This window comes from Mustela nivalis, assembly GCF_964662115.1.
Source record: "Mustela nivalis genome assembly, contig: HAP1_SCAFFOLD_1488, whole genome shotgun sequence".
NCBI lineage: Eukaryota > Metazoa > Chordata > Mammalia > Carnivora > Mustelidae > Mustela > Mustela nivalis.
This window is the reverse complement of record NW_028135176.1, coordinates 60518-131868: the sequence shown is the minus strand read 5'-3', so window position 1 is coordinate 131868 and position 71351 is coordinate 60518. Positions and strand designations below refer to the sequence as shown.

At 43.1% G+C, this 71351-nt stretch overlaps 1 protein-coding gene, 1 long non-coding RNA gene and 1 pseudogene across 5 annotated transcripts; 2 read left to right on the top strand and 1 right to left on the bottom strand.

The window, feature by feature from the left end:
* Positions 1-15088: 15088 nt before the first annotated feature.
* LOC309857875 lies at positions 15089-35010 on the top strand. 2 transcript variants are annotated; one of them, XR_014307950.1, is made up of 3 exons: positions 15097-15292; positions 33629-33776; positions 34673-35010. It is a non-coding gene; the product is annotated as an uncharacterized lncRNA (long non-coding RNA). The 2 variants fall into 2 exon arrangements; XR_014307949.1 differs by lacking the exon at positions 33629-33776 and having other exon boundaries at positions 15089-15292.
* Positions 17001-20816, bottom strand: LOC309857876 (rRNA-processing protein FCF1 homolog pseudogene; annotated as a pseudogene). Its single transcript has 3 exons — positions 20799-20816; positions 20193-20738; positions 17001-17007 (listed from the first exon to the last, which is right to left on the bottom strand). The product of its transcript is annotated as an rRNA-processing protein FCF1 homolog pseudogene (transcript).
* A 959-nt stretch (positions 35011-35969) lies between the features above and the next one.
* Positions 35970-45798, top strand: LOC309857874 (conserved oligomeric Golgi complex subunit 2-like). 2 transcript variants are annotated; one of them, XM_082750605.1, is made up of 5 exons: positions 35970-36033; positions 38256-38336; positions 39959-40062; positions 43248-43427; positions 45284-45798. In XM_082750605.1, exons 4-5 carry the CDS (start codon positions 43269-43271, stop codon positions 45413-45415), a joined length of 291 nt encoding a protein of 96 aa, XP_082606731.1. In that variant the 5' UTR covers positions 35970-36033; positions 38256-38336; positions 39959-40062; positions 43248-43268; the 3' UTR covers positions 45416-45798. The 2 variants fall into 2 exon arrangements, with proteins under 2 accessions (XP_082606731.1, XP_082606732.1); XM_082750606.1 differs by lacking the exons at positions 39959-40062; positions 43248-43427 and having other exon boundaries at positions 35976-36033.
* The last annotated feature ends 25553 nt before the right edge of the window (positions 45799-71351 follow it).

Sequence of the window (71351 nt, the reverse complement as noted above, 5' to 3'; positions counted from 1 at the left end):
GTATTAGGGTTAGGTTCAGCGATAGGATTCGGCGGAGGGCCCGTGTTTTTGTCAGGGTCAGGGTTACATTTAGGGGTAGAGTTAGGGTCAGGCTCACATTCAGTATCAGGGTTAGTGTTAGGTTCTGGGTCAGGGTCACTGTTAGGGTCAGGGTTAGGTTTATGGTCATGGCCTGGGTCAGGGTCAGGGTGAAGATTAGGGCCAGTGTCAGGTTTATTGTCAGGATCAGGTATTGGTCTAAAGTCCACATTCGGGTCAGGGACATGGTTATGTAGTGGTCAGTGTTAGGGTCATGGTTAGATTTAGGGTCAGGGCCAGGGTCAGGTTTAGGGTCAGGGTCTGGTATAGGCAAAGTTCAGGGTTATGGTTATGTTCATAGTCAGGTATAGGGTCATGGTTATTGTTAAATTTTAGGGTTAGTGTTAGGGTTAGAGTTAGTTTGAGGGTTAGGGTTAGAACTGGTTAGGGTCAGGGTCTGAGGTAGGGTTAGGGGTTAGTGCTAGGGTTAGGTTCAGCGATAGGAATCGGGAGAGGGCCCGTGTTATTGTTAGGGTCAGGGTTACATTTAGGGTTACAGTAAGGGTCAGGCTCACAGTCAGGTTCTGGTTTAGTGTTCAGGTTTGGGTCGGGGTCACTGTTAGGGTCAGGGTTAGGTTGATGGTCTTTGCCTGGGTCAGGTCAGGGTGAAGGCTTGGGCCAGTGTCAGGTTTACGGTCAGGATCAGGTATTGGTTTAAAGTCCACATTCGGGTCAGCGACAGGGTTATTTAGTGGTCAGTGTTAGGGTCATGGTTAGGTTTGGGCTCAGGGCCAGGGTCAGGTATATATGCTCAGGTTCTGGTATAGGCAAAGTTCAGGGTTAGGGTTATGATCATAGTCAGGTATAGGGTAGGGTTATTGTTAAAGTTTAGGTTTAATGTTAGGGTTAGCGTTTGGTTGATGGTTAGGGTTGGAACTTGTTAGGATCAGGGTCCGTGGTAGGGTTAGGGGTTAGTGTTAGGGTTAGGTTCAGGTCTACATTTAGGGTTAGAGTTAGGGTCAGGTCTAGTGTCAGGTCAGGGTCGGGGTCACTGTTAGGGTCAGGGTTAGGTTTATGGTCATGGTCTGGGTCAGGGTCAGGGTGAAGTTTAGCGCCAGTGTCCGGTTTAGGGTCAGGTTCAGGTATTGGTTTAAAGTCCACATTCGGGTCTGGGACAGGATTATGTAGTGGTCAGTATAGTGTCATGGTTAGGATTAGGGCAGGGTCAGGGACAGGTGAAGGTCATGGACAGGGTCAGGTTCAGCGTCAGGCTTTGGTTTAGGGTCAATGTTCTGTTCAGTGTCACAGTTAGGTTTTGGCGGTAGGGTTGGGATTTGGGTTAGGGTTAGAGTTAGAAGTAGGGTTATTTTTAGGGTTAGGTTTAGACAGCGTAAGGTCAGGGTTAGGGTTTGGTTTATGGTAGGGGTTAGTGTTAGGGTCAGGGTCAGCATTAGGTTTATGTTCAGGGTCCGTATTAGGGTCATGGTTAGAGTTACCTTTAGGTTTAGGGTTAGGGTTAGGCTCACAGTTACGGTCAGGGTTAGGGTTAGGTCAGTGTTAGGTCAGCGTCAGGTTTAGGATTAGGGTCAGGGTCAGGGTCATGGGTAGGTATGAGTCATGGTTACAGTAATGTCAGAGTTAGGTTTAGGTTCAGGGTCCACATCAGGGTCAGTGTCAGGCTTAGGTTTAGGTTTAGGTTTCAGGTCAGGATCACAGTCAGGGTCAGGGTCGGGTCAGGGCTTGGGTTAGCTTTTTGGGCAGGCTCACAGTCAGTGTCAGGGTCAGGGTTAGTTATTACTGTTATTGTTAGCCCCACTCTGGGTATGTACCCATCCGTTTCGGGTCTCAGTATAAACCCTGGGCAGAAGGGTGTAGACCCTCCACCCGATCCCACTTAACCAGCCTTAAACTGGGTTGTGAACATGACTTGCCCACCAGACATCTAAACCCCCATCAGCCTGATCCTGCTTGTGGCATCTCCACCCACGATGGCATGGCCAGGTCCTCTTTACACAGAGAAACACAGACACACAGAGGCGCGCGCGCGCGCGCGCACACACACACACACACACACACACACACACACACAGGAATACTATGCAGCCATAAAAAATGAAATCTTGCCTTTTGCAATGACTTGGATTTAACTAGAGGGTATTATGCTAAGTAAAGTAAGTCAATCAGAGAAAGGCAATTATCATATGATCTGTCTGATATGAGGAATTTGAAAGGCGGGGTAGGGGGTCATGGTAGGTAGGGAGGGAAAAAATGAAACAAGATGGGATTGGGAGAGAGACAAACCATAACAGACTTAATCTCACAAAACAAACTGAGGTTTGCGGGGATGGAGGGGATATGGAGAGGGTGGCTGGGTTATGAACATTGGGGAGGTTATGTGATACGGTGAGTTCTGTGAAATGTGTAACACAGATGAATCACAGACCTGCACCCTTGGGGCAAATAATACATTATATGTTAATTTAAGAAAATTTACCTGTGCTTTATGCTGTCTGGAGGAGGATGGGCACACATATAAACCCATATAGTGACTAGTCCACCTGACACCAATAGGACCAATCAGAGTCTCCCTGGGATTGATATGTAAATGACAGGAAGACGAGGTTCTCTCTTTAGGCGAGTGACTGGCCTTGCTGGATGGGATTCAGGAGCTGGCCATGGCTATCTTCCTGGACACTTGAAGAGTCTGACCAGAGAAGAAAGCAGCCATATGGAGACGAGTAAACATGAGACATGGAGAAATAGAAAACTGTTTTGCTGGTTTCCAGTCCCTGTTCTTGATTCTGAAATTTTTGTTCTGCAGCTCTTCTTTTGATTTTTTAAAAAGATTTTTTTTTTATTTATCTGACAGAGATCACAAGTAGGCAGAGAGGCAAGCAGAGAGAGAGGAGGAAGCAGGCTCCCTGCAGAGCAGAGAGCCCGATGTGGGGCTCGATCCCAGGACCCTGGGATCATGACCTGAGCCAAAGGCAGAGGCTTAACCCACTGAGCCACCCAGGTGCCCCATCTTCTTTTGGATTTTTATGAACTTCTGTGGTATCCATCCCTACAGGAACCTGGACATTCCTTTGTTTTTTGTTTGTTTGCTTGCTTTTCCCTTTTGGTTCCTCCAGTTTTCTTTGGATTGCTGCCACTTGCAAGCAAAGGGTCTTGTAAAAATACCACACCAAGGAAATTCACACGTCCTTAGGAGCTATTGAGTAAGTTCCTGTAGGGGAAGGACACAGTGAGATGCACATTTTAGAGTGATCACCTTAGAATAAGTTTAGAGGATGAATTGGTGTGAGGAGGGGAGGGAAAGGGGCATATTCCTGAAGATGAGATGACAGGTTGGAAGGCCGTTATGGTCATTCTGGCAAAGTATGGTGAGTGCCTGAAACAGAAGAGAAAGGGGGGCCGAGGAAAGATTAAACTTACACAAGGTGAGAAGACTAATGAGACTTTATGAAATCTGAGTTTGTGAAATCGGATATTGTTAGGCTTTTAGCACACTAACTTTGGGATCTAATCTTCAAAAATATTTAAATATCTCTGGTGGTGACAACACCATCGTCTTTCCAGTGATTAAGAACTCTGAAATCTTAATCTGGCCTGGGCTGTAGAATGTCAGCTGTGGCTTGAGCACAACGAAAAGCCGTTGAAGGGTTTTACACTGGTGGGTGGAGGGTGGTCATGGGATTCCTTTTGCATTTTTAAAATGTCATTTTTGGCTGCTGTGTAAAGAATGGATAGAGAAAAGGCAAAAATAGTAACAAATCATTCTCCAATATTTACGGAACATCTACTATGTGTCAGGTACTGTTCTAAACCCTAAAGACAGAATAGTTAACAAGAGACAAAATAAATTTGATGTCCTCTTGGAGTTTTCATTTTAGTTGTTGAGTGAGAAATGAAGCAAATAAATATACATACATATCAGGGGTTGATGTGGGGTAGGAAGGAAACTAAGCTGAGTGAGTGGACATGGCGTGTGGGGTTTAGGGGAGCAGGTTGGTATTTTCTATGGGACTGTGTCAGGGAAGTCTCCCTCATTTGAGGAAAGACTTGGAGGAAATTAAGGAACAAGCAGTTGTGCTGTTTGGAGAAGAGCATCCCATACAAAGCAAACAGTAAGCCCAAGGTGGGAGCACATCTGGTGTGTTTAAAGAATGACACGGCGACCAATAATGCTGGGCAAAAAATGAGCAAGACGGCAAGTGGTAGTGAAAGACCCTGGAGCCGCACCCAAGAATCAAACAGCACGCCTCCACTGGATGCAAATTGCAAGAGGTTTATTGGTTACACAGGCGCCTGCGGATGCATCAGCCTTTGTGGGCTGAGCGTGCTGGGCTAAGTTGGGGAGCAGATTATATAGGGCAGGGTTGGGGTGGCGGGAAGCAAGCTTACAGAAGCAGATGCATGGTTACAGGGATCTGATTGGTTAATTAGTCAGGCGTTGGGTTTAAGGCAAGGACACAGCTGTTTGTTCTGGCGGGCCTTGCCTCAGCACTCTGGAAAGTCCCAGGTACACTCTATTCCTCATTTGTCTTTTCTTTTGACAGACCGGGTGATCACAGACAATAGACATCCTGGTATGTGTTGCCATCCGGCTATTGGGACAATCAAGCCTTCAGCAAGGGGAGAGGGGGTGCTGTGGGGACATCAGGTTACTTAAACAAGCCTTTAGCAAGGGGAGAGGGGCCTTTCAGTAGGAGGTAGGTAAGGAAGGTAGTGGGGTCAGATCACATAAAGTATTCAAGGCCATTGTAAAGATTTGCCTTTAAATTTGTGCCAGATGAGAAGAGCTTGGATGGTTTTGAAGAGGCTTGACTTGATTTAGATTAGAAAAGGATTGGGGCGCCTGGGTGGCTCAGTGGGTTAAGCCTCTGCCTTCAGCTCAGGTCATGGTCTCGGGGTCCTGGCATCGAGCCCCGCATTGGGCTCTTTGCTCATCAGGGAGCCTTATTCTCCCTTTCCCACTGCCTGCCTCTCTGCCTACATGGATCTCTCACTCTGTCAAATAAATAAATAAAATCTTAAAGAGAAAAGAAAAGAATCACTCAGGCTGCTGTGTGCAGAACGGACTTGTGGGGTTGTGGGGTGGGGATGCTACTTGCATTAATGTAGACTGAGATTTCTATACTGCTGACATTTGGGGCCACATTAATTTTTGTTATGGGGAGCTGTCCTGTGCACTGACCACTAGATCGCAGGAGCGCCCTTTCCCACTCTCAAGTTGTGACAACGAAAAGTGTGTCCAGACCCTGTCAAAATCCCCTGGGGGGGAGCAGGTACACAAAACTCTCCTGGTTGAGGACCACTGATTTGGGTGAGAAGGGGTATTGGCCCAGACCAGAGCAGTAGATGCAGGGGTGGGGAGAAGGGGGGAGATTCTGGGTGTATATTGAAGACAAAACATGCAGGATTTGTAAACATATTAAGTGTGGAGTGTGCGGAAAAGACAAGAGTTGGGATGATTTTACAATTTTGGGGGCCCGAGGCCCTGGAACAGTGACGTTACCACTTGCTAAGATGGGAAAGACGACAGGAGAAGCAAGTTTGATGGGCAACAGGTGTTTGGTTCTGGAGATGGTGGCTGAATCCACATGGGGATGCCCAACCAGCAGCTGAACACACGAGTCTGGCATTCATGGGTGAGGTCCAGGCTGGAGGCACAAATATGAGCACCGTTAGGACATAGGGTTCAAGCTCTGAGAAGAAGTGGGCTTACCTACGCAGTGAGTATGGACAGAGGTGTGTTTGGCAACATGATAAGGCAGCTTCATGATATCTGTCCCCTGGTATTTGTCCTGTGAGTATGGATGGGAGTGTGTATGGGACTTAGGACTTGCTTTTAACCAGTAGAATTTGGCAAGGTAAGAAGATGTCACTATTATGATCTCATTATATTAAATCAGACTGTTTTACGGATTGGAGTGAGAGGCTGTCCTGGACTTGAAGAAGCAAAGAGCCAAGTTCAGAATCACCTGTGGAGAGAGTTATATGGCAGGAAACCGCAAGCAGACTCTGGGGGCTGAGGATGGTTTCCAGTTAACAGCCTGGAGAATCTCCCTGGCCCGCCCCAGCATGGGCTGCCCCCCAAATCACACAGCTACAAGGAAATGAGTTCTTCCAACAACCCGAGTGAGTTTGGAAGCAGAGCCTTCCCTAGTGGAACCTGCAGGTGAGAACACAGCTTGGTGGGCGCCTTCTCTCCTCCTTTGAGTGAGACCCAGAGCCGAGGACCCTGGTTAAGCTGTGTCTGGCCTCCTGACAGCTAGAGATGGTAGGATAGTAAACTGAGCTGTTTAAAGTTACTAAACTTGTTATTATTAGTTATGAAGTAACTATTAAAAACAAAACAAGAGGCCCAAAATGGAGTTGCTTATGCTAAGCCCCATGTCCCCGAAACCAGACTTAATTATGATTTCAGCTGTCCCAGAAATTGAATCTGAGCCCAGGCAAGCAGACACCACCTGATCCCCACTCCCTCGGACCCCTGCCATCCCCATAAGCCAAGTCACCTGGCCATAACCAACCTGCCTTGTTTGCCTGACGTGACTTCCTTGCTCCTCCTCTCTTCTGCCTATAAAAGTCTTTCATTTTGTACTGCTCCTCCGAGCTCCTTTCAGTCTGCAAGCAGGATGCTGCCCATTTCGTGAATCATTGAATAAAGCCAATAGGTTCTTTAAAATGTACTCAGCTGAATTTTTTTTTTTTTAACACAACAGAAAACTCAAGCAGAAGGTCCGAGTCCCAGAGCACAGGACTGATGTCTAAAGGTCAGGAAGCTCAACAAAACCCAGCCAGGAAAGGAGCCATCATCACTGACCAGTGTGGAAGAGGAAGGGAGAGCCAACATCACGATGAAAAAGATAGAATATTTCCAGAGAAGTGGAGGGAGTTCTATGTCTATAGGACTGACAGGTTGAGTCATTTGGATCTGAAAGTTAATCATTGGATTTGGCAACTTGGCGGTGATTAGCGATCTTGTAAAATATCTGTGTAGGTGTAGTCGTGGCTGTTAACAGTGTCTGAAGTGCAAAAAAAATTCAGGGTTTGGATTCAAATGGGAGCAGTGGATATAAAGAGCAGTGAGCAAGTCTGACTTCTGTTTTGGAGGTCAAATCAGTTGGTTTTGCTGATGGATTAGATACGAGAAAAGGGAAAGGGGGAATTTATCCCAGGGGCTGAGGCTTTAGCCAGTAGGAGGTGGGGATGCTGTTTACTAAGATGGGGAGACTGGGACAGGAGCAGGTTGAGGAGGGAGCAGGATAGAAATCATGGTGAAAATAAGACTCCTGTTACATATTCATGGAGAAATATGCTGCATGTGAATCTCAGCTCCAAGGGCGGGTTAGGATTAAAGACGTTAACTTCAGAGCCTTCAGCTTCTACAAAGAACTTAAATCAATGATGCTGAATGGAATCGGCCAAAGCAGTGGTTTTAAAACTGGGGCTGGGAGGCAAGGAGTTTTGCTCCCAGGGCCGATTGAACAATATCTGGCGACATTTTTGATGCTCACCACTTGGGGGGGGGGATGCTGCTGGCATCTAGTGGCTAGAGACCAGAGATGCTGCTAACTGTCCTGCATGGCACAGGACAGCCCCACAGCAGAGAATCACCCACCAGGTATCAATAGTGCTAGGTTGCGAAAGCCTGATGGAGGGAGAGAGAGAGAGAGAGAGAGAGAGAGCGAACGCATAGCTACAGAAGACCCAGAATCAAGCTCTTCAAAGGGGCAGAGATGAAATAGAGAAGCAAATTGAAAATACAGGTCCAGGATGGTAGGAAGAGAAACCATGTGATTAAGAGGGCACTAAGGAAGCGGGAACCTAGAGACACCGAGTACATCCACGTTTGCTAGTGATAGGTGTGTTCGGTGCATGGACCACCTATGAGAATTCACACACCTTGCACATTTTTAAGTTGACATCTGAAACTTTTTAATCATAAACTTTTCATCACAATATATGTATATTTTATTAACTAGGTGTTGAAAATATTAAACATTTAAAAAATGAGATAGAGGGCACCTGGGTGGCTCAGTCACTAAGCAGCTGCCTTTGGCTCAGGTCATGATCCCAGGGGCCTGGGATGAAGGCCCACATTCCTGATCAGCAGGAAGCCTGCTTCTCCCTCCCCCGCTCTCCCTACTTGTGTTCTCTGTGTGTGTGTGTGTGTGTGTGTCTACCAAATAAATAAATAAATCTTTAAAAAGAAAATGAGATAGGAAAGGATCGACTTCATTGGAATAACATTTGCCTGCTACAAGTTGTATTTTTTTTTTCTAAAGCAGAACAGTCTCATTTTCTGTTATTTTATTTCCCAAACCACACTGGAATGGAATGAAACCATTAAAATCCTTACTTGTGCTTTTTCCTATTATGTCCCTAAAAATATGTAGTTTAATTTAAATATGAAGGAATGAGTGTCACTAACCAAAACTGATTGTTATTCTGATGTCAGAGCACTTCCAACATCTGCCCTAATCCCCTTTCCGATGTTAACCTTTACCCTTAATAAGGAGAGGAAGCTCTAAAGGTGGAGCCCCAGGACTGCCCACAGAAGGGCATTATTTGAAACAAAACTGGTATTTCAACTTTGGTATCAGCCCAAGTCCTACACTCTAATAAGATCTGAGAGGAGTGTCTTGATCTTCCAGGAAGTAGAGGAGTATCCTGATATCAGACCCAAGAATGGGCATATCACCTATCCTACAGAGCACACATGGAGTTTGGATCTGGAAATGGACTCCCTTAAAATGATCTGCACATAAGGATTCTTTATAGAGATTTTTCAGCTACCCTTGGGGACACGGTACCTTACAGCCACAGGTGTAGACAAATATTTTACAAGCTATGCTGGGAATGAGGTGGGGAGAGAAATATGGAGGTTGTTATAGGAAGGTAGAAGGTTAAAGGAAGTCTTTGTTTTGGGCTTTTTCCTTTTGTTTTTAAGAAAAAGGTCATTTGTCTTCTGACTGGAAGGATCCATTGGGACAAGAACTTGATATTGACCCTGGGAGTGGAGTCCTGGAGAGGGTTGGAGGGAACAAATCCCAGGCACAAGGAAGAACAAACCCCAGCTGGGGATGTCTGCTCTTCTCAATAAACCTGCTCTGTCTTCAACTCTTTCTGTGTTTCTTGTACATTTCTCCAATTACCATGTAAATTCCATGATGCCAGGGACTTTTCTGTGTCGTTCGCCACAGATTTACAAACACTCAGGGCAGTGTGTAGCACACAGTAGGTACTGACTAAATATTGTTGAGTAAATGTCTAAAAACAAATTAAAAATGGATACAAATGTAGGTATAGATTTGATTGGGTGGTGGTAAGATAAGAGAATTCCTGCACAAGGGGCTTTTATTTTCTTGAAGTGTGACACTAGTGATGAAGTTTTGGAACACAGGTGAGGTTTGGTGGGGTGAGGTCCAGAGCCGATGACCAAGAAAGGATTCTTGAGACGTCTTAGGTGCAAATGGTGGTTTTATTAAAACACAGGGACAGGACCCAGGGTCAGAAAGAGCTGCTCAGACAGAGGCATGGTTGACTGGGAGCTGAGGAAGGTGAGTACAAAGGGGGTGTCCAGAAGGACTGTCATATGCTAAAGAAGAATTTCAGGATAAGGGAGACCTGGTTATTGTCAAGTCAAGGCTGTTTTTGCCTCTAATGAGGGAAAGCATGAAGACAGCTGGGAGTTTCCTGGAGATATGTTACATTCCTCTTATCACACATCCTTGTCAGTGGGCTTTGGGCTTAGAAGAAATTCAGTTTTATTACACTTCCCTCCCCCTTAGCTTCCCTCAATTTTATGGAGGGGAGGGTGATGTTAGGGCTTCCGGAAACTGAGGTATGGGTGTCTGGATGTCAGGCTATTGATGAGAAAGCTTCTTCCTTCCTTGTAAGTTGCTAGGACATTTGTAGATGGAGGGAAACTCCTGTCCTGCAAGACTGGGATCTCTATCAGTTAAGAATCGTTTTTCCTTTAGGGCAGCCGGGAGTGCATGAGGAATGTTACACATATGGCATGGGGAGAGGGTGTAGGGCGCCAGCTTCTGCTTTGTCCTCAGCTTGCCTTCTGCTCCCTCATCCTTAGGACAGGAGCTAAGGAGCTGGGAGTGAGGTGACATAGTTCAGAAGAGGTAGGGGTAGGGATTGTTGAGGCAAGTCTTGAAGGTGTGAAACGGTCATCCATTAGAGGGAAAGCAAACTCACCAGAGAGACAAGGGAGTTTGAAGCCAGAGTTGAGTATCCACTGGAGAATTGTGGTCAAGTGTTTTAAAGTACAGCAGGTTGGCTCAGCTATATGATTCCTTCCTGGTTTCTGGTGCATGCCGCTGGCATTGGTAGAATCATTTCTAAAGAAACAAAACAAAAGAGGATAAGCCGTTCTTTCAGAAATGACGATGAATCAAGTTTTGAACATGCTGGGTTTTGAGGCACAGGTGGGATATCAGTGAAATAGCATGAGTAGGTAGTCAGTTACATGGGCCTGGTGGGTAGGAAAGAAACAGATGGTCATGTATCAGTGGGAGAGATGTTGGCTAGGGAATGGGAGTGAAACCAAGGGCACAGTTGATATCACTACAAGAGAGGGTAGCTTGGAAGAGAAAGGTTAAATGAACCCCCGGGGAAACCCTGATGGGAAAGTCACATGCATTACTCAGGCATGCCAATGTTGACACATATTATTGTAACTTCTGGAGGCCAGAAGCCATGGCTTTGAGACTCATTCATTCTCTGCCTCTGGCATAGCATGGGCCACATTAAAGGTAATTCTAAAATTCATTCCGATTTGATTTCATTGCACTTCTCATTTACTAGAATCTTGTCATGGTTTGCTAGTGTATCATTTTCTCGAAAAGATTAAATAAGGACCATTTTACAAATATGAGATGAATGCCTGAAGGGATTTTGTTTAATTCATTCATTAGCTCAGGAACCACTAAGATGTTACCACCATTTCAAGCAAAAATCTCCAGGCAGACATATATACAATCAGTAATACTTAAACGAATTTGCTTTGATAGATGCAAATAGATATGCAAATAGAATGCAAATGGATGCAAAACTGCCTTCTACCAAAGGAAAAGGGGTCAACTGTACTTCCAGTGGACAAAATTCATTTACATATAGCTAGACAAGATCATCTGCATCCACATCAATTATGTACAATCTATAGAGTTGCAAAATAGCTCAAAGACAAGAAAGGCACAGAATATCCCATAGAATTGGTCATCCCAGAAGGTTACATGAGACAACACGTGTTTTCCCTTGGAAGACACTATAATCTTTTAGGTTCATTTCAATGTCTTTCATGATTTTGCCTATGCTTTTAAAAAAAAAAGTTACCCTTATTCTTATTAGTTTGAAAAAAAACTAATAAAATACTAGTCTGTTATAAAATACACATGGAAGAATGTTCTGGCACTATCATACCCAATTTGGGTATGATTAACTGATTAAGAAGATGAGGCAGAATTTGGGAGCCCCTAGAATGAGTCTGTTTCCGGTTGGAATGGGAAATATTTAAGAATCAAATTAAATGATCTCAAATCCACTCTGGAATGAAACAGGTTATAAGGAAAATACAGAAGATGTTGAAATGGACCTGTTGGCTCATTGTGAGCTTTCCTGGTCGAATGGAGACCTCTACCATGATGCTTGTCCTCCATGTCCCACCCGTCCCATACCTGCTATCCTGGCACCAAAGGGCCATCAGACTTTAGGCTCAGTCTGCAGTTCCAAATGGAAACCCTCTGTTCCCACAGTAGTGGACAGGATGACTCTGGTTGCTGGTGGAAGCGTCAGCTGCTTTAGTCCAACAGTTCAAGAGAGGATCAGAAGAGCATAAGGACGATATTGGAAAAAAATGCTCGGATGAATTTCCAGAACACAATATTTCTCTTTGCAATTTTTGAGTGTTCTGTAGCCAACCTGCCAAAAAAATGTGAAAACTATAAATAGAGAGGAGTGGGAAGGAGAAATGAGGACCTGTCACAGTGCCAGCGAAAATAGGGAACTGAGAATCTTCCAGAGATTCAGAGTCAAAGGGGGTTAATATTTACTTAGAAAAGAAGTCGTGGGCACAAGTTCTAGGATGAAATGAAGGCAAGAGAGGGAAGTTAGGGAATCGAGAGAGAGAGAGACTTGAAGATAAAAAAAAGTCAACTTAAAGTCTCATTCCTCATTAAGGAAAGTACGTATCAGAGAAGAGGGGAGAGACTGGGATATAGTTGATCGCCGATTGTGTCTGGCTCTGATTAGAAGCTTTGTATCCACTTTTTAATTTAATCTTCCAGCCTGTTTCCTGGATTCCAGCTTCTATTTCCTATGAAATAGGTACCATCACCAAAGACGAGAGTCAAACATGTAACAGTAGTCAAATCTTTAACAGCGCGGACAACTAACCAACCAAAAGCTGGCCCGGGGACCCCTGCAGAGTCAAGTGTTACACGCCCAGTGCCTGGATCACGAGGCCATGGTAGGGATCTTGGGAAGGGTTTAGGGTAGGGAGACACACAGCAGGTTCTGGCCAGAGGCTAGTCACCAAACTTTGTGTGGCTGAAGGGGTGTGTACCAGCTGAATGGCAGCTCCCAGATGAAACTGAGGGAAATGTACTTTGGGAAGGTTTCCGCTGACTCTCTGCCTTTCCTTCATCCTCCCCAGGGTGTTCCATTAGCATTTGGGGTCTGGGGTCTTGCCTGTTGCTCCTGGCTTTGGTGGGCCACGCCACTGCCACAGCCAGGGCTCCAAGTGGCAGTGCACTGTATGGGCTCTTGACTGTTCCCTCCTTACTCTTGGAAGGAGAACAGGCAGCAGGGATTTTCATTCTTTGTTGGCACCTACTCTCTTCAGCAACCCCAAGATCAGTACCCCAGGCTGCACAAGCTCAGGTTCATGTCTTTACCAAAGGCCGGCAATAATTTCAGAAAGGAATGACAATGAAGGTAAAAAACAGTTCAACTACTTGCTCATCTGGACTTCTAGGGCAGGTGGGGTTCCCAGACAACTTTATTCCATCGGTCTGGCACCCTTGCCCCCTGTCTCGGTGCCTTGGTGATGAGTGTGGGCCTTGCTGTTTGCGCTGCCTGAATTTGCCCTTGTCGCTTATTAGTACTGTGGCCCTGGGCTAAAAGTCATGCCTCTCAGAGCCAATCGGAATAGCTTATTACACCTATTGATTCTGGCATAGTGGGCCTGTGCGGAAATCTCTCTTCTTCATCCCTCCTCCTTCTCAGTCTTCCCCTCCTCCACCTCTTCCTCCTCCTTCTTTGATGTGTAAACCAAGGTATTTGGGGAGCAGGGAATGATGTGATGTTTGGGATTTACTTTAAAATATATTCCAGACCTCCCCCCTCCCCAAAAACAAAAATACAGGCACTTCGGGGGCAGTAGAAGGAGGAGGGCCTATGAAACAGTTGGGGAAGCAGAGTGATAAGTACTCGGAAGGGGCGGGATCCTTCTGCTCTACACATTTTGGTGTATGCTTGAGAATTTTCATAATAAGAGTAAACAAACAAAGACCAAATAATGAGGCTTTCATTCCCTATATCCAAATGACCACAACAGGGCATAGAATGCAATTTCATAGTTGTTCCCCTGGCAATTTATTCTGATTCTCCAAATAAGATTCCAGCTCTCATTCTACCTGTCATAGTCTCTGGATATTGACTGGGAACGTTTTCCTCAACAAGGCCTTGCCAGGCCCACTGCTAGGGAATGTATTGTTTCAGATTCTGTACTCAGGTTTTAAAGATTTTTTTTTTTATTTATTTATCAGAGGAGGGGGAGAGCGAGCACAGGCAGATAGAATGGCAGGCAGAGGCAGAGGGAGAAGCAGGCTCCCTGCCGAGCAAGGAGCCCTTGTGGGACTCCATCCGAGGACGCTGGGATCATGACCTGAGCCAAAGGCAGCTGCTTAACCAACTGAGCAACCCAGGCGTCCCTGTACTCACGTTTTAAAAAAAGTGACCAGTTTCCCGTTTGGAGTGACTCGAATGCAAGACTCACTGTAAGCCATTGTCTTGCTGTGTCCCATCCCTTTCTAAGGACTGCTTGTGCTATCTCTGGGAGATCACAGCATTGGGAGGGGCAGCCCAGGCCTGGGCTATTACAGCAAAGCTGCAGCCTGAAGGGCACGCGTGAGATCTGTGGTTTGAGCTGTCAGAGTCTCACGGAGAAAAAAAAGAGAAATGAATCATCATTTGACCATGACATTCCCACTAAAGGGGAGGACAGTGGGAGAAGAGCAAGGGAAGAGGAAAGAAAAATCTCAAAATAAATGTGGGGTGGACGGCAGGAGGAGGGGGGGCAGGTGTGGCGATTGAACCAACGCTAGCCAAACACACGATTCCGCCCATTCTAGAGCGGACTGGACATAAACATGCTCCCACATCTACTTGTCGGCTGCGTTTTGTCGGCCAGTAGCGAGGTGATTCTTTAAGAGCTCTGAGAACCCAAACTTGTGGCCTCCCAGCAGCTGAGCCGAAGTGGAGCTGGGAGCTGCCCAGACGACCCGAGGCTGCCAGATGACCACCTTCCTCCCTACTGATCGCTGGAGCCAAGCTCGGCGGGGGAGAAGCCACGCTCGCGGGTGGGTGCGGGGGCTAAGGGCGGAAGCCGGGTTCCCACAGAGGACTCCGCGCCCAGGCGGCTGCAGCGGCGGCGCAAGGGGACCGGAGGCCTGACACCGGGACGCGCCCCCCACTCTGGACAACCGGCCGCAGAAGTAAAGGGCCAGCATCCCGCCACAGCTATGCTTCCCGCGGGACAATCTCGGGAGAAGGTCCTGGAAGAGGCTCGCAGGCCGATTTTCCGAGGGAAACGGCGAGGTGGGGAGGGAGCGCCCCTGACCCTACCCGCCCTCCCCTCTCCCGCTCACGCCTCATCACCAGCGGAGGGGCTGCTCCGCAGAAACTTACTCGAGGTTGTAGTGTCGCCCTCCGCCGCATGGGGGCCGCATCACCTGCTGGCTCGGCGTTAGCGGTCCGCACCCCTCTCTTGGCGGAGGCAGGCGGAGGCGGGCCTGCGGAGTCCTCTTTCATTGGCCGGGGCGCAGACGCTGCCATGTTGGAGGAAGCAGTGCCTTCTGTTCGGTGGAAACGCCGTGGCTTCACCGGTAGCGTCGGTAGGAGCGCAGCCTCCTACCTTTCCTCCTCGTTTGAGTGTCGGTGCTGAGAGGCGGCGGCCGGCGGGATGGAGAGAAGTAGGATGAACCTGCCCAAGGGGCCGGACAGGCTCTGCTTCGACAAGGACGTGTTCATGAAGGTGAGCGCCTGGGCTCTGCTCCCCGGAGCTGGGACGTGGGTGGCCTGCCCTCCTTGGCCCTCCGGGGCCTCTCCTCGGGCTTCTCCTGCGGGCTTCCTGGGCCGTCCCCGCCCGGACGGGTCCTCGGCAGGGACCTCACTGCACTTCGCAGTGAGTCTCTTGGCCTCGGGTGGGCTAGGTGCAACCTGGAGAAAGCACTCCTGTGAAATCGTGCACATTGAATGAAAAGGCCTGAAAGTTCAGGGCAAGTGGTTTTGAGCTAAACATAAAAGCCCCGGACCCGTAGGACCCGCCTCTGGTACCGTGCGGCACAGTCAGACCGCCGCTCCCCCAGCCTGACAGAAGCCTCCCAGTGCCTTGTGCCTTGAAGCTCAGCGACTGTGCGTTGAACACATCTCTGAACACACGTACTTACCAGGAATCGGGTCAAAAAGGCACTTAAGCTAACGTTTATGCCTGACTTTCGTCTTAAGCTCAGAATGAGAAATCTGAAAGACTGTACTGTCCTTACTGGTTCTGGTCCAGTGCTACAAAGCATACCAAGCTCCTTTTCTAATGTTTCCCTACTTCTCTTGGTGAAGTCAGCCTGAAGCTGGCAGCAGATAACTGTAGGACATAAACTTACAGAATAGAAATTTAAACTGAAAAGACTTTACTGACAGGAAAGGTTCATCAGACATAGCCTTGAAAATGTCCCAAGGTTTGAATCAGAGCCAGGAGGAGCTTTATCTGTTTTCTGTATCCCTCTGGGTCTGTACTTAAACTATCAAAACGTATATGTTTAATTTCTAAGGATTGGGATTTAGTAGCTGGTTTCAGTGTTAAAAAGTTTTGGCTCTGTAGGTACCTAAAATTCTGAAGAGTTTGAATTTCTTACTTTTTTATGGCTTCAAGTCATAATATGTTTTTTTCTTTTTTGGGTTAACCAGCTAGTTCCTTTTTGATACTTGCATTCAGATCACATCTCCCAAACTCTGGCTTTAAAAGTCCTTATGTCTGGATCCTCTGCGGTGTGGCCATATCATTTTTAATATGTAGGGATGTCTAGACGAAGGTATATTGTACTCTTGTTCTTGTATGGTGATGTTAAGCCACTGTAATAAAAGGTGTAAAGTGAATGGAGTGTCTGAAGGAGAGCACAGAGTGAATTCTCTGATCCAGAAACCTTTTGTTAATGAAGGACACGTGATGAGGAGAGAGGTCATTGGAAGAAGAAAAGGCACACACATAGACTTAAAGAATCTCAAAGCACGGAAGTCTCTTTAGCTTGTCTGTCTTTGGACTTCGTCAGGCTTTCTTTGGGCCTAACACTAGCATTTTCTAACACTTCCTAGCCCTGCCATCTTTCTCACTCTGAGCTGACAGAATGCCTTTGGTCAAAGCAGCTTCGGAAAATAGAAATCTCAAAATAGCAGTTCTAAAGTAGGACTTAGAGGTAGGAAGAGAGCAAACTGGGAAAGTGGCTAGAATGCCAGCAATTCCATATTCTTTCAAAGCTCTGAAATTTCTGAATATAATGTACAATTTGTAGTGTTAATGAACATGACCCCTTCATACATAGAAGGAAAATACATGGAACAGCTGTTCTGTGTAAAGTGGTATTGATCTTCTATGTGGGAGCTGGAGATAAAGGTTATTTGCAATTTCTGTTTCCATCAGAGAGATGTTTTGTTAAGTTACAGTTCCGAGGCAGAAATGAGCGGAGAGCTTACTGTCTACATAGGTGTCTTGTTTGGCACATTTTGGAATGAGACTGGGATGGTAGAAAGGGAGATGGGGTGGGGCTGCGGGTTGCACCTTGGACACTGCATACATTGAGGGGTCCACGTTGATGCAGTCTTCATGGTAGAGCTGCAGTCAGGTTTACAGCAGGAAGTTGCATGGTCATATCTGTTGAGTTCGAGCTGACTGGTGGCAGGAGACTACTTAAAAAGTCATGTTTATGAGATCTAATAAGAAATAGAAGGGGAAAGGTATGCAAAAGAGGTAGGTGATCAAAGTGCAGGAATGGCAGATGGGGAAGGGTCACCTGGGGCAGAGGCACTGGCAACATCATACTTTGTCGGCTTAGAAATCCGAAAATCCTTTGGGTTGACAGCCAACTAATAGATGAGCAGGACATAAGGTATTGGTAGTAGGGGGAGAAAGTGGCATAACAGATAAATTAGACCATTTACATGGGTGTGCTATTGACATCACAAGTAGCCTTCCTCTTTCATCTCCAGTCGTACAGAAAAATTAGCAGCCATCCCACGGGACCTCTTCCATCCTGCTGACCATGATCCCATTCTTGTATTTGTCCCCTTCTCCTCCTCGCCTGGTACGGGGAGGGGCTCTCCTTCCTCCTCGGGTTCAGTCTCCACTCTGGCTCGGAGTCCATGCCCTCCCGCCCTTCCAAAAGCCTGCAAGGATCCTCTCCCCTGCACTCCTTCCCATCACACGCTCCTGTTTGATCCTCTCCCACTTGACTGCCCCACCTCTAGGTATTGCCCTGTCACTGTCGCACATCACAGCCAGTGCTCAGGGGTTGACTTGACTTTCCCACCTTCCACCCTTCAGGCCCTGTCGTTCCACTAAAGAGTTCTTACCAAAACTGTTTCTAAGTCAGCGCACCTGACCTTTCTCTGTCTCCTTACTCGACATCGCAGTAGACCAAATGCTCTGCATTGCTTCCTGTCTTTCTTCTACCTCTCTGATGTGTCTCCTGTGCAAAGTCATGCTCCTGGTAGCCACTGAATGCTGATTATGGGCTCAGCCCCGTGTTCCTTTCTTTCCCTAGATGACCTTTTGTGCAGCTTCATGACCACCTATCAGCAGGTAAGGCAGATTCCTGTCTCTGGTCCACACGCTTCCTGAGCACCAGTTCTGTGTATCGGACTTGCTGACCTTTCTTCTCGGATGTGTCTGTGGCCCCTCAGACTCATCAGGTTCAAGACGGAATTCATGAGCACCTCCTCCACGGAAAACCACCTTTCTTATTCTATTGCCTCTCTCGGTAAACACTTCATCCGTTTAGCCTGGAGTCGGGAAACCAGAAGTCAACTCCTACTCTGTCACCTTTCCAGAATCTAGTCTGTTACACCAAGTCCTGTGGATTTCGCTTACTAAACCTCTTGAGTCCATATACTTCTTTCCATCTCTTCTCGTACCTTTGCAGTGCGCCCTTGCCATCACACCGTAGAAGCTTCTCACCCAGTCTCCATGTGCCTTCCTTGTCTTTCTGGCCCCTGGTCTACACTGCAGGCGAGCCACTCTTGTCAGAATGCGGATGTGATCTTGTATGTACCAGGTGACTGGTCAGTCCACCAGCTCTTGAAAAACCATTTTCCCACGCACTCGAACGTATTTCAAAGAGAATCAGTCCCCCATGGGGTAGTTTTCCTTGGTAGACAGTTTGTTTCTGCAATGAGCCATCTGCCTCCTTTGAACTTCTCTGTGTCAGTTTCTCTCTGGAACCTGTGGCTTCGTTGGCACCCCGGGTAGGCACATGATGACCTTTTCCATGAGAAGTGAAGGCAGGAGCCCTCTGGACAGTGAATGTATGTACCCTCATGTTCCATAGGTAAAAGAACCGTGTGTGGGGGTGGGGGGTAAGTCCTTGAGGCTCCTCCCTGTTCTAATTGGGTGAACTGGGAATTTTGAGGCAGGAAGCAGGTCCTGTGTGTCCTTGTTTGCAGGGAGCATGCATTCTGATGGACAAAACGGAAAAGGGGAAGAATGAGCAGCTGCTCAGATCTGTTTGTACTGTGCTGGCTGATTAGCTGTGACCTGCAGATGTGGGTCCCATCCTCGGCTCTGCTCTCTGCCTGCTTATGTCTGACTTGGGGCAAATCACTCGCCTCCGGCCTTCTGTTTGCTTGTTAGTATAATGAGGTGGTGCTTATCTATGTGATCTTTGCCGGCTCCTCTGAAAAGACTCCAGTCCATCCTGGCTTGCAGATAAGGAAACTGAGGCCTGAGGTGTGATGACTTCCTTTGAAGCCACACAGCTAGTTGGGGCCAATCACAGGCCAGATCTCCTGACCCCCACGCATCAGTCCTTGGAAATCCTACTGTAATATGTTCCTTTCCAGAGGCCACAGGTGGGAACTGAGGGAAGTGGGACAATCAGAACATTAAGAATAGCGCAGAAGATGGCACAATGTCCGCATGCCTTGGCACCTGCATTTCACCAATAGGGCCACCTCTTACCTTAGAAGAAGTTCCCACAGGGCTGGTGATCTGGATGCCTGGCCTGGAGCTTAGCTATGGTAAATGGGACCAGAGGGAAGTGATGGCTGTTTGAGGTGGACTTTGTTGACAGCAGCTGGAGATAGCAGCTGACAGAGGAGGAAGAGGGAAGAGTGACAGACGGCAGATAGCCGCAGGCCCACAGGTCAGCCACTGTTGCCCAGGGTCGCCCATCCCCAGGAGCCGACTTCATATCACAGGATCTGAGTGCTTACCCTGTGGGTTCTTAGTTCGATGTCACGTCTTGATGACAAGATTCCATTCTCTTCCGCATCAGTGTGAGACAGACATCGTAATGAAATTCTAATTAGCCAAATATGGAATGTAAGCCTGGAACTCATTTTATAGAGAAATTTTCTTATGTGAACTACTTTCCCTGATGATAGAGGAGTTGTGACGATGTAACATCAGATAAAGTTTATCTGATTGGCACTTGTAAGAAGGGTTCCCGGCAAAAAAGAACTGTTTTTTTGTTGTTGTTGTCCTCCCTTTTGATCTTTCCTTTCCATTCCTTTTTTTTTTTTTTTTTTTTTGTCTTGTGAGCGGTCATCTGATTTATAAAAAGATGCAACAAAAAGTAAAATGGTACAAGATAATCAGTTTCAAAACATAAAAAAGTGAGTGTCTTTAGCCATAGCTCAGAACAGAGGAACTGGGTAAGGAGAATTGCTTGTATGAACTGGCAACAGGAAAAGTTGGTAAAGGAGAGCTGAGGAACTCTATTAAGACATAGGAGTGAGGGGCTCCATCATCATCTGGCATTTGCTCAGTGTCGTCTATATGGTTAGAGATGTCCATGATGGGAACTCCAGCAATCTTCTGGGTCTGGGTCAGCTGATGCCACAGTGTAACACTCTGAAGTACTTCCATACTGAGCAGTCATCTGCATAGTTTGTCTTGTGTGTACGTGGTAATCATTTGAATCTTGGCTCTTTCGCAATCCTTAGAGCCTCTTGATACTTTCACCCCGGTTTCTCAGTTTCAGCCATTACACAGTCAGTTGTACAACTGGTAAACTTGGCACACAGCCCATCCATCATTGACCGGTCAAGTTTGGCTTAAATAGAAAAGTTGATAAAGTCGGTACCAACCAGGATGTGGTAAGTCGGCCCAGCTGTGTGTTTATATTGGAAAAAGCAGGAGGGATGTTGGGGGACTTCTCTTTCCTTGAGTGCATGGGATCCTTCTTTTCTTTCTTTTTAGGTTTTAATCTGTCCTTCTCTCAGAGAAGGATCTCAGAGCTAAGCATTTGCTTCCTGGTCACATAGTTTCTTGCTTTCTCTTGCTTCCCCATGTTCACATCATGCCCATTTCTCCTTGCTTTTGATTTTCTAATTCACTCTTTGTAGTACCATAAAACTTATTTAAATAAAATGTTGGCCTACTAAGTTATTGATTATTAGTAAGTTCTTTGTTCAAAATTTGAGAGCAAGAAGTATTATGTAAATATATCTTTTTGTTATTTAACTAGTCTTACAACATTTAGCATCAAATTTCTTGAAACATTTAAACAAATTAATCACAAACTGGGGCTTGGGCTCTTTCTTTCTTTTTTTTTTTTTTTTTTTTAAGTAATCTCTATACCCAACATGGGACTTGAACTCACAACCCTGAGATCAAGACCTGCACGCTCCAGTGACTGAACAAGCCAGGTGCCCTTTGGGCTTTTTGTTTTTAAGTTCCTCAGGTGAGGGGGTGCCTTAGTGGCTCAGAGGTTTAAGCTTCTGCCTTCAGCTCAGGTCATGGTCTCAGGGTCCTGGGGTCGAGCCCTGCATGGGACACTCTGCTCAGCATGGAGCATGATTCCCTCCCTCTCTGCCTACTTGTGATCTCTCTCTCTGTGTCAAATAAATAAATAAAATCTTAAAAAAAAAAAAAGTTCCTTAAGTGATTCTAATGTGTGACCAGTGTTGAGAACTCTAGCACTGGATAATTCCTTTAAATAGCTCAAGAAATTAATTTTGAAAAGCGAACTAAAAGCCTACATAGATTATGATTGGTGTTAAATTGAGGGGAAAAAAGAGATAAAGAGAAGAAATCAGCTGGAACAGAGTGTAATTAGGTACTCAAATATTTGTTAGATGGATAAATACATTTAGGGAATGTAGGGTTTGTTGTTTTTTTTTGTCTCTTCATAAATATGTGAAATGGGTATATAAATTCAAGAAAGGAGTTTGATATAAAATTGATTAAAATGTTAGAACAGAAGTTTTTTAGAATTTTAGTGTTATTATTTCATGATGCTTTTAAGATGATCTCTCTGTAGATGGTGGGAAGATCTTGTTAGCATATGTTTTTAATTTCTCAAGCTTGAATAATTTAGTCACTGAACAAAGATTTAGAATGAGTTTTGGGAGACACAAGTCCTAGATTATGTCCCCACCTAGCTGGGTCAGAGATTTGAGAGCAGGGGCTGGAGGGAAGAGCTCCAAGGACATTTTTGTATACATGCTGATACCTTGGGCGGGAACACTCTTCCCACACTTCCGGTGGCTAGCTCTTTTGTGTCATTTGGATCTCAACTCATTGTTCTATATTTCCTGGTTCATCCAAGTTAAAATACATCCCATTTGTCACTCAACCTTTACTGTGTCCTGTTTTCTTTTTAGCTGTGATCACTATTCATTAATCACTATTTGATCACTGTTCATTAATATAATGTTTGTTTACATATTTATTTTCTCATTTCTGCATTAGAATATCTGCTCCTTAAAAGCAGAGACCTTGTCTTTTCTTTTCCTGACTGTGTCCCCAGGTCTTAGAGCAGAGCTGGAGTTGCATGATAAATATTTGAGGAATATTTATGGGATATACAGGGACATTTATTCATCTCTGTTTTCCATTGTTTTCAAGAATGGTTGGAAACACACACATACGTGAGCTCACACAAACTTTCTATGTCTTTCAACCCCTATGTAGTGTGCGGATTAGTGCTTAACTATTTTGGTTTTTTGTCTCGATGAAATGGGACATGTTTCATAAATTTCATATGCCCTCTTAGTACTTCTCATCATTACAGAGTGATGGTTCTGGGGGATTCTGCTTCTCGTGGAGATAGTATATAGTGATTTTATAAGTCCATGTATCTGGGAAGGAGTGTTTTACTTCTTGGCAGCTTAGAGAACTTCAATCTTTCCAAATTCCATGTAATTTTCATAGCATTAAAGCTACTAATTTCAGATTATTGGTAAGTTTTAAATGATTAATTCCCAGGTTACTTTGAATTAGTCTTTGTTTGCCATCCCTGATTGCAGCTAGTTAGTAAAGTAGCTAAACTTTTAAACTCTACTTGGTTTTAATTTTGAGTGATGTCACTGCTTCTCTCATGGTTAATGGTTCTTAATTACCTGCAGCTTGTCTGGTTTGCTCATTTATTTTCCTGTGTTCCAACACCTCTTGTGATCTCCCAACTTCTGGCCTTTTGGGGGATTTGTACTTTAACTGGGTTCAGATAGGAAATGCCCCTGAGTACAAAGAGAAGATATTTTTCTTCTAACTTCACTATCTCCTATTATTAATGTATTACATTGTTGTGGTACATGTGTTACAACTGATGAACCAGCATTGATACAGTATTAATTAAAATCCATGGTTTACATTAGGGTTCACTCCTCTTTCTATAGTTCTGTGGGTCTTGACAAATGTATAATGTTATTTACCTACTGTTGGTATCTTACAGCCTAGTTTCATTGCCTTGAAAAACCCTGTACCTCATCTATTTGTTTCTTCTCCTCTCTCTGCACCCTCCTTGCTCACCCCTCAGCCTGGGATCTTTTTACTGTCTAGAGTTTTACTTTTTTAGAGGCACCTGGCTGGCTTAGTTGCTAGGGCATCTGACTCTTGATCTCAGGGTTGTGAGTTCTAGCCACCACATTGGGTATAGAGATGACCTAAACAATAAATAAAAATAAAAATGTTGGTTAATTTTTACCTTTTCCAGAATGCCATAGAGTTGGAATCATATAGTATTTAGCCTTTGAGACTGGTCCTTCACTTAGCAATATGCATTTAAGGTTCTTCGAAGTCTTGTGGCTTAATAATTCATCTTTTAATTGTCGAATAATCCGTTGTGTGGGTGTGGCACAGTGTACCTGTTCACCTACTGAAGGAGATTGGATTGCTTCCAAGTTTTGGCACTTCAGAGAATAAAGCTGCTGTAAATATCCGTGTGCAGGTTTTTGTGTGGACACTAGTTTTAAGCTCTTTTGGGTAAATACAAAGGAGCACAATTACTGATCTTATAGTGAGAATGTGTTTAGTTCTGTGAGAAACTGCCAAGCTGTCTCACACAGTGCCTCCCATTTTGCATTCTGACCAAACAGTGAATGAGAGTTTGGTTGTCCCACATCCTTGCTAGCATTTGGTATTACTAGTGCTTTGGATTTTTTATATTCTACGTGATATGTAATAGTACCTTGTTTAAATTTGCAATTTCTTAATGACATACAAAGTTGAGCATCTTTTCAGATCCTTTTTTTTTTTCGTTTTTAAAGATTCTATTTATTTATTAACAGCACAAGCATACGGAGAGGTAGCAGCAGGCAGCAGGAGAGGGAAAAAAGCAGGCTCCTCGCTGAGCCGGGAGCCCAGTGTGGATTTCAGTCCCAGGACCTGAGCTAAAGGCAGATGCTTAACTGACTGGGGTTCCCAGCCACCGCTCTTTTCACATTTTTAAATTAGGTTTGATTTCTTGTTGCTACTAAGACATCTTTATATTATATTTCTTATTTTAAGTCCTTTACCATGGCTGTGTTTTGCAGATATTTTCTCTACTCTGTGACTGGTCTTTTCATCTCTCTCTCTTTTTTTTAAAGATTTTATTTATTTATTTGTCAGAGAAAGAGCGAGCGAGAGTGAGCACAGGCAGACAGAGTGGAAGGCAGAGTCAGAGGGTGAAGCAGGATCCCTGCGGAGCAAGGATCCCAATGTGGGACTCGATCCCAGGACGCTGGGATCATGACCTGAGCCAAAGGCAGCTGCTTAACCAACTGAGCCACCCAGTTGTCCCGTCTTTTCATTCTCTTAACAGTGTCTTTTACAGAGAAGTTTAATTTTAACAAAGTCCCTCTCATCAATTTTTTTCTTTCGTAGATCATGCTTTTGGTTTTATATCTGAAAAGTCATTGCCAAATCCAAGGATCCCTACATTTTTTCTTATGTCATCTTTAAGAAGTTTTGCATTTTACGTTTAGGTTTTGTGAAAGGTGTGAAAAGTTTGTTTTTATTCTTTTCATTTGTTTGTTTTTTCTTATCAATGTCCCATTGTTCGGTTCCATTTGTTGAAGACTGTCCTTGCCATTGAGTTGCCTTTGCCTGTGTGTGTGGATGTTGTTCTGGGCTCTCCACTCTGTTCCAAGCACCTGTCTCTTTTGCCAGGCACCTTCTGTCTTAATCACTATAGCTTTAATAGTAAGTCTTGAGATTGGGTGGTGGCAATCCTCAATTTCCTTTTTTTCCCCGCTATTTAATATTTTGTTGACTACTCTGGGACTCTTGGTTTTCCAGTTTTCCATCCAAATTTTAGAGTCAACATGTTGGTATGCACAGAATAACTTCCTGGCATTTTGATTGGGATTGCATTGAGTCTGTCGATCAGTTTGGGAAGAACTGACCTCTTAACAGTATTGAGTGTTCTTACCCAAGATTGTGGACTTTCTTTCCACTTCACATCTTACCTTGCTTGTTATCTTTCATCAGAATTTTATACTTTTTCTCATATAGATCTTGTGCATATTTTGTTAGATTTGCACCTAAGTATTAATTTTTTTGGTATGCTAATGTAAATGGTCTTGTGTTTTTAACTTCAAATTCCACTTGTACATTGCTGGTATATACGAAAGCAATTGACTTTTTAAATTTTTTAATTAAAATTCAATCTCGTTAACATACAGTGTACTTTTAGTTTCATGGTTAGAATTTCGTGATTCATTGGTTGCATACAACACCCAGAGCTCATCCCAACAAGGGCCCTCCTTAATACCCCTCACGCAGTTACCCCAACTTTTCCCTCTCCAGTAACCCTCAGTTTGTTTCCTGTAGTTAAGTCTCTTGTGATTTGCCTCCCTGTCTGTTTCTATTTTTCCTTCCCTTCTCCTATATTCATCTGTTGTTTCTTAAGTTCCACATGTGACTGAAACTATATGGTATTTGTCTTCCTCTAGTTCCATCCATGTCCTTGCAAATGGCAAGATTTTGTTCTTTTTGATGGCTGAGTAATGTGTGTGTGTGTGTGTGTGTGTGTGTATGTATACCACATCTTCTTTATCCATTCATCTGTTGATGGACATCTGGGCTCTTTCAATAGTTTGACTATAAACATCTGGGTGCTTTTGCCCCTTCAAATCACTTTGTGTACTTTGGATAAACATCTAATAGGGCAATTGCTAAGTCGTTGGGTTGTTACATTTTTAACTTTTTGAGGAGCCTCCATACTGTTTTCCAGAGTTGCATTCCCACCAACAGTGTAGGAGGATTCCCCTTTCTCCACATCTTCGCCAACATCTGTTGTTTCCTGACTTGTTAATTTTAGCCATTTTGACTGATGTAAGGTGGTGTCTCATTGTGGTTTTGATTTGTATTTCCCTGATGCTGAGTGATGTGGAGCCCTTTTTCATGTGTCTGTTGGCCATTTGGATGTCTTCTTTGGTCTGTTCATGTCTTCTGTCCATTTCTTGACTGGATTTTTTTGTTTTTTGGATGTTGAGTTTGATAAATTCTTTATAAATTTTGAATACTGGCCCTTTGTCTGATACATCATTGGAAAGCAATTGACTTCTGTATTTTAACTGTGTATTGTGCAGACTTGCTATAATCACTTGACTAGTTTCAGGAGGGTGTGGGGTGTGAAGTCTTTGTATTTTCTGTAGACAGTCATGTCATCTGTGAACAAAGTTTTATTCTTTCCCAGGTTGTATACCTTTTGTTTCCTTTTCTTACCTTATTTCATTAGTTTGGCCTTCCAGTATAGTATTGAATAGTAGTAGTAGGAGGGACATCCTTGCCTTGATTCCCTGTCTTCTATTTTCTCAGTATTAATATCATGTTAGCTGTGGATTTTTGGAAACATTCTTTATCAAGTTGAGGAAGTCCTCCTATTCTTAGTTTCCTGAGGGTTAATAATGAAGAGGTGTGGATTTTGTTAAATGTTTTTTTTCCTCCCTTCATTGATATGATCATGTGATTTTCTTTCTGTTGATATGATGGATCACATTGATTTTCTAATGTTGAACATTTTCTAATGTTGCATACCTGGAATAAATCCTACATGACCCTGGTGTATAATTTTTTAATATAGTGTTTGCTTTTATTTGCTAATTTTTGTTGAAGATTTTTATGTCTGTGTTCATGAGAGATACTAGTTTATAGTTTCTTTTCTTGTAGTATTGGTTTTGGTGTCAGGGTAATAATGATCTCCTAGAATGATTTAGGAAGTACTCCTTCTAGTTTTACTTTCTGGAAGAGATTTTAGAGAATTGTGTAGTATTCCATAAATGTTTGGTTGAATTTACAGTGATTGGGATTGTTAGCAGTAGCCCTCCCTTCTTTCATCTGATATTAGTAATTTATGTCTTCTACCTTTTTTTCTTTGTTTGACTGGCTAAGGGTCTATCTGTTTTATTGATGTTTTCAAAGAAACAGACTTGGGGTTTATTGATTTAAAAAAAATTACTGGTTTTAATTACATTGATTTCTGCTCTAATTTTTATTTTTTTTCTACTTCCTTTAGGGTTTTTTTTTTTTAATGATTTTATACGACACAGAGAGAGTCAGTGAGAGAGGGAATACAGGCAGGAGGAATGGGAGATGGAGAAGCAGCCTCCCTGAGCAGGAAACTCTGATGCAGGGCTCTGTCCCAGGACCCTAGGACCATGTCCTGAGCCAAAGGCAGATGATTAACCAACTGAACCACCCAGGAGCCCCTCCTTACTTTAGATTTGATTTTGTTGTTGTTGCCTAAAATGGAAGCTTAGATTATTGACTTTAATCTTTTTTTTTCTAATATTTGCATTCAGTACTGTATTTTCCCTTTAAGCAGCATTCCACACATTTTGCTACATTGTATTTTGTTGAGACTGGTCTCCTGTCATTTAGAAGTGTGTCATTTAATCTCCATGTATTTTGGACTTCTTCAACTATCTTCTGTTACTGATTTTTAATTCCATTGCGGTCTGAGAACATATTTGGTATAATATTTATTTTTAAAAATTTGTTGTGTTTTGTGGCCCAGAATTATTCTGTCTTGATGAGTGTTCCATATGAGCTTAAGAAGAATGTGTGTTGCACTATTACTGGGCGAAATAGTCTGTGTACATCTGTTGTACGGTAATTGATGGTGGTGTTAAGTGTGCCATGTCTGGACTGAATGTCCACATCTGTCAAATCCTTGTTGCCCTGCTGCTGGATCGGCCCATTAATGATGAAGAAGTGTTGAAGTCACCAGCTGTGATAATGGAATTGTTTATTTCTCCCTGCAGTTCTGTTAGGTTGTGTCTTACCTGTGTTGATCAGGCACACATACCTTAAGGATAATTGTGTCTTCTTGGTCAGTCGATTTCTTTATCATTATGTAATGCTGCTCTTTATGCCTGATAATTTTCCTTCTCTGAAATCTGCTTTGTCTGAAATTCATGTAGCTACGCCATTGTTCCTGTGATTAGTGTTACTTTGGATTTTTTTTAATGTATCCTAGCATTTAGCTTGTTGATATTTAAGTTGTTTCATTTTTCATCAAAATATAATTCACAAAGCATAATAGTTGCCATTTTAAAGTGTACTCTTCTCTGGTTTTTAGTATATTTACTGTGTATATGGTACATACGTCACTTCTGTCTAATTCCAGAATGCTTCCATCACCCGAAAAATAAACCTCTTACTTCCAATTCTCCCCTCCCCTTATTCCCTGGCAATCATGAATCTACTTTCTGTTTTTATGGATTTGCCTTTTCTGGAACATCTCATATCAGTGGAATTGTATAACACGTGAACTTTTGTGTCTGGCTTCCTTTAACCTGAGAGTAGAATGTTTTCAGACTTCACTCGTGTTGTAGCATGTAACAGTTTATTCCTTTTTATGGTTGTGTAAGAGGCTCTTCCACATTTTATGTATCCATTCATCAGTTGATGGACGTTGGGTATATACTCTTTTGGCTGTTACGAGCAGCGCTGCTGTGCACATTCATGTACAGGTTTTGGCAGGAACATCTGTTGTCAGTTCTGTCGATGTCATACCCCTAGACGTAGAACTGCTGGGTAATTGTACGTGTGTAACTTCTTGAGGAGCTACCGAGCTGTTTGCTGCCTTAGCCACACTGTTTTACATTCTCACCGACAATACAGGAGGGTTCCAGCTTCTCTGCCTTCTTGCCAGCACTTTTCTTCTTCTTTTTTTTTTCTTTTTCTTCTATTTTACCATAGTTGTCCTAGTGGGTGTGACGTGGCATCTGCATGTGCTTTTGATTCGCATTTCCCCAATGACTAAGGATGTCGAACATCCCGACATGTGCTCTTGACCATCTGTGTATCATCTTTGGAGAAATGTCTATTCAAAAGTCTTTGGCTTGTTTTTAAATTAGGTTATTTGTTTTTTTGTTGTTGAGTTCTAAGAATATATTTGCATATTCTGGTTATTAGATCCTTGTCAGACAAATGATTTGCAGATACTCTCTCCCATTCTGTGGGTTGTCTTTTCACGTTCTACGTAGTGTCCTTTGACACACGAAAGTTTTTATTTTGATCAAGTTCAGCTTATCTAATATTTCTTATTGCTTTGTGTATCATGTCTAAGAAAGCTTTTCCCGATCCAAAGTCATACAGATTTTCACCTGTTTTCTCTGAGTGTTACAGTTTTGACTCTTACATTTAAATCTTTGATCCATTTTGAGTTATATTTTTGTGTATGTGTGACGTTGCTGTTCCAAGTTCATTCTTTTGCATGTAGATATTCACTTGTCCCAGTAGTAGGCACTCGAAAAGACTGTTCCCCCCCCCCCATTAAATGGTCTTGGCATCCTTGTGAAAAATCAGTTGACCATAAATGTATGAGTTGTAAATACTTTCTTTTTGAATACTTGGGGAATCTACACTATAAAGTAAAACCATTCCTAAAGTAGTAAAACCATTCTTGGTTAAGTGAAATGGGTCTCTATTATGGCACTGTGAGTTTGGGTTTGCTTTTCACAGCAAACGCTGCCTAACCCAGTATTCACAGATGTTCCGAGTTATTTAGTCATGTGTTATGCAACTTTTGTTTATCTGAGAACAAATGCATAAATGGTAAGTTGAGTACTAATATTACCTAATAGCATTTGTTCACTGAGGCTAAGTTATATGATTTATTTATTTATTTACTTATTTAAGATTTTATTTGAGAGTGAGAGAGTGCAGGAGCAGGAGGAAGGGACAGAGGGAGAAGCAGGCTCCTTGCTCAGCAGAGCGCCTGATGTGGAACTCAAACCCAAGAGACTGGGATCATGACCTGAGCCAAAGGCAGATGCTTAACCACATAGGCACCCCAGTTATACAATTTAGAATGCCATCATGAAGTTCAAGAACTTCAACAATGTGTAACTGAGGCAGGGAAAGTGATCGACCTAAAGGTATTCAGTTGATGCGTAGGATGGCCAGGATTATGAACCAAGACCCCCTCCCGTGATGTACTACATAACTATGATGTAAGGTCTGAAATTGTCTCAGGAGAGAAAGGTCCAGGCTAATTTGGTCACCAGTGTAAGGAGCAGGTGGCTTTCTGTAGATGACTGTGAAATTACGGTTTGGTATGAAGTCCTTCTCTCTGACACTAGCAGGGTCAGTCTTTGGTTGATTAACTAAAAAAGTCAGTTTAAACAAGTACTCTTAGGGAATGGTACATACAGTTTTTAGCATTTTATTTGGAAAAAATATATGTACATTTATTCTCCATTGAAACAGTGCCAGGTCTTTTCTCTGGAAACTGGCCTGCAGATTAGATTTCTGAGTTATCACAGCACTTGGGTCGCTCAATAGGTTAGGCATCTACCTTCGGTTCAGGTCATGACCTCGGGGTCCTGGGATGGAGTCCCACATTGGGCCCCCTGTTCAGCAGGGAATCTCCTCCCATTGCCCCTTTCCCTGCTCATACTGTCTGTCTGTGTCTCAAATAAATAAAAAGAATCTTTAAAAAAAGTTTTCTATGTTGTCTTTTTTTGCATTCAGTTTCAGTTTCTTTAACTGAATTGAGTGAGAATCCTGTGATCACTCCCTCCCTGCCTGGTACTTGGTCATCTCACCCATACCTAACTTAGCAAAAATTTTCTTATTGATTTCTTTGTATCAAATCTTTCCAAAGTAGCTGTGTTAGTTTTCAAAAGAACAGTGATTTTTTTTGCAGTCATATTTTGTTGGTTTACATAGTGTTTAATGAAAAGTAAGTGTAGGTGTCCTTAACTAGTTTGGGAATCATCACATTTGATTCTTTTTTTTTTTTTTTAAGATTTATTTATTTGACAGAGAGAAATCACAAGTAGACGGAGAGGCAGCCAGAGAGAGAGAGAGAGAGGGAAGCAAGCTCCCTGCCGAGCAGAGAGCTTGATGCGGGACCCGATCCCAGGACCCTGAGATCATGACCTGAGCCAAAGGCAGCGGCTTAATCCACTGAGCCACCCAGGCGCCCCATCACATTTGATTCTTGCTGACTAAACAGGTCATGGAGTAGCAGAGTCACAGGGGAATTAGATAGTAATTTATTGCCTCTAAGCATATAAGCCTACCGGAGTATCACAGTATTGTAGAGGGGAAACACAGGATAGCTAATCCTGTGAGACCAATACTTGGAAATAGGTTATGAAAGATTTGGAACATCTGTTCAATGGGACACTCAGCATGCACATAAAATATTAATAGAAATGTATGTGTTTTATGTAAAGACATTCAAGTTATATTTTTAGATGGGAAATTTTTTTAATAGAATGGGTTTTTATTTTTTATTTTTTTATTCTTTTTTTAAGATTTTATTTATTTATTTGACAGAGAGAGAGAGAGGTCACAAGGAGGCAGAGAGACAGGCAGAGAGAGGGGGGAAAGTAGGCTCCGGCTGAGCAGAGAGCCTGATGTGAGGCTTGATCTCAGGACCCTGAGATATGACCTGAGCCGAAGGCAGAGGCTTAACCCACTGAGCCACCCAGGTGCCCCTAGATGGGTAATAGTTTAGAAGAGCATGAATATTTGTGTGTGTGTGTGTGTGTGTGTACACACATATGTGTACACATACATAGATAAGGTCTGGGGTTTCCATTCAAGATGGTGGCATGGGAGGATCTTGATCTCATCTCTTCTATGAAATACACACTGAATCTATAGCTCCATATGGAAAAATTTCCTGTGGAAAAAACCCTACAACTAGCTGAGTGACTCCTACACATTAGGTGAGTAAGAAAAAAAAACCTATGTTGAAGTAAGAATCAGTCTTGCCATAAACCCCACCCCTGGTACAGCGACCTGGGATTGGGAGGGTACTCAAAACCCCAGGCTTCTCCCTGAGGAGCAAAGGGTTTGAGCCCCACTTCTGGCACCCCAACTTCCAAGACGTACATCTAAGAGACAAGACCCCAAAACATCCAGCTTTGAAAGCCATCAGAGCTTGCACCCATGAGACCCACAAGGCTATAGCAAACTGAGAAACAGTTCTTAAAGCAGTCCCGCGAGTAGACTGACCCACCCTGGAACTCAGCACAGAAGCAGCAGACTGAAATGGGATTAGATTTCTGTGAAAGAGGCTCATTTGCTTATCTTAAAGCCCTGAGGGGCAGGCATCTAATTTAACGTGGATCTGGGAGCCTGGTAAGGTATTCTCCAAAGATGGAGCTGATGGGTACCATCTTTGCGCTGTCCTCTACCTCGCTTCTGCTTTCTGGTATCTCCTGGAAAGGAGCTTGAATGCTCGTATGATGCCCCGAGGTTTGCAGTTGCTACCCAGGTATAACTCTAGATCACCTGGCTCAAGCAGCCAGCAAGATTCACACTCACGGTAGTGAGTATCACAGTATTTACAACAACCAAGACTTGGAAATAACTAAAGTGTCCACCAATGGGGTGAATGGATAAAGACAATGTGTGTGTATACGATGGAATATTAACCATAAAAAGAAGGAAGTCTTGCCATTTGCAACAACATGGATGGACCTTGAGGATATTGTGCTGAGTGAAATAAGTCAGACAGAGAAAGAGAAATACTGTATGATCTCCCTCACATGTGGAATCTAAGAAACAAAACAAAATGAAGTCATAGAGAACAGATTGGTGGTTGCCAGAGGCGAGGTTGTGGAGGAAATAGATGAAGGGGTCCAGTGGTATAAACTTCCAGTTAATAAGATAAGCCTTGGGGATGTAATGTACATCATAGTGACTGTAGTAAATAATACTGTGTATTATTGTATATTAATTTTATTATTTTTTATTAGAAATATGTATTATTAGCCCCAGGGTTACAGGTCTGTGAATTGTCAGGCTTACACACTTCCCAGCACTCACCGTAGTACATACCTTCCCCAATGTCCACAACCCCACGACGCTCTCCATACACCCCTCCCTCCAGCAACCCTCAGTTTGTTTTGTGAGATTAAGAGTCTCTTATGGTTTGTCTCCCTCCCAATCCAATATTTTTTTTTAAGATTTAATTTATTTATTGGACAGACAGAAATCACAAGTAGGCAGAGAGGCAGGCAGAGAGAGAGGAGGAAGCAGGATCCCCGTTGAGCAGAGAGCCCGATGTGGCCTCGATTCCAGGACCCTGTGATCATGACCTGAGCCGAAGGCAGAGGCTTTAACCCACTGAGCCACCCAGGTGCCCCCCTCCGAATCCAATCTTGTTTCATTTTTCCTTCCCTACCCCCACACCCCCCACTTTGCCTCTCAAATTCCTCATATCAGGGAGATTGTATGATAATTGTCTTTCTCTGATTATTTCACTCAGCATACCTTCTAGTTCCATCCACGTCATTGCACATGGCAAGATTTCATTTCTTTTGATGGCTGCATAGTATAATATATATATATATATATATATATGTATATATATATATATATACATATATATATATATTTTTTTTAAGATTTTATTTATTTATTTGACAGAGATCACAAGTAGGAAGAGAGGCAGGCAGAGAGAGAGGAGGAAACAGGCTCCCTGCTGAGGAGAGAACCTGATGTGGGGCTCGATCCAAGGTCCCTGGAATCATGACCTGAGCCGAAGGCAGAGGCCTTAACTCACTGAGCTACCCAGGTGCCGTATATTATTATATATTTAAAGTTGCTAAAGCTTAATAGTTCTTAGCACAAGAAAAAATTGTGTATGTTTGGTGATGGATGTTAACTAGTCTTTGGGTGATCATTTCACAACAGATAAAAATATGGAATTTTTATGTTGTACGCCTGAAACTAACATGTGTCCATTATATGTCAGTTTCTTTAAAAAGTAATTGATATTTTATTTTTTTAAAAATTATTTATTTATTAGACAGAGATCACAAGTAGGCAGAGAGGCAGGCAGAGAGAGAGACAGGGAAGCAGGCTCCCTGCTGAGCAGAAAGCCCAATGTGGGCTTGAACCCATAACCACTGAACCAGCCAGGCACCCCAAAAGTAATTTATATTTTAAAGAGAAAGACTATGGCACCTGGGTGGCTCAGTCAGTTAAGCGTCTGCCTTCGGTTGAGATCTTGATTTCAGGGTCTTGGAATGAACCCTGGCATCAGGCTCCCAGCTCAGCAGAGAGCTGGCTTCTCCCTCTGCCCCTCCTCCCACTTGTTCTCTCTGTCTCTCTCTCTCAAATAAATAAAATCTAAAAAAAAAAAAAAAAAGTAAAGAGACCAAAACAAAGTCTGGAAGGATGTGAATCGCTGTGTTAAAATTAAGAAGAAAAAGCTGCTTCTATTTTGAGAAGAGCCTCTTTGAAATGTATAATTAAAAGAAATAAAATGCCTTTAGAGTTAGGCAACAGGAGAGAATGGTCTTGGTGAGGGGCCCCCTTTCCCATAATCTTAGGAAGTGAGCAGACCCCCTGATGTCCTGTGTGTGTTCCCCTGCAGTAATACGGCCTCTTATTCTTTCTCTGATCTTATTTTTCTATGTAAAATGTGGTATCAGTGCAATCATTTTTTCTTTCTGGTTTGATTTTCAGGAAGATTTCAACGTCGATCACTTTGTGTCTGACTGTAGGAAGCGTGTCCAGCTGGAGGAACTAAGAGGAGATCTGGAACTCTACTATAAACTTCTTAAAATAGCCATGGTCGAGCTCATCAACAAGGATTATGCAGATTTTGTCAACCTTTCCACAAACTTGGTAAACCTGAAATTCACAAGTCCTACACACACACACACACACTTTCTCTCTCCTTCATATTTATTAAAAGGGCAGAGTTTTTAGAAACCTTTCAGTTGATTACCCCACCAACCCCACCAGAAACTTGAAGAAATTACCAATTTCATTAATAAAAGAACTAAACTTTTTGGAATACATTTTTTTGTTTTAGTTTTTATTCATTTAAGGTTGCTCTAGTTTGATTATGTTTCAAATTCATTAGTCAACAGTGAAAAGTAAAGGATAATAATACCCAAGGGGTTGTTTTATTAGTTGCTAAGTGATTACCCTGAAGTCTTCCTTGATTTAGACTAATTTGTAGGAGCAAATGTCCACCACTCTTACAATGTTTAATTTACTCCCAGGTATATCTGTTAGCCAGAGCTAGGTTGAGGGAACATTGGCCAATATTGATATTTAAAAAGTTTGGTTTTATAAAAATATAAGAATGATTTGCAGTGAGCTTATCAATTGTTTGTAAAAGCCGTTTAGAAATGTTGAATTTTGTTCCTTGGCAGAAAAGTCTCCTTGTTGATGCTTCATTTTGTTTTAAATCTGTTTGTCCAGAGAAGCACAGAAAGTTGCAGCTCCGTGGGAATTTCAAGAAGCATTAAAATTAATGATGCACATTTGCTTTTGGGAAATATACCACTAAGATAAATATCCCAATAGGATTAAAAACCTAGAAAATTTTACTTCTGTTTAATTTCTATTTTTCTCAAGGCTTATAATAATGTTTAAGAGAGACATAGCCCGTCAGACTTTCACATCAGCTGGCTGAGTATCATCAATTACAGACAGAGAACTGTTCACCTTCTGTGAAAATTTTTCACATTCATTTAAAATGTCATCTAAAGGCAAATTGTTCTTAAGGAAACTTTCGTTTCTCCTGACTTCCCTTATTTTTATAGTTTCATGTATTTCAACAGATTTTTTTCATATTCTATGAACAACATTAATGGCCAAATAACACTTCTGTTGTTTAGCTAGTTATGTAGCAAAATACGGTTGTGCCAAAAAAAAACAAGTTAAATCTGGTACTGCTTTGATCGTTAAATAGATACGTCACTATTACTCCTTATCGTGATGTGTTTGTGCCAACCTGGTTTTGCCTTTAGGTTGGCATGGACAAAGCCCTCAATCAACTTTCTGTGCCTTTGGGACAGTTACGAGAAGTTCTGGTAAGTCCCCAATTAATGAAAACAGTCTGCTGTGACGCCTGTTGTCCTCGTCGGCTTTTCTCTAAGAATTCTTTTCATCTGTTAGTTTGGTGGTACTGGTGGTTGTATTTTAACGGTTCATGATTATAATATTCACCTTCAGAAGAGTTGTAAATGATTTCGTTTTTGCATATGCTAAAAACCTAAAAAAACATGTTCGATTTGAAGAAGACATATTCTCAGAGTAGACAACCTTAAAATGTCAGGAGAGAGGAAGCATATTTCCAAATTCAACTTATTAATGCCACTTTGGTCATATGTAAGTGGTTTCTAACTTACGAATGACTTGTATTTTAACAGTTTGTAATCTTGTAAATATCCCCCCCCACCCCACGTAATCTACGTGTGGTTAGGTTCCTGGGCTGATCTACAAAAACTGTGTAATCCCTAATGGAACTGAAGGATAATATAAATAAAATGTAATACTTAATAAATGTTACATTTGCATGTTCTCTCAGAAAAATCTCTGTTGTGGGAATGGGACTCCCCACCTCTAAGCCATTGGGAATAGGAACTCCACCTGGGTGAACAGTGGAGGGGCAGTTGTGGCATCACTTCTTACAGAAAACTGTGCTGCCCTGTCTCCCCTCCTGCCCCCCCCCCCGTCTGTGTCTGGTGCCCTGACTTACGGCCTCTGTCCATTCTGATGCCCTGTCGTAAACTTGTCATAAACGACACCATCCTTCCTTGTGTGTCTCCTCTAGCTTGAGTGGCCTCTTGCGTCCCTCCCCTAAGACAGTGCCTGCATCCTAGAGAGAATATAAGGAGAACATAATTTAAGTGAAGACACAGTACATGGTTAGAACCAAGAAAAATGCGGAGTAATGGAAATATCAGTGCTGAGAAGCCTAGGGGAGGGGCAGGCAGGAAAGAGTTCGTGAAACAGGTAAAAATCTTGAGTTGTGCCTTGAGGTAGCCAATACTTTCCATGGCTTATGTCTCATTTGAATTTTACAAAATCTTGTTAAAGATACTTTTCCTTGGAATGGAAGGGATTTTCATGGTCCGCTGTTGGATTCCACACCAGCCGCTGTGGGGCTCTCCCACTGCCTCCTTGGTGTGCCTCTTCCTCCCGGGGCCTCATAGTGGTGTTGTTTCCCAAGCCTAGCCTTCCTTTGGCCTCCCACTCTTCTCTCGAACCCCCTTCCTGGAGGCAGATTTGCTCTACTCACACAGGCTCCCGTCCCGCCTCACCCCCTGCCATCACCGTATCCCCTCCCTTTTCCATGGCCTGTTTTTATGGCCACTTTGGTCCTGCTCAGCCACAGGCCTGACCTGCCTTTCTGGTCCCAACTCTGAAGCTGTTCTGTGAGATTCTCAGACCACTGAGGGATACGACTATATCTGTCTTCATTGCATCCCTGTAGGCTGCCACAATACTGACGTCCAGGAGGTGTTTCATAATGTTGATGGAGTGAATTAATTCACCTTCCTGTGGAATTTTTGTGATATGCCTACTTCATTCTAGTTGTTTCTGTTAACCTTTGTTTTGGCCCTAATTCCTAATTATCTCTTTATTCATTAGCTTCTGGACATGTTTCTCTACCTCTGTGCTCTGCCTTTTTCTGGTCTTCTGTTCTTCATTCTTGATTCCTGGTATTTCCATACCCACATTTCATCATCATGCAACAGTGCTTTGACATTCTTTCGTTCTCCAAAATATGCAGAATCTAAAGACTTCATCTCAGTGAAGTTGGCCCTCCATTCCTATTTCTACTTCTCTCCAGAAGGAAGCCTGCAGTGCACATGGCTGTGTGCCTGTCTGACCCTGCCCCTGAGTGTGTGTGCACTTACATCTGCTCCCCATCCCCTCCCCACCTCGGCAGCTGTGTACACATGGCTTTCAGAGTCCGATTCGAGCCCCGTCGCATTTCCAGACTCTCCTGTACTTTGCTTCATATTATCTGTTCTCCATTCTAAGCCCCCTCATCCCCATAACTTTCACTGTATATGTCATTCTTCTTCTGGCCATGCGACCCTGCCTTCGTGTCATTATGCCCCCAGGTCATGAGTCCCCTCAACAGTAACTGTGTCTGGTATATCATGTTTTTTTTTTTTCTTGTCAATATCTGCATAGTACTGGTGCACAGGTATTAATTTCTGTGGAATTGAATGAGATATAGGAAATTGATAATGTGACAAAACAATGTCTGTAATACATTTTCTTTATTATTCTTTTAAAGAGTCTCAGGTCATCAGTCAGTGAAGGAATTCGGGCAGTAGATGAACGAATGTGTAAACAAGAGGACATAAGGAAGAAAAAGGTACCCTCCAGTAGATTTCTTATGCTGCATGCCAGTTGAAGCCCTCTCCTCTTGTCTCCGCGAACTTGTCAGCACTATTCAGCTTTTTTTCTTTTTTTTTTAAATTTAGCTTTTTTTCAAAGCTCTCACGCATGTGCATTTTATGCATTATGTCACGTTATCTACCTGAAATAAGAAGACAGAATTTCAGAGGTACCCACACGATCTCAAGATCACCCACTTCCAGAACAAGAAACAGTGATAACTGTTGTCGGTGCAGCGCTTGACAGTTAACGACTGTATAAATTGTCAGCGGCCCTGTAAAGAAAATAGGCCTATATTAGAGACTAGGGGAGAAGTGGGCTTTCCAAAGCAAACTCAGGATTCTGCCGTAGGTTTGCTGTTATTTTCTGATCCTGTGTTCTTTATGTTCTGGTGTTCACTTTAATTTTTTCAATTCCCAGTAGTTAGCATGCGGTGTTGGCTTAGTTTCAGGTGTGTGAGACAGGCAACGGCTCTGTACATCTGAGGGCTCACCCCGGGAGTGTGCCCCTTAGTGCTATCTCCAGTTCCAAGTGTCCCCGATATCATTCATGATCATAACGATGTAGGGGCACAGCGGGCATTGGGAGTCTGGGCTTCTGACTCTCGCCTGCTGCTCTGTACAATGTTTTCTATGTGTATTATTAGCATATTTGTTAAAATCTCAGTGGGGAGAAGCCTGTTTGAGGGACCTTCTGTTTAATTCACCTCTGGATCTCCTCACAGCTTTTGTCCAAAGAATGCTTGTCGTGCGCTTCCAGACAAAACAGTAAGCTTTGTGAGAGCAGGGTGTATTTCTTGCTTTATTTTCTCGTGCCCCCCCCACCCCCCGTCGGAATGAATATTGAGCTCCCAGGGGTGTTCATTATTATTATTATTTATTGAATGGATGACTTTGTATTTTTTTGTTCTTTAAGGATGAGAGTTTTCATAATGTCCCTCAACCTCTTTGATAATATTTGTAGTGTAAAAGGTCTTTAATGATTTGGTGCTTGGGCATATAGGTATATGAGGGCCAGTACAATCGGAAGCCAAAGTTAAAACATGAATAAAGGGCCATAAGAAAACAAATGGAGAGGCGCCTGGTGGCTCAGTTGGTTAAACGTCCGACTCTTGATTTTGGCTCAGGTCATGATCTCAGGATCATGTGATTGAGCCCCGCATTGAGCTCTGTGCTCAGCAGGATGTCTGCTCGAGATTCTCTCTCTCCCTCTGCCCCTCCCCTGCACGCGCACATGCAGTCTCTCTCTCTCTCAAATAAACAAATCTTTTTTAAAAAAATAGGAAAGAAATGCCCATAGAAAGATTCAGGATGGGGAAAAAAGAAATAAGAGTATAGAATATGAGAAAGCAAAGTCTAGGGTTTTTTTTTTTTTTTCCTCTATAAACTTGCAATAGAATATGGAAGTATGCTTATTCTAGAACTAAGATTTGCATTCTTGAGAATTCTGTGTTTCATAGAAATATTCAAAATATAGCATGCCCTATATATTTGAAGTTAACTTTTGGTCTTATATTTTCCTGCATTTAGCATGGGAAATAAAGATGATTAAGAGTAAAGATGGTGACGTTTTTTGTTTGCTTAATTTTTATTTTTATAGATGTGTGTGTTGAGGCTTATACAAGTTATTTGATCAGTTGAAAAGATTGAAAAAATCTTAAATTCACAAAGTTCGAAAGAAACCTCTGCACTAGAAGCAAGCAGGTAAGCATTTTTTTTTTTTAACTAAGTAGCACATAAATTAATACTTCACATCCAATCTAATTAGGCGGGGACAGCTTAGTTAGAATTCATTTCTGAACAAGAAGAAAATCCAGGTTTGTGGCTAGAATGTAGCTCCAGGAGAGTGGAGAGCATGAAATGGTGAAATCTATAACACGTTCCTATAAACCCTTTGGTTATAGACCACAGTTCCAACACGTCATTATGCTTGCAGTGTAAAAGTATATTTGGAATCACCTTCCCTGAGGACTAGCAAAGTCCTGTTGATCTTTAAGGCATACCTACCATTCATCTTGGTTTTTCTCCATCTCATTTTTTTTCCTAGACATGCCCAGAGTATTACCATTGATGTATTTTGCACCAGCATTATATTATTATGAAACAGTATAGGACATATCCAGTTGAAATTTACAAACAGGAAAGAAAAAACTTATGAAATAGGAAAAAGATGATGGCTCTCTTTGTTATACTGTGATTGTCTTGTTCCCTTCCTGGTGTGAATTTTCAATCAGCCAGGGTAGATGAGTGACTCAGAAAATGAGTAGTTAGGTCCTGTCAGCACTGTGAGACGCACAGTGGTGCAGTGGGAGTAGCCGGGGCTGGTCCTACACATACCAGCTGGGCTGCCTGCGTCAAGGTCGCCTGGTGCCCTGAGTGCTCTGTTGTGTGACGCTAACAGTCCCTCCCCTTGCAGGCGGAGTTAGGTTTCTAAATTTTAGGAATTAAGGTTTTAGATTTGGAAGGAACTTGAGAGACCATATGCTCCACATGTCTCATGATGGAGATTAAGAACGGACACATCCCAAAGGAAGCGATTCTCTGGTCCTAGGTCTCTGTCCCCTTTCACATCAAGGCATTCAACTAAGTGGTCAGCCTCCACTGTGCTTGTGTCTCTAGCCCGTTGCACTCGTGCTTCTGCCCCATTCGTCCACACTTAGCAGACAGTCTGCACGCGGCCCTTCTGCAGCCCGTGTGTCTCCAGCGGCTCTGCTTCACTGCGGCCCTTGGCAGCGCCTGCAGCCCCTCCAGCCCCTCCAGCCATGTCCACGTTCGGCCCCTGGAGAGCTGGCCCTCCAGTGTTCTTCCCGTCTTTGCTGTTGCTGCTGTGCTCCTCGGATAGAAACACCTCAGTGAGCTCTGTGTCTACAATCCTGTCCCTTTGCAACACTGTCCTTGATAAACAGACATTGTGCGCTTTCTTGCTCAGAATTACCTTGGAGGACTTTTTTCTCCAGAAGAGCAGCTCTGAGCTCTAGAGTCAGGAAAGCCAGAGCAGCGTCAGCGCACAGTAAATCCATCATGCTCTGCCAGGCCCAGAAATGCCGAGAAAAGGATAAATAGGAAATGCGCATGGGATCAGTCAGTAGAGGTTGGGATTAGGCTTCGGCACTGTTCGTGCCAAGCGCTTGCCTTCCCTCCACACCAGTTCTGATGCTCTGGGACGGGGCACACCATGGCAGGTCTCCAGAGATTTTGGGTTTTCTTACAGTGTGTTTCCTCACTACCTGACTGCCCATCCTCAGATGTGGGATGCCTCATAGAGCCCAGCAGGGGCTTTGGGGCCTTTGTTGTGTTTTTTTTTTTCTTTCACTGTTCGACTTCCTTTTGAATGGGGTTAATGCTTTCTAATGTGGGGGGCAAGAGGAAAGTGTATCCAGTCCACTTGATGGCAGATGCACTGTGAGTGATTTCTCACCAGCTCCCGGAGCACCGAGCTTGCTCTTTCTGCCGTTGGGTAAATTTAAACTTGGAGTCCACTGCTCTGAGCAATTTCCCAGGTTGCTGCTAGGCGGTCAGTTTTAGCTGATTGAGGACACAGCAGTAGTTGGTACTGGGGAGGTACTTGGGAGGGAGAATGAGGCAGGCAGAGAAGATGAGGGGGCTTCGGGTATGAACGGTAGGACAGGGCAAGAGAGAGGAGGGGGTTAGAGAATGGGAGAAGAAGGGAGAAGAAGGGCACGAATGGGAGAGCCCGAGGAACGTGGAGGAATCATGCAGTTGTACCCACACTGACCTAAAATAGCTCCATCCCCTTGCCTGGGCCCTGTGGCCCGGGCCAGGCTGCGTCGGTGGCTTCTACGACCTCCCCGCTCCTCACCCCTTGCACTGGGGCCTGCTGCACAGACAGTTTGTCATGAAAATTGATGGCGTTCAGGTGCAGGTGCCTGAGCGCTGTAAGGCATGGGGGGCGGTGGGGGTGGCAGGTTTTAACTTTGGGAATTACATTTCTCTAATTGTCTCTACTAGCCCTCTCTGGACTAGACAGATTTTGGAGAGAATTGCCACAGAATTTAACCAGTTACACTTTCATGCTGTTCAGAGCAAAGGCATGCCTCTTCTGGACAAAGTAAGACCAGCAAGTGTTGGTTTCGATTTTCAATTTGCTGTTTGCGAATTTCCTGGATGATTTTGGTTTGACCTAGCATTGCCCCTGATAATTGCTACTCTACAGGATTTTGAAGCTAGCTTTGAATTTTTTTTTTTCAGTGTCTCCTGCTTGGGACCCTGCTTCCATTATGTCACACTAGATAGATTTTGTGTAAAGACACAAGCGTAGTCTCCAAACTATGCAAGTAAAATTAATTCTGAATTTCATGTAACTTGACACATCATATGATGTAGTCAGAGTTCATTTATCCAAAGCCCTTGACTGGGTTTAAATGCACGTTTGTCAGATTTACTCCGTAGCTTAAGAGGCAAATAACTTTTTGTCATTCCGTAATTGTCTAAACTTCACTTTGATGAAGCCGACTTACTTTCAAAGAAATCATAGGGAGGGGACGCCTCAGTGGCTCAGTCAGTTAAGCCACTGCCTCTGGCTTAGGTCATGATCCCAGGGTCCTGGGATCGAGTCCCACCTTGGGCTCCTTGCTTGGCAGGAAGCCTGCTTCTCTTTCTGCCTGTGTCTCCTTGTGTGCTTGTGCTCTCTCTTGACAAATAAATAAATAAAAACCTTTAAAAAAAAAAGAAAGAAAGCAATCATGGGGAGAAGAGATTCATTGTTATTCTCTAGGAAATGTTGGGATTTTAATCTTACATATATTCTGGTAGAATTAGAGGCTCGCTTTATATATATAACACATATGTATATAAATTATACACATATATTTGAGCTTTTAGAAACTGTGGTGCCTGGACCTTCTTTCCTGGTCTCTCTGTTCTTGCAGCGTATAGCCCACATTACGGCCATGCTGCAGCAGTCCCTGGGAGGCCTGCTGCTAGAACAGCTTCAGACTTCCAATGTGGACATCATACGGCACTGCCTCCAGACTTACGCTACAATTGACAAGACACGGGATGCAGAGGCGTTAGTCGGTCAAGTACTGGTGAAACCGTACATGGATGAGGTTTGTGCCCCCATGCACCTCATTCCACAAACACAGAGCATCTAATCTGGCTTCGTTTCTTGACTGGGTGCGAGAGAGCTCAGGGCTCTTCCTTGAAGATGCTCTTAGTTCCTGCTCTTCTGGTTGTAAGAAAAGGTTGGTCCCGCTTGGTGCCCATCAGCATGGCAGGAATCAGGCATGTGCTCTGGTCTCTTACAGTGATGCCATAACTCAGGGATCATCTTAATTTAGTAGGGGTGAGGGACTTGCCTAGGAAGAAGGTACAGATCAGAACATTTTCAGGTCAATTTCCATTTCCATAAGTTATACGTTAATGAAGTTGCCGAAAAGCATGACTCCACCAAGGTGCCCATGCCCACTGGAGGAGCTGGAAGACAGCTCTGTGCGCAGGGAAAGTCTGTGAAGGGAAGCGTCTTCGCAGAATTGATGTGGCCTAAGTCTTGAAGACCATGGGGGGCGTGCCTGGGTGGCTCAGTGGGTTAAGCCGCTGCCTTCGGCTCAGGTCATGATCTCAGGGTCCTGGGATCAAGTCCCGCATCGGGCTCTCTGCTCAGCAGGGAGCCTGCTTCTCTCTCTCTCTCTGCCTGCCTCTCCAACTACTTGTGATTTCTCTCTGTCAAATAAATAAATAAAATCTTAAAAAAAAAAAAAAAAGAAGACCATGGGGGAGTTTGCCAGGCTAGGAAGGTGGGAGGGAGGGAATATTCAAAGATAAAGGGCTTTGAAGAGCGAGTTAGTGGGGTAGTACCTTAAGTCCAGAACTTGGTTACCCAGTGTTCTTGACCTTTAAGGATACAGTTAAATACAGGGAGTCAGTGTATCCTGCCTCTGAGCGGCCGGAGTATGGGCTGCACCATGTGAGGCCGCCAGCAATCAGCAGCTTCCAACTTAGCGTCGGTTTCATCTAGTTCAAGCTGACAGAAGTCATGAAGCCAGTCTCAGCGTTTGAGGGCTTTCTTCCAGTCACCTGCCAGTGCGAGTGTTCTTTCTGTCTGGTAAGTATAAAGCTACCCACCATGACTTCAGGATGAAAGGCTTCCAGTTTTAAAACGAGACAGTATCCCAGTGATAGAAGTGAAATTGAAGGATTAATTTCAGAAATCTTCTCAGCTTCATTAAGACTACTAAAAGTAAATGATCTGTCAGTTCTTTGTATGTATCCTATTATAGTTCATAGCTCTCTCTGTGGGGGTGAAAAAGATCACATTATTCTTTGTCACTAAATGAAAATATTTTAGTTATTTAATTTATGCCCTTTTCATTGAACTGAATCTAATATGCTAAATTAGGGAAGTACTTTACGTTTCCGTGTCATTAAATGAACTGTGGCCACGTTTGTATTTTAAGTTTGTATGCTTGTTATTCACCTCCTGCAACTCAGCCTCACCAAAAAAAATTAAATACTAAAGCAAAATAAGATGTGTTTTCTTCCATCACTTTCCATCTCAGCCCTTTCCCTGTTCTGGAGATGGTAGAGGATAAGGCCAGGGTGAAGATGGTACAGAGCTGTTGTCTGCAGATACAGTATTTCGCTTTTAAGCTCAGAAGGGAAGCAGATGAGTGTGTGTGATGTTTTAGCTTCAGGCCAGTCTCTGTCCCTCAGCCTCTGTGTCCCCCAGGGTTGGAGCAGTATTCCCAAATCCCGGGACCTAGATTTTCATGCCATTGTTACTTACCTCCTATTTAGAAAGCATACTGAGTGGGGAGGAGGAAGGACGAAGTGCATTTTTAAGGTTTACACGATTCTTTTCTCTGTAGTGTATAGTTCATACTTCTCTTTTAGGTGCTTTAAAAACAAACAAAAACACAAACAAACAAACAAACAAATAAAAATAAAACGCTCTTCCTTCTGCTAGGTGATTGTAGAGCAGATCGTTGAGTCTCATCCAGACGGCCTGAAGATCATGTATGCTAATAAGCTCCTGGAGTTCGTTCCTCACCACTGCCACCTTCTTCGAGAGGTCACAAGAGGAGCCATCTCAAGGTGACATAAAATGCTGTGTATGCACCTGAGCTCAGTTTAGTGACCACCTGTCACCTCCTCATGTGCCGCTGATCCCTGGCTGTCCTGTCTGACCCGGGAACGTGGGAACGTGTGCTCTTCCCTATTTGTTACCAGTGCTGTGAGGCAGGTGTCACTTGCCTGGGTTTACAGGGAAGGGAATGAAGAGTGGGGACGAATCTCAACGGTGACATTTGTGTGACTCCAGAGCCTCTGCTTTTCTCTTGTCTATACTGTCTCCTTAACCAGGCTCAAAATCAAAATTGGTTTCCTTCCATTATTGTGATGTCATCATCGGTCTAGAAATACCAATTCATTTTAATTCAACACGTTTTATACTGATGGCAATTAAAGTCATGAACGGTTTTCCCTCCCTCTCTTATTTCATTTCCATGGCTTTCCAGTTCTGTTTCATGAATATCCCATTACCTTCCACCATCTCCGTCATCCCAGTCCAGACCTTTGTTGCCTTTTGTTCGAGGGTAGCGGGCTCTCCCCACCTGGTCTTCCAGCTCCACCTGTCCCTCTTCATTGCAGCCCTCAGGTGTCCCACCTGCCCAGAGCTCTTCAGCCTTCCTGAGTCGCTCGTCGCTTCTCATCGCCCACAGAAGAGCATCCAGTCTTCCTGGCGTAACCTGTGACCATTGGTGCTTGAGTCCTAGTGGTTCTCCGCTGTAGAACTTTCTACTGTGGAACTTTCCCCCATACCACTATGGTTCCTGGCCAGACAGGAGCACTTGACCTTCCCTAACACACCTGGTACAGAAGATCCCTGACTTCACCTTCGTTCAGTTTATGGTTTTTTGACTTTTTATAATAGTGCAGAAGTGATATGCATTTAGTTTGGATCTTTTCCCAGGCTGGCGATCTACAGTAGGGTCCTCTTTTGTAATGCTGGGCAGGGACAGCGAGCACAGCCCCCAGGCAAACCACGTGATCACGAGGGTCAGCAACCAACACACTTGAACCGTCCTGTTCTGGCTTTCAGTGCAGTGTTCAGTAAGTTACATGAGATACCAGACACTTTATTGTGAAATAGGCTTTGTGTTAGAGGATTTTGCCCAACTGTGCAATACTGTAAGTGTTCTCAAGACATTTAAGTTTGGCGGGGCTAAGCTCTGATGTTCAGTTGCTTAGGTGTTTTCCATGCATTTTCAACTAAAGAGATTTCCAGCTGAACAATGGGTTTATTAGAAGCCGAGGCCGTCATAAGCCGAGGAACATCTGTCTATACTGTGCGCCTCTGTGTTTTCCTTCATTGCTTCCTGTCTCTTATTCCTTTGTCTTTCTGTTGATCTGTCACTCCACATGAAGCTCCAGTCAAATACAACTTCTTTTTTTTTAGGTTATTTATTTATTTACTTATTAGAGAAAGCATAAGCAGAGGGGGAGGCAAAGAGTGAAGCAGGCTCCCCACTGAGCAGGGAGCCCGATGTGGGACTCAATCCCAGGACCCTGAGATCATGACCTGAGCCACCCAGGCGCCCCCAGGCTATGGTTATTTCAAGAAAAAGTCCTATTTGTGAATTCTTCATCTAGTGAAGATGAATTAAAATCAGAAAGTCAACTCTGCCACCTTTAAAAACCCAGGAACAGAAAAAAATTCCACGAGCAGTTATAACCCTATCCACAATAAATCACTTTCAATCCAGTCCTGAAAACTAATACAGAGTAGGAAGAAAGCATTACAGAAAAATTTTGTTTTCATTAATCAAGCTGGAAAATAACGGGCCTTACATGAATGCCCTTTAGGAAGACAGTTCTTATAGTTTTATGTTGATGGAAACTCACATTACATTCGAAATGCATGTTAAAACCATGACTGTAGATTAACTACCACTTTCAGTCGTCAGAAGATGCAAAATGGTCAAGAGTCACCCAAACTGAATCCTGGTTCCTCCTGGAAAATGTGTTCCTAAATATTTTCCCCCTGAACTACTGTGCTCTTTCTGTATCTTACACAGCAGACACTGCGATGCACAAACACATCCAGAAGGCCTTTGAGGGCTGACAGCCTGCTGGAACAATGAGGAATTCACCTGGGTTTCTGCCTTTCTGCCGGGCCCAGAAAGTTCTGGGTAACCCAGGTGACGTGTCATGAGAATACAAGTGTAGCTCACACCATATGTATTATCTCCTCAGGGTAGACACCAAAATCCATGTTTGTATATGAAAATCCGAGATGCGTACAGAAATCAAGAGTGATTCTGTCATCTTGAAAGAAAAACACACTGTTGCGCTGCCACATGCCTCGTTTCTTCTTGAGTGACTGCAGGAAGTAGCGATTGCAGTCAGAAATCTCAGAAAGAAAAATTAGAGTAAGGGCAACACCTGAAGTTTATTCCTGAAAATACTTGGAGAACGACTGTGACCAATAAACCAGGGCTTAGTTCATGAGACTATGTCAATGAGCTTATACCATCCCATGTCCTGGTCAAACCCTCATGTCTGGGAGATGGAGGGACGTCTTCATCTTCCAGAGCTACTCTTAGGGAAAAAGGTGGAGACCATACTGACTGAGTCCCTACTTCAGCAGGAGAGCCAAAAACACCTTGCCCCTCCATAATCCCAAATGAAAATAAACATCTCGGGGCGCCTGGGTGGTTTAAGCTTCTGCCTTTGGCTGGGATCAAGCCCCACGTCGGGCTCTTTGCTCAGCGGGGAGCCCACTTCCCTCCTTCTCTCTCTGCCTACCTCTCTGCCTACTTGTGATCTCTGTCTGTCAAATAAATAAAATAAATAAAATCTTTAAAAAAGAAAAGAAAAGAAACATCTCATTTTACTAGTGTGCAGCAGTGACTATGCAGGAGAAATTATTATTATTTTATTATTAGATGATATATTATTATTATTATTATTATTGTACTATATTGTTAACCTTTTGAATTCGGACACCTAAAATTTTTAATAAAATATGAAGGCCTTTTTTTTTTTAAGATTTTATTTATTTGAAAGACAGAGATCACAAGTAGGCAGAGAGGCAGGCAGAGAGGGGGAAGCAGGCTCCCCACTGAACAGAGAATCCGATGCAGGACTTGATCCCAGGACCCTGGGATCATGACCTGGGCTGAAGGCAAGAGGCTTTAGCCCACTGAGCCACCCAGGCGCCCCATGAAGGCTTTTTTTGTTGTTTTTTTTTTTTAAAGATTTTACCTATTTATTTGACAGAGAGATCACAAGTAGGCAGAGAGGCAGGCAGAGAGAGAGAGAGGAGGAAGCAGGCTCCCCACTGAGCAGAGAGCCCGACATGGGACTTGATCCCAGGACCCTGAGATCATGACCTGAGCCGAAGGCAGCGGCTTAACCCACTGAGCCACCCAGGCGCCCCATGAAGGCTTTTTGTAAAGAACAAAAACTTCAGACTATATCTTTATCCTATCAGTTCCCACTACAACTGGCTTCTGTCTTGGCCAACATTTAGCCATTCAGATAAAGTCCGTATTTAGTGCTTCGTGTGTATGCATGTGTAAAATAAGCGGACAGTCATAAATCTTTAAGATTGTGTATAATAACTGTGAAATAAGGATTCTTGATACACAAGGTCTCGTCTGGGGAAAACAGCTGGAGAACAGTATGCAGTTTTCAAATGACGAAGGGGAAATATGCATTCGGTTATGAAAAAGGGAAGGAGAACAAGACCAAATATTAATAAAAGGGAAAAAAGCTTTTTCTGCCATCTTTCCGTGCTGCAGTAACAGTGTGAACAAATGTCCCACAGATGCCCTCAAGAACATTAACACTGCTGAAAGGGGGGGCGAAGGCCAGGTTCTTAGGAGGCCCTGCACCAAAGTCATCGTCCCGTTTCCTCACTGTGATGACGAAGCATGAGTACATTGGCAAATTTGAAATTATTGATGACCACAGAGCTGGGAAAACTGCTGTGTACCTCACGGGCAAGTTAAACAAGTGTGGCATGACCAGCCCTAGACTTGTATAACTGAAAGATCTAGAAAAGTGGCAGAATATTTCCATCCCCTCAGTTTGGTTTCACTGCATGGAAAAATTCTTCTGGCATCATGCACCATGAAGAAGGAAGAATCCAGGCAGGAGGGAAAATCCTGGGATTCCTTTTTCCTAGAAATATAATATACATGGCACGTGAAATGCCTCAATGGGAAAAAAAAAAAAAAGGAAAATAAATTACAGTCAACTAATGTTTGACAAGGGTGCCAAACAATTCAATGGGGGTAAGAACAGTATTTTACTCCCAAGCAGCCACATGCAAATAATAAAACAGGTGTCCTGCCTCACACCATACAGAGAAAATAACCCAAAATGCATCAAAGACATAAATGTAAGCATTAAAATGATAAAGTTCGGGATGCCTGGGTAGCTCAGTTGGTTGGACGGCTGCCTTCTGCTCAGGTCATGATCCCGGAGTTTCCGGATTGAGTCCTGCATCAGGCTCCAAGCTCCACAGGGAGTCTGCTTCTCCCTCTGACCTTCTCCTCGCTCATGCTCTCTCTCATTGTCTCTTTCTCAAATAAATAAAATCTTTTAAAAAATAAAAATAAAGTAAAATGATAAAGTTTTCAGAAGAAAACACAAAGGTAAATGTTAGTGGTCTTGAATCTAACAACGGCTCCTCAGCCAAACACCAAAGTACAAGCAACTTAAAAAAAATAATAAACAAATAAATGGGACTCAACCAAAATATCCCAGTTTTGTGCTTCCAAGGACCCCATTGACAAAGTCAAAAGACAAGCCACTAAATGGGAGAAAATATTTGCAGGTCATATATAAGGAACATGCATTCAGACTGTGTGAAGAATTCTTACAACTCAAATAAAAAGACAACCAAGTTAAGAAATGAGCAAAGAGGGGCGCCTGGGTGGCTCAGCGGGTTAAGCTGCTGCCTTCCGCTCAGGTCTTGAACTCGGAGTCCTGGGATCGAGCCCCGTTCTTTCTGCTCAGCAGGGAGCCTGCTTCTTCCTCTCTCTCTGCCTGCCTCTCTGCCTGCTTGTGATCTCTCTCAATAAATCTCTCTGAAATAAATAAATAAAATCTCTTAAAAAATGAGCAAAGAACTTGAATATACATTTCTCTAATATTCAAATGTATACATTAATATATAAATGTATATATAAATATATTTTACATGATCATATATTTATATAAACATATTTATGTAAGTATATTTACATTCTTAAATATGTATTTAAATATAAATAAAATATGAAATATATATATTTAAAGATACATATAAGGTATATATAAAATATATGGGACAATAAGCACGTGAAAATATGCTCAACATCACTAATCATTCGGGAAATGCAAATCAAAACCATGGTGAGATACCACCTCCCACCCACGTGGATGGCTACTATCAAAAACCCCAAAAGCAGGTGTTGGAAGGATGTGAAGAGCTGGAACCTGGAAATTGCTGGTGGGCTTGGAAAATGGCGCAGCCACATTAGAAATGGTTTAGTAGCTCCTCAAAATGCAGAACACAGAGTTGCCATATGACACACCAATATCACTCCTGTGTATAGAGCCAAGAAAAAAACTATGCCCACACAAAAACTTGTGCATGAAGGTTTAGGGTTTATTCGTAATAGTGAAAAGGTGAGAACAACCCTGATGTTCATCAACTGATGAAGAGATAAATAAAATGTGATCCATCCAGCCTGTGGAATATTATTCAGCCTTGAAAAGGAATAGAATTTTGATATGTGCCACGACACAGAGGAGCCTTGAAAACATTCTGCTGATTGAGAGAAGTCAGTCACAGAATACCACATATTGCATAATTTGATTTATATGGAATTTCCAGAATAGCTAAATCTACAGAGACCGAAAGTAGATTAGCGGTTGCCTAAGACTGGTGGTGATGGCTAAAGTTGTCTTTTGAGGATGATGAAAATGTGTAGGTAGTTCAGTATAGTATAGTTAAATATAGTGAAAGCCATTAAATTGTCCACATTAGATGGTGAGTGGTATGGCCTGTGAATTATATCTCAATTAAGCTGTCATCGAAAAATGCAAAGAACTTCTATATTTATCAAGTACAAAAAGAATGAACTTGATTAAAAACATCAAAAATGGGGAAAATAAAAACAAAATAAGATGGGAGGAATAAAATTATGACTGTTTATCATTAATTTAAATGTGTACAGACTGACTTTTTCTATTAAAGCGCCTATCAGGAGGTTACAGATCCACGCTGTTCAAGAAACATACTTAAAATGCAAAAGGGATTGAGAATGTATCAGGTGAGGAGATACCATGCAAAAGAGAAAGCCGGAATGGCAAAATTCATCGCAGACAAGTTGGGTCTAAAGTTATAGGTACTAAGATGAAGAGGGACATTTTTAAAGGCAGAGTTTGGAAAGAAGATGTAAAAGGTATAAGCAGGTATACATCTAACAACATAATACCTGAAGACTCTAAAAATGCAATAACAAGGTAAAATTTTAGCTTTTCAAATGGGAGTATCTACTAGAAGGAGGGAAAAACAAGGACACACAGAAAATAGACATCCTGGGGCGCCTGGGTGGCTCAGTGGGTTAAAGCCTCTGCCTTCGGCTCAGGTCATGATCCCAGGGTCCTAGGATCGAGCCCCACATCGGTCTCTCTGCTCCGCGGGGAGCCTGCTTCCTCCTCTCTCTCACTCTCTGCCTGCCTCTCTGCCTACTTGTGATCTCTGTCTGTCAAATAAATAAATAAAATCTTTAAAAAGAAAAAGAAAATAGACATCCTTATTTCCCTCGGAAAACATTTCTTTCTTACACCTAAGGAAAGCCATATTTGTAAAGATTAATTGCATACTAGGCAACAAAGGAAACCTTTACAAGCCTTCCAAATTAAAGATTTAAAGAACAGTTCTTTGATCACAATCCAGTAGAATCAGAATTAGATAACCTGGTAACAAAAAATTGAAACTACATACAAGTTAAGAAATACAGTCTTCAGTCAAAGAAGAAATCATAAGACGACTGAAGAAAATCTTGAAAGCAATGGAAAGGAGACTATTTCATACCAAAACTTACAGAAGACACCAGAAGTTATACTCTAAGGAGACTTTAGTGTCAAATGTCTTCAATTTCAAACATTTTTTTAAATAAAAGAAAGTACTCATTTAAACCCATCAGAAAAGGGCAGCTCAATCCAAAGAAAGGAAGTAGTTATAATAAAGATAAATTTTTAAACTAATAAAAAATATCAGGGGCAAATAAACTCAAAGTTGTTTCTATGAAAGACTAATGAAATAATAATAATTAAAAAAAACTTCACATGCCCTATTAAGGATAAGAGAGGGGGAAGATGGGGTGTGGGAGGAGGTGGGGAGAGGGAAGGGGAATGGGGATAGGGGGGTTTCAGGGAGGAGGGGACAGAGAGAGGGAGAGAGTTGCAAAACAGATAAGGATTGGGAACAGAGATATAAAAGCAAATGCATAATATAAAAGAATCACTAAACTGCAAGGCACTTTATACTAATCAATTTGATAACCTAGAAGAAACGATGATTTCCTAGGAAAACAAAATCATCCAAATGATTCAAGGATGGAAAATTAAGAAGATGAGTTCCAAGATCAGACAGGTTTGCAGCTGGATAACTGTCATTCTACTGTTAAATGGCAACAGGCAATTAAACAATAATAAGTCAATTCACTTGATGAAGCTGAGCACAATTTTAATACCCAAACCTGAGAGGGAGGAACGGGGAAGCTATTAACAAACCTGGCTTAGGACAGATTAGTTAACAGAAACTGAACTAATGTTAGCAAATAACAGAAGTCAGGCCTCTATCAAAGGACTATATCCTGAGACCAACTTGGATTCATTCCAGGAAAATAAAGGGAGCTCAAGACCAGAAAATCAATAAGATTTACCTCATCACTAAATTAACTGTGACAAACTCTTAAGACCATAGCAATAAATGCATTTGATAAAAAAATAAAGGCACCTGATAAAAGGTGAGCAGCCATTCTTTATAAAAATGAAGATAAAAACAGAAGGACGTTATGCAGGAGGGATTATTAACTGGGAAGCACTAGATCAAGAGGTAGATAAAATGAGCCCATATTTGTTAAACAGTGACAGAGCCCCATGCGTGCGTGGATAGAGGCGAATGAGCTCATGGATGAGCACCAGGCTGTCAACAGGTATTATAGGGACAAAGGCAGCGGTGAGGAGAGGAGAGTCTTAACAACAGGGAAGAAGGTAACAGGAGGATTGCAGTTAAAAATTGTGCATGATACAAACACATGCAAATAAGACCGGATATTTTCCGGTATATAGTTTTTTAAAACCCTGCACACATTACTGGAACTACCAACTCTTGCTTTCAGCTCCGCAGCCCTCGCGTGCTTTCCCAGTACCAGGATGCAGGGGTAGATCCTCCGTTGGTGACATCCTATGTCATTGTACTCCTAAAGGGACAGGTGAAACAGCGCAGGGGCTTGAGGTCAGAACTTAGGCATCGCTGCGCCCACCCCAGCTCCCTGCTCGCCCAGCCCCCACTCTGAAGCGGCGGGCACTTGGAGCTGTTAAGAAGCAGGGATCTGAGCAGTTCTCTGGTTTCCCCTGGAGCCATCTGCATCCATCATATTTCCCACAGCTCTCCCCGAGTGTTGGTGCTGGCTCCCCCCGAGTGTTCCCTTAACTCCAGGCATACCCTTCTTATGACAGCACCTAGTACTCCCCGTCACAGTGCTCTGTCTGTCACATGCATCCATTGATCAACTTTGTGCTGGTTGAGGGCTGGAGCCCCCTCCTGTTAACTTCTCAAGTCTGTTTCTAATGCAGCAGCACCTGGCACTTAAGCACCCTGTCAGTACCTGCCAAATGAATGAAATGTACTCAAAACATAGTATGAAGTCTGCGTTCTGAAACTCCTTTTTGGAGCTGTTTGCTATCATTTTCCCAGGCAATTAAAAAAATTTCCAGCCTTGCTGCCAATAACCTGAAGGGGTAAAGGAATGCCGGCGTGCCCCATGGGACATGTCACTCTGGATTGTCCTTCGGCAGCAGGGACTTTGATAGCGCTCTTCCAAACCCAGCAGGATGGTGGAATGGGTACGTGGCTGAGTGCCTCCCGGGTCTGACCCTGTGTGACGCCACCCGGTGCCTGCAGCTGCCCTCTGGAAGGTGTTGCTTTTGCGGCAGAGCCGGAGGGCACCAAGCATGTGTCTGTCTCCAAAGTCCTGGGCACCACATCACAATGCCTTCCTGAGAAGCAGAATCAAGGACAGTTGCTGATCTTCATTCCTTCCCACCAAAGGTATCTCATACACCATCTTTGGAAGTTGGAGCCAGGGGGTGCCTGGGTGGCTCAGTCAGTTAAGTGTCTGCCTTCAGCTCAGGGCATGATCCCAGGGTCCTGGGATCGAGTCCCACACATTTGCCTCCCTGCTCAGCGGGGAGCCTGCTTCTCCTTCTCCCTCTGCCATTCCCCCCACTTGTGCTTTCTGGCTCTCTGTGTGTCAAATAAGCGAATAAAAATTTTTTAAAAAGTTTGGGCCATACTCTTTAGCCATTCTACTTTCCCTGGGGTAATTTGCCACCTCCCTGAATTTACCTGAATCTTTCCCAAAATCTACTTATCTTCCAGCCTTCTTGACCATAATGAGTCTATAAATTTTCAATAGACAGTGTGAACTTACACTTGCTAATATTTGCATAACATGCACCTCTTTCGATCTCAAAGAAAAGCTTTGCACCGCAATGGTCTCTAATCTCCAAATAGGTTCTGTTCCTGGATCCCACTGGAATTCTATGCGCCTGTCCCCTAAGATCCCATAAATTGTGGTCCAGTTTCGCAGCCAGCCAAGGAAAGCACATGGGAAATCTTGCTGAAGTATGAGTAAGAGCCAACGAAAAGGAACATATTTATCTGCCTCGAATGCTGGGACCTGAGGAAAGCAAGTTTCATTACAGACAAATCAGGAAGGAGGTGCAGATTGCTTTTTATGTCACTCTGGAGTGGAGGTCTGCCATTGATCATTAAGGCCATTTCCTGCAATGCACTCACCAAAGTGATACTCACTTCGGAGTGGACAAAACTTAGGAAATGGCCAAGGGGAGCTCTGCTTACACTTTACACTCTCAGCATTTATTTGTATTATTTTCTTTATAGGGCAGTATAGAGACTTGAGACCACATTGAAAAAGCAAAGCTTGTCATCCTGTGGCCTTGGGTCAAGAATAGAGATAGTGCTGCTCATGTCAGTTTCAACCTCCAGTGGCCAAGGGTTTGATCTGATGCTCTTTCAAGTTTTCACCATAGCCTTTCTCAAGCTCAATGGCCAATAATCCCACAGGAGGAGATTTTAGGGCCCTCTCAAACTTCTGTTTTGCTATCTCTCCCCAGCCTGCTTCCTCTGCAAAAGTCACCACTTTGCCTGTGCATCTACCACCTCTTAGAGCCTTTGGAATCAGCCACGAATTGCAGTGCTGATTCCTTCCATGACCACATATTGTTTACAGGAAAACTCTTCTTCGTTATGCCTTGCCAGTCAGAGTGACGGTTTCATCCGCAACCTGGACCAGGCTCGGGAATGTTCTACACATAAATGTGAGCAAATGTCTTCTGTATTGAGAGACATGTACAATCTGTAAATGGAATCTATTGAAAAACCAATACATAGGGTACACTTATGTCCTGACCCAGCTGGAAGGAGGCAATTCATTTCTATCTTTCAGAAAATTGGTGTAACACATTGATTTTCATAACAAAGAAAGCAGTTTTGTGTCCTCTACCAAAAGACTGTCATAGTAAGCAATAAATTGCCTCTTTGGGGTGAACAAATTAATAAGATATTTTCTAAATTTCAAAATAACAAAGACAGAACGATGTCTGTAATGCTAAGTGCATCCCCTTAGTTGCAGGGCACTGTGTCATGGACCACCTGAGCAATGGCACATGGCGGCCGGTAGTCTGATTTGTACATCAATTCACCTGGCAACCTGTTAAAAGAAAGTCTTGCACATGACAAGCTTTCAATAAGACACTGACAAGATGGCCAGGAAGCCCCCTTAGCTGGCTTTTTCAGGTGTCCAGACATCTAGTCAACCTACCTCACCAACTCATCACCATGCTTACTGGAGTAAACCCAATCTCTTCCTTCCCCCCTGGAGATGGGAGAAGAGCCACTCACACGTTTGTATGGAATTCTCATTCCCCCTCGCTCTGTCCCCACATGGCGCTGTCCGTGTAATAAATAAACAAATCTTTATGTCACCCGGAAGTTCCTGGGTCAAATTACACAACTCGGACAATTTTGGGTCACTACAGCCTTTTGTTTTTCTCTCCACCTTAAGCCTTCTGGGTGACCAACAACTATCTAAAACTCATGTTGCTGCCATATGCTGTTGTTCTGCTTCATCTTCCCAGTAAAGTTCAGTATTTTTCCCTAAAGTTTGGTTTATCAGTATCTCCAGCGTCTATCTCCAGCTAGGGTCATGATCCCAGGTCCTGGGATCAAGTCCCACTCTGGACTTCCTGCTCTGCGGGAAGCCTGCTTCTGCCTCTGCCTCCCATCTCTTATGAATAAATAAAGAAAATATTTTAAAAAATTTAAAAAAACCATTTCTATCTTCCCACTTTTAAAGATTAATTCTAGGAATTATTGCTATAAATCCAGTGTCCTATCTCTTTCTTAAAAAGTCTTCTCCAGGGCATCTGGGTGTCTCAGTTGATTAAATGTCTGACTCAAAATTTTGGCTCAAGTCATGATCTCAGGGTCATGGGATTGAGCCCTTAGTGAGGCCTCTGTGCTCAATGGGGAGTCTGCTTCTCTCCTTTTCCCTTTGCCCCACCCCCCTACTCACATGTGCACACACGTGTTGTCTCTCTCTCAATAAATAAATAAACAAATCTTTAAAAAGTCTTCTCCAAAGGGAGTTTGACAAATAGTCCAGTACGGGGCTGGAAGAAAATATTATAAGTTTTATTCATATTTCATGTCATCCATTTAACTGTTTAGCTTTTGCATGTCATTTATAATGTGCATAATAATTTAGTAGAGTAGTAGAGTTTATAATTTATCAAAAATTTGCTTAAATTTGTGCTATGTCCGCAAATATTTTTTGTATGTATGTATGTATGTATGTATGTATGTATGTATGTATGTATTTATGTATTTATTTATTTTTGTGAAAGAGAGGTGCACAGTATTAAAAGGAGATCACTGCTCCAGGGACCCAGATATTTCCCCAAGTCCTGTTTCCTTCCATTCCCTCTGGGCTTCATTAGACCCCCTTAACACCAATCTTGTCCCTAAAACACGCCCTCTGCAGCACCAAGTTCAAATGCTTAACTCGGGCCATCACTGCAGGCTGTACCGGGATGACCTTAGGGAAAAGGGTGGTGGGTCTCACGGGTTAGCTGTGTCACCTCCATGAACAGACCTTTGTTCTGAATAGCTAGTGCAGCCCACGTTTGCAATCACAGGCTCTGGCACCAGAGTGGGCATAGATCCCAGCTGGCCCCTCAGTAGCAATATGGCTTTGGGAAAGTTGTGTCATTTCTGGCCCAGACTTAAGGCTCATCCATAACGTGGAGGAGAAGACAGTGTGACCCTCAGTGGGCTGTTGAAAGGATCACGAGATGGTTCGACTCAAGTGCTCCGAGGTACCCAGCACACAGTAGGCCCACAGTAGAACAAAAAGTTGTTCTATTGATCTTATACTTACTATTACTCATACTAACAAAACTAACTGATCATTTGAGATGATTTTCAAGCGAAGTGTCTTCGCCTGGATTTCTAAGATTAACCTACTTCAAAATGAATTCTGCTCTACTGTGAAAAACGAGCTAACCAGCAGGTTTCTTCTGCATCTTTTCTGAACTTTTTAGGATCCTCTCTAGAGAAAGGTTCTAAAGGAAGGCAAAGTGCAGAAATACTCTTGCTTCAAAGGATGTGTAGGAAATGATTAATTTTGCCAAAAAACAGTGCCTTGAACATAAAAGATGTTTGACGAAGCTCACTGTAAACAGTGTATCCCTCCATGATTCATAAGTTGAAAACTCAATGTCCAAAGGGACATAACTAGGAGATGGCGTCCTTGGGAGATGTTTAGGTCATGAGGGTGGAGTCCTCATGGGCGAGATTAGTGTCTCCATAAGAGAGACCCCACAGAGATCCCTCGCCTCCTCCACCTTGGAGGTTATAGGGAGAAGATGGTCATCTGTGACCCAGGAAGTGGGCACTTGAACAGACACGGAATCTTCCAGGGTCTTGATCGTAGACTTCCCAGCTTCCAGAACTGAGAGAAATAAGTATGTCTTTAAAGCACCTAGTTTATGGTGCTCTTGTTACATCAGCCCAAACTAAGATAAAGCTTGCCTCTTATACTGAAAAATAACACAAATGTTAACAACAATTTAAAAAAGGAACATTGTGGCCAATGACATGTAATGAACATCATCTCTCCTCTACAGAGACAAGAGCTTAATTAGTTTCGGGCAACTCAGTAGAGTATGATTAAACCAAAGAGCAGCAAGATGTCTAAATGCTCAAGTCCTCTGCCTCCTACTTTTCTGCCAAAACAAAAGAAAAGCCCTAGGCTGGTTTTGGTTACCACCAAGCACAAAACAGCCAAATTCCAAATTAAAAAGCTCTGGGGCTTAATTGTGGATGTATGGAATTACATAGAAGCTCTCTTTGATCATTCCAAAGGATGTTTCCCTCAAAGGTTACAAATACATCTCAGCCTACCAACCATCTCAGGCCTACCACAAAAATTATATATATACACTTTTAGCATTTTAAAATGTGTCTAAATTTCAGTTTCGGATCCAGTTTTGACTATTGTTATGGGCTTAGTTGGATGCCCCCAGATTCCTACGTTGACGTCCTAACACCCAGCATCTCAGAATGTGGCAGTATTCAGAGACAGGATTTTTAAAGAGGTGATAAAGGGAAAACGAGCTCACTGGGGGTGGGCACCAAGCCAACAGGACTGGTGTGCTTACAGGAAGAAGAGATTAGGACACAGACAGTACAGACTGCAGGACAATCGTTTGAAGACAGAGTGGAGAACACAGCTATCTGCAAGCCAAGGAGAGACGTTTGAAGAATTGAACCCTACTGCCACCTTGATCTTGGACTTCCAGCGCCCAGAACCATGAGAAAATAAATTGTATGTTGCCTAAGCCACCCGGCTGTTATTTTGTTTATGACAGCACATGACTCAGAAATTTGAGGACCTCCCCCCCAGACTTTATCCTGAAGTTCTGTTTCAGCTTCAGGGGCTTGTGTAATACTACTGTATCAAGGAGGGAGGCTCCTGCCATTCCCTGCACTGGGTCATTGAGACACTGCACAGCTGTCCCCAGGGCTGGCTACATAATTTACAAGCCCCATGCAAAATGAAGATATAGGACCCTTTGGGCAAAAACAGGGAGGAAGTGTTTGTTAAAGGTACTAAAATAGAAAGCTCATTTCCTCCATCATCTATCTTCTGAAGGGGCATGGCTGCTGTTTTCTATTTGCATTTAATGTCATTCCAAGCAAATAAAAATTTTATAATGTGATTATGGGCATGATTTATGCCATTCATCTTCGCAGGGTGCAATGTCAGTGTTAAATAATTCACGCAGGGATTCCACAGCTGGGGCACACCCACGTGCCCTCTTCTTATCAGAACCGTAGAAATCCTGCACAAGACCAGCTCTGCCATCTTTACCTCACCTGGGGACTCACACCTGTTCCACCAACCCTGCTGCCCTCGGCTTCCTGATGAGTACGGAACTTGACAGGATCAGGAGCCAGGGGCTGCCTTTCTTTCCCTTCCCTCCTAAGTCACCACTTCCAAGGCTTGGCTAACACAGGGAGGTGACATAAGTGAGAAAGGACAAGACAGGGTTCTGGGCTGCTCACAAGAGGCCACCGCCTCCTGCCGGTGCTCAGAGCAAGCTCTGGTCTGTAGGGAAGGCGAGCTCCGGTTGACTCGGTCATAGACATCACGTGGTCAGCGAGTCTCGTTGACCACCACTCACGAGGTGTCCATTTCCATGCTGTGCTCACCGGGCAGGGTGAGCAGTACATGCAAATGGGCAGTACAGGCAAGGAATGGTGGATACCCACAGTGGGCTGTCCCCTCCACTATGTACGTGCTCCACTATCCCACCTGTTATGCATCAATAATGGGTCCATGATTAAAAGAGCGAGACTGATACAAAGCGAAGGTCAAACAAAGCTTTATTTTGCACCAAGCATCAAGAATCAAACTGACCAGCCAGGGCCGCTTTTCTTACAGAGAAGTCAACCCCTCTCTCCTTTACAGACTAGCTTTTAAGGACATAGGCCATGCGGTTGGGCCTGGTCATGCACAGGTGGCCAATGAAATTGTAACACACAGAGAAAGCTGCACAGTGATGCTAGGTGACCAATTGAATTACAACTTACCTTTTAGTAGATATTTGACCTAGCCTATCACCTTGGTTAGGATTTACGCTCAAAAGACTCACAAAGGGCGGGACCCATACTCCTTGGTAGCTAGGGAGACAGTATGCAGCCCTCCACTGATCAGATGTCTTACCTGGCCTGACCCACCCTTGTATTTGGGCTTTGTTACCTGAGGTTGATTTCCAGGACTTGTTTTTAAGTAAGTCCCCTGGGAGAAGGGGAGCAGGGACAGCTTAAGGGTTAAACAACAAGGTTATTGTGTAACCTCAATGGAAGCCTCTGGCTAAAATATAAAAATATAAAGTAGGTCCTTACACCACCCACTTCGCTCAAAATACACAAAGTCAAAAATAAAACTGAGTAATTCCTAGACATTGAGAGAGAAGCACACTGACTTCACCTTAGAACCCTTCTGAGGGCGGTGCTTGGCAGGGTAGGGGGGTGTGAGGGGGTTGGGGGTGGATAATGGGACCTCTGAGGGTGTGGCCAAAGGTCAGGGCCATTTGGGAAGGGGCTTTCTGGGGGAGGGGCCCTTCTGGGAGCAAAGCCCTGGGTGGGGGCATTCCCTCTGGGGGCAGGGCTGGGAGCAACCCCAGAAACCTGGCCCACAGAGAAGCTGGTCCTTTCTCTCCCTCTGCCCCCTTTCCCCAGGGACACCTAGGCTTTGGAGACTAAAGTCAAAATGAAAGCCATATGTCTAAATGGTTCATACTGTGGTTGGGTAGTGTTTTTAACATATTAATTGACTGGTTTTTCTCAGTATTTGTCAAACCTTTCCCAACTCAAGGCTTTCTCTTAAGCAGCAGCGCAAGGCAGGCCATTCAGTTTGGTCAAGCTGTTTGGTGATTCTTTGTAAAACCCACCCTCTTGCGCTGCTCAGGAGGGCAGTGTTGCGTCCTAGGATAAACATAAATATATATCAAATGTGTTTACAAGTTATATTTATATGTATACATTCAATTCTCTGTTTACATATATATGTATAAAATAAAAATAAAAATATTGTTTAAAAGGCTGTTTTCCGGGGTGCCTGGTGGCTCGGTGGGTTAAAGCCTCTGCCTTCAGCTCAGGTCATGATCCCAGGGTCCTGGGATGGAGCCCCTCATCGGGCTCTCTGCTCAGCGGGGAGCCTGCTTCTCCCTCTCTCTCTGCCTGCTTCTCTGCCTACTTGTGATCTCTGTCGGTCAAATTAATAAATAAAATCTTTAAAAAAAATGCTGTTTTGTAGGGAACCTGGGTGGCTCAGTCCTTAAAGCATCGTTTTTCTACTCAGATCATGAACTTAGGGTCTTGGGATGGAGGCCCACATTGGGCTCCCTGCTCAGCAGGAAGACTTCTTCTCCCTCTCCCACTCCCCTGCTTGTATTCCTGCTCTGTCTCTCTGTCAAATAAACAATTTTTTAAAAAGAAATACTTTATTAAAAAATATATGTAAAATGCTATTTTGCCCTCTATTCTGGTAAGATTGAACACATTCCTAACAAGAGATCTTCCTTGACTCCGTGATAAAAATTTAACATTGTCTTAATGAATCCTCACAACATCCGCCTCCCCAACCCTTCTCAGATGTTACAATTAAGGTTCAGTGAAGTCCAAACACTGGGCCTGAGGTAATATATCCAGTATGTGGCCTCTTGGTATAGTCTAGCAGCCCAAATTGGGGGCGTGGGTGTTTGAGTGTCGTTGGCCAGGATGAAAAAGCTGAAAGATGAAAAGAAGGGTAGTCTTGCTTTTTGGCCCAAAAAAAGAAGATTTAGAAAGAAAGAGACCTGTCGCCCAAAGGAGGAGGCTCCCCACTGATCCCGGCTGGGCAGGAGTCAGAGCAGAAGGAAAACTCCCATCACCAAGGAGAATGGGCTTCTCCTTCATACAAAAGCATAGGATCCCTCTCACCTGATATGTTTCTGTCCCATAGTCATCCCCCTGTGCCTGCCCCATAATAGCATTCACAGGAAATGGCTGAGAGATACATTCAACTTGCAGAATTATAGCAAATAAAGTAATCTTTGACCCATCCTGGGAGCTTCTGATTACTGGGAGGGGCCAAGCCATCCTAGGGCAAGTGCACTCATTTCAAGAACCAGTAAAATGACTCCAAGAGTATCATAAGGGCTAGTGATCATGACTGGTCCAGAAATATTTCTGGGAGTCCCTTTTAACATCCCTCTCATCATTTCTTCTCATCTCCAAGGGAATGGTACTTAGGTATTCTGAAAGAAATATGCATGACTAGTAAACTGTGTGTGACCCCTGCCGCCTAATTCATCCCTCACCAGCAATTAACACTGATGGTTTGAAGGATGGCTACTCCCCTGGCAGGGCAAGAACTGAAGCAGAACGTGTGGGGCGAGGCGGCTCTTCCCCCTGGATATAAATAATTAAACCCAGTAGCCACCCTTCCTGCCTGGCCACTGTCATTTAGGTATGGCTGATTATCCCTAAATGGGAATCAGATGGGGGCGGGGGTGGGGGAGGGAAGCAGGTGACGGTCAAAAAAACTACAGTAGCTGCCACTGAGGGTCCAACTTGGCATTAGACTGAGCTCAAGTCCTGATTCCATCATATACGAGCTGTATGAACTTGGAAAACTGAGTTCAACTCTCGAAGCATCTGCTTTGCCCCCCCCTTGGAGTGAGAATAGTCAGTAGTATTGACTTCACAGGGCTTGTTAGGAGGATTAAATTAGATACTGTTCATTTAGCACAGTTCCTGGCCTATAGAAGGCACACATAAAAGTTGATTATCGTTTTTATGGACCTCCAACTTTAAGCCTTCTATAAAGAACCAAATGATATCTCTGAAAAACACCAACTGCCTACAAGGTTGTAGGGAAAGTGGTATCTATGTTGACCTGATTAGAAAAAAGTGGAAAATCTCTCTTGTTTAAGCCTTGTTGAAAATTTTCTAAACTCTGTCCACTCTTCTGCTTTAGTAATTAGAACAAACGTTGGAGACTCGTGATTTTCTGATAATTGAGTTGCTCGTTGTAACGCAGGGCAATTCGACATTAGTGTTTATTTAAAAAATTACCGCAAATGAAGATAAATGGTGAGACGTGCACTAAATTTGATGAAAATCCTGACGTGAGTGTTTCTTCTTGGGATTCTCTCTCTCTCTTTTTTCTCCTATGATCTGAGAGCGGATTACATTCTACTTGGGTGATGGCTCAGGTCAAATGTGTGGTTTTGCAGGTGCCTAGCCTTTCACAGACAATCTTGGAAGAACCATCATTGTCTCTGTAAGAAAACGGAGGGAAAGATGTGATTTTAACACTCAGCCTACAACAGTTCAACAATCTACCAGTGTGAATTTAGAAACGCTGAGCGAGTCCCCCTTCTAGTAACGAATATCTCTCCCGTTTTCTTATAATACCTGAGTTTCTACAACTGAGCAACCTACTCTTTGGTGTAAAACAGCTTCCCAGGATTGTTTCTCCTTTAAACGCAAGTGAACTTTGGGGATGGCACTCAGATCCCTTTCTTTTACTGGACAACTGTGGAGCAGGTGTTGGGTGTGTTTCAAGAGGGAAAATATCCATGAGGGGACAGAAAAAGGACATAAATGTACAAAATCCCATTTTCCAAGAATGTAAAAAGCTAACTTCCAGGGGAGCCTGGGTAGCTCAATTGTTAAGCATCTGCTCTTTGGCTCAGGTCATGATCCCAGGGGCCTGAGAATCCAGCCCCGCATCGGGCTCCCTTCTCAGCGGAAAAACCTGCTTCTCCCTCTCCCACTGCTTGTATTCCCTATCTCATTGTGTCTCTGTCAAATAAATAAATAAAATCTTAAAAAAAATGCAAACTTCCAATATTTATTTTTTTTTCCTTTGATCTAAATATCTCAATGTTCACTTGTTGAAAGCAATTGATTGAAGCCCTGGGAAGAAGTGGTAGATTGAAGCACTCATCAGAGTTGTTTGTGCTGCTTTGCAGGGGTCTGGCTGCACTAAATTATTTCAAGAAGTATTAATTATCCAAGTCACTCAGAAGAATCCATTTACCTATTTCATTTTCTTTTTTTGAAGAGAATCTTTTTTTTTTTTAAGATTTTATTTATTTGTCAGAGAGAGGGAACAAGAGCGGGCACAGGCAGACAGAGTGGCAGGCAGAGACTGAGGGAGAAGCAGGCTCCCTGCCGAGCAAGGAGCCTGATGGGGGACTTGATCCCAGGACGCTGGGATCATGGCCTGAGCCGAAGGCAGCTGCTTAACCAACTGAGCCACCCAGGCGTCCCCCTATTTCATTTTCTGTGGTTCTTGATCCTTACCCCAAATTCTCACAGGCCTCCGCAGCTGGCACAGAGTCCGCTCCCATAACTATAATCCCTGTCCCATACTCTCACCTCCATCATACATCATACATACCTGATAAAACCCCACCCTGGTAAAAACCCAACCTTCTGTCCACCCTATGTCTGTCCCTGGCAGCTGAAGGTGGTTGGTGAGAAAAGCAACAATGCTGGAAGCTTTCACATTAAATTCTTTTTTTTTTTTAAGATTTTATTTATTTATTTGACAGAGAGAGATCACAGTAGGAGAGAGGAAGGGAAGAGATCACAGAAAGAGGAAGGGAAGCAGGCCCCCTGCTGAGCAGAGAGCCCAATGTGGGACTCCATCCCAGGACCCTGAGATCATGACCTGAGCCGAAGGCAGCGGCTTAACCCACTGAGCCTACCAGGTGCTCCTTTCACATTAAATTCTCAGCCACAAATCCAAGTATGTTTCTCTGACCGACAGAATCTCCATTCTTTTCGTGAAATATTTTGACTATTTCACATCTTCTTTCCTCCAACCTTAAGCCAGGGATTCTCAACACTGGCCACACTTTTGAATCACCTGGAAGACTTTAAAACACAGGAGTGCCCACCTCCAAAGGACCTGATCTAATTGGTGTAGAACCAATTAGATTAATATCCAATTAGGGTCTGGATATAAGTGTGCTTTTAAAATTCTCCCAGTGATTCTAATGTACAGCCATTTTGTTCAGAGTGAGAATTGAACACCTTCCATCAGATACAGCTGATGACCGACCATTCTGATGACTTCACTGAGAAAAGTAAATTGAGGGCACCTGGGTGGCTTCAGCTCAGATCATGGTCTCAGGGTCTCGGGCTCTCGCATCAGGCTCTCTGCTCAGCAGGAAACCTGCTTCTCCCTCTCCCTCTGCCTGCCTCTCTGCCTACTTGTGATCTCTCTCTCTCTCTTTCTCTCTGTGTCAAATAAATAAATAAATGAATAAAATATTTAAAAAAAAGAATGAAAAACAAACTGGGTGGGTGTCTAGGTGGCTAAGTGGTTAAGCGTGTGAATCTTGGCTCAGGTCATGAGCTCAGGGTTATGGAGTCGAGCCCCACGTCAGGCTCCATGCTCAGCGGGGAATCTGATTGAGATTCTCTCCCTCTCCTTCTGTCTCTTCCCCCTGCATGTGTGTGCTCCTGCTCTCTCTCTCTCTCTCAAATAAATCTTGAAAAGAAAAATCGGTAAGGAAAGAAGACCCACAGAATCCCACTAAGTTTACCTGGGTGGAACCCTTACTCCAATCCCTTCTGAGTGAGGACAAGCCCCTCCACTTGGGGTTTCTTCTCATTTCCCTGATCTCTGAGTATGAATGTGCTCCAGGACCCAACCTCAGACTTCTCCTCTGTCTACACTGAGTCCTTGGTGACTGTCCCTCTTCTACCATCTATCTCCTGATGACTCCACATCTCCACCTCCAGTCCAGACCTGGATTTTGAGCTTTCTTCCACTGCCTGCTTTCCAGATCTACCTAGATGAGTTAAACCCAACATGTTCAAAACCAAGCTCTTATTCTTCTCGAGCTCTGCTGGTCTTGCAATAGCTCAAACAGGAAACTGTAGAGTCATTCTTGATTCATCTCTTTCTTTCACTGCCCACGTTTAATTCTTTGGTAGAAACTGTGGATTCTAGCTTCAAAATATATTCTAAATCTGACCAGTTCTCCACATTTCAGTTACTCCCACTGTGGTCCAAAACACCGTCTTCTATGAGTTATTGTAATAGTCTCCTATCTGGTCTTCTGGATTCCATCTTTGCTCTGTTCTAGTTTATTTTCCACTCAGCAGTTAAAGCAATCCGTTTAAGACAAAAGTCAGACCTTGTTATTTCTCTGCTCTAAAATCTCCAATGGCTCCCCACTTCACTCAATACAAAATTCAGTCTTACAAAATTTAACACTCAACTTCCTTCTCAATTCATCTCCTACCTCTTCACTCAGCTGTCTCTGCCTCCGCTCACCAGCCTCCTTAGTGTTTAACAGAGTACAGCAAGTGCGTGCCTTTCTTGGGGCGTTGCACTTGTTTCCTCTTCTTAAATGTACCCGTCTTGTTCTCTGAATCCACTCAAGGATCTGCCAATGTCTTCTTATCAGAGTAATCTCCCCTAACTGCACACACAGACAGCACCAGCACCATCACAATCAACATAGTTTCTGTCCCTCTCTACTTTTGACTTCTTATCAACAGCTGACATATTATATATTTATTTATTTACTGTCTGTTCTCTCTCTTCTATTTGAATGCATGTGCTATAAAAATGGTATTTGTGGGTTTTTTTCCTTATTTATTCTGTGTTCAGAAGAGGATTTGATACATAATACTCAGTACATAATTGTTGAACGAATGAATGAATGAATGAATGAATGAATCAATGGAAATATCAGGTTATCTCAATCATAAGAGAGATTTCTCTCAAGCACTTTCTATAGTATTGCCCTATTTCATTCTCTGCATCTCTGGGTTGATTAGTAGATAAAATCATCATGTAAAATCAGTTTGAGCAAGGTTGGATCCTTAAGTTTCTATGTCACCTAGGACTCCAAATGTCACGGTGTACCATGCACATTTGCCTCCAGCCTTCTCCCCCATATTTTGGTCATGGTTCAGCAGCTGTGGCATCGTTCAGCTTTCTTTTCCCCTCCCCTGTCTCAGTTCCAGGAGGTCCTCCTTGGCTTTGGGCCCCCTCCCTGTGGGTGATGAAGGCAATGTAGGGAGAAGCAGCAGCTTCCCTGACTCACCCCTGCTTTCTCCATTCATACTGATCCAGTAACACATAGCCTGTGCAGTACAGGGCTGGCCAGGTCAGTCTCTGCCACCTTAGGACCTCATTTTTGTTCCCTGCGGCAGCTTGGCCATTTGCAAAATCAGAAATTGTATAAGTACAAACAGGAGACAATATGCCATATTTTATGGATTTTAAGATGCCCCTCCCCTCCCATTTTCTTTCACATCTCCAATGTCAGGAATTGTCTTATAGTTGGGGCTGAGCAGGTGGAAGTCCCTATAAAGTTACCACAGCTTGACCCTGTGCCATGTGGTTACTGCTCCTAGGGCACAACTGATCATCTACATCCCTTGGCATGCCAAGCCACAGGCCTTTTGAGGACCATTTAAAGAAAGAAAATAAACTGGTTATTATATGAAAATCTCAGATAAGGAAAAAAAAAAAAAAGAAAAAAGAAAAAGAGAAACCCTACCAGCATCAAACCAAGCAGAATGGAGGGGTGGCAATTTGGATGACCTCAGAATACTTTTATAAGAAGTGTAGCATGCAAAACAATCTTGAGAAAGGAGAACAAAGCTGGAGGTATCAGTTTCTTGGATTTAAAGATATACTACAAAGTTATAGTAATCAAAACAGTAGGGTACTGGGAGAAAATATACGCATAAATCAACGAAAACAGGATAGAGAGCCCAGAAATAAATCCACAATTATATGGTCAATTAATCTTTGACAAAGGAGGCAAGTATATGTAACAGAAGAAAGTCTCCTCAAAAACAGTGTTGGGAAAACTGGAGAGCCATTTGCAAAAGAATGAAACTAGACCACATTCTTTTACCATACACGTAAAGAAACTCAAAATGGATCAAAGATCTAAATGTGAAGTGTGAGGTGTGCCTGTCTTGCTCAGCCTTTACAGCATGTGACTCTTATTCTTGAGGCTGTGAGTTTAGGTCCCACATTCAGTGTAAAGCTTACTTAAAAAAAAAAATTAAATGAATAAATGAGAGCCCTGAAACCATAAAACTCCTAAAAGACAATAAGCAGTAATCACTTGGAGATTGGTTTTAGCAACATTATTTGTGGGTATGTCTGCTTAGGCAAGGGAAACAAGAACAAAAATAAATTATTAAGACTACAACAAAATAAAAAGCTTTTGCACAGTAAGGGAAACCCGCAACAAAACCAAAAAGGAACCTACAGAATGGGAGAATACAGTGGTGAATGATAAATAAAATAAAGAATTAATAACCAAAATATGTAAAGAACACACACACACACACACACACCAAACCCCAAAAAAACCCAAACCCCAACATATAATCCAATTGAAAAATGGGCAGAGGACTTAATAGACATTTTTCCAAAAAATACATACAGACACCCAATAGACATGTGAAAAGATGCTCAATATCACTCATCATCAGGAAAATAAAATCAAACCCACAGGGAGATCTATCACCTTATACTTGTCAGAATGGCTAGTATTAAAAAGACAAGAAAGAACAAGTGTTGGCCAGGATGTGGAGAAAAAGGAACCTCTGTACATTTTTAGTGGGATTGTAAATTGGTGCAACAACTGTGGAAAACAGTATGGAGGTTCCTCAAAAAATTAAAAATAGATTTACCATATGCTTTAGTAATTCTAGTACTTGATATTTACCCAAAGGAAATAAAAACACTTGATTCAAAAAGATATATGCCCTCCTAGGTTTTCTGCAGCACTATTTATAATAGCCAGTATATGGAAGCAGTTCAGGTGTTTATCAGTAGATGAATGGGTAAAGATATGGTGTATATAGATATATAATGGAATATTATCCAGCTATAAAAAAGAATGAGATCTTGCTATTTGTGACAATATGGCTGGATCTAGAAGGTATTAGGTTAAGAGAAATAAGTCAGACCGAGAAAGGCAAATACCATATGATTTCACTTCCTTTTTTTTTCTTTTTAAGATTTTATTTATTTATTTGAAAGAGAGAGAGATCACAAGTAGGCAGAGAGACAGGCAGCGAGGCAGGTGAAGCAGGGTCCCCACCGAGCAGAGAGCCCAACTCGGGGCTCGATTCCAGGAACATGGTATCATGACCTGAGCCAAAGGCAGAGGCTTTAACCCACTAAGCCACCCAGGGGCCCCTGTAATTTCACGTCTATATGGAATATAAAAAAAGAAACAAGTGAACAGACAAAAAAAACAAAACAAAACAAAAATAGACTCTTAAATACAAAGAACAAACTGGTGGTTATGGGAGGGAAGGTGGATGGGGGATGGGTGAAATAGGTGAAGGGGATTAAGAGGTACAAATTTCCTGTTATAAAATAAATAAAATAATTTCCTGTTCTCATCTGGAGATGAAAAGTACAGCATTGGGAATACAGCCAATGATATTATAATAAGTTTATATGGTGACGTGATGATATACTTACTGTGGTGATCACTGAGTAATGTATAGAATTGTCAAATTACTATGTTGTACAACTGAAACTAATTTAACATTGAATGTCAGGTATATGTCTAATAATAATTTTTTTTTTCTTTTTTAAAGATTTTTATTTATTTATTTGACAGAGAGAGATCACAAGTAGGCAGAGAGGCAGGCAGAGAGAGAGAGGAGGAAGCAGGCTCCCTGCCGAGCAGAGAGTCCGATGCGGGGCTCGATCCCAGGACCCTGAGATCATGACCCGAGCCGAAGGCAGAGGCTTTAACCCACTGAGCCACCCAGGCGCCCCTCTAATAATAATTTTTTAAGTGCAGCATGACAAAAGCTCTGGGTGGCTCAGAGGAACATATTGTGAGAAAAATCTGGGCACTGAAATCTCTCAGTTAGAAAGTAAATAAAAGTAGTGAGATTCTTAATGTGAGGTTTGGAAAAACGTTAACCAAAAATTTTAACTTTTATTTTATGTATGCATTAAGGCCATATGTAGTAAAAATCTGTCTAAATACTTACCAAAGAGCTTTTTGAATACATTTAAATTAAAATATTAATGAAAAGAAAACATTGTATCATAGTTTGAATGGTAGCATTTTTTGTTTCTTATTAAACTATACCAGGAAAGGAGGCCAAGACTCAATGAAATATGGCTATTATCCCCAGTTTCACAAGAGCATGAACCTCTCTGGCTTAACAAAGCCTAAGGAATCTACTACAGAAATGGGTTGTTCTTACTACCCTGGAGCCTTTTGTGCAGACTATGAACCAAAAGCTCAATATTAATTATAATTAATCTTAAAATTAATTATATTACAAAGTTGTATTATTTGGAAGATGTGTTTAAATGACTCAAAGTTAAAAGATCTCAGTATAATGCTGGTTCTATAATTATCCTCCCAGAAAACATTACTTGTAAAACTTAATGATGTAGAACCATAATCATAGCATCGAGTAGGAGGTTGCCAAGCAGATGGGAAAGTTTTTTGGTTTTTGTTTTCCAGTTGTTTTCTTCCCTTTCCTCCCCTCCTTTCACAAGGAGAATCAGCCACCTGTTTTTAAAGGCTGAAGTATTTTTACTGTTCTTGGTCGGAAACATTTGTTTAAACAAAGTAGC

Bases quoted from the DNA above. Each gene is read 5' to 3' on its own strand.
- LOC309857874 (XM_082750605.1), top strand. From the start codon at position 43,269: ATGCTGCAGCAGTCCCTGGGAGGCCTGCTGCTAGAACAGCTTCAGACT. The intron at 43,428-45,283 runs GTTTGTGCCCCC...TCCTTCTGCTAG, and splicing joins TGAAACCGTACATGGATGAG to GTGATTGTAGAGCAGATCGT.